Genomic DNA, 72089 nt, shown 5'->3' with positions numbered 1-72089 from the left:
ATGCATGGGATAGTTGTTGTTGTAATTCAAGTAATGAGTTGATTATTCGAAACATTAAATGATAAATAATGAGTAATCAATATGGTAGATAAATAGAAGTGTTTTATTTACTCTCACAATTTTGAGGCCATATAGGATTAAGTATTATTGTTATGTTTCAATTTGCATGTTTTGACTTCCAAATAACTAGGTTATTCAAACATCCACAGTCGGTCATACGTTGGGAGTAGGTATGAAGGAAGACTATCATGAATCTGTCTGTGGATTGTCTGAAGTGTTTAGACATGACACAAGTTTGCTACAGAGTTCATGAGTGCTTTAATAAGATTAGAGTATTGGATTAAACCCACGCTCACTTGGATCACTTCATGGTTTTATCACGAGTGATTAGTGAGACGATAATATTGTATATTCTTGAAACCGAGACGTGTGAGTTGTTATTTGTTGATCGGTTGCACATTGATAATAAGTAAACGCACCAGTAACTTGGTGTTATAAAACTTATTGTTGTGTGTGATTCGATTAGTAAATACAAGCGAGCATTTGAGTCGAAGTTTATCCATTCCTTTTATCCAAAGTAGGATAAAAGCGATATTTTTGGGCCTCTTGATGATTTAGTGATGATACCTAAGCGCTTGGCCAAGCCGAGATTAAGTTGATGTGTTCAATTGTAGTCTGTTATCAATCGTCATAAATCAGAAGTCAGGAAATAGTATAGAGAGAATGATTAAAATTCATGTCTTATGTCTATACGATATCTTGAGAATGGAGGAATATATAATCCCTTATCTAGAGGACACACTATCTGATAAGATCAGAGTTGACAACGGCTTTTGAAAACTACGATTGCTGATCAGGTTCTGAAGTCATACGGAAAATAGTTATTAGACTTATCCAAGTAGGAGACTGTTGGATTAGTGTTTAAGTTCATAACTATTTTGGTATGTACTTGACCCGATTATGAGCATGGTCCTTTTGGGTTGCCTTCACTATAGCAATATGTAGGATGATTTAAGGAGAGAAAGGTTTAAATATGATTTATTAATATATTATGAGAATAATATACTAAAGGAGAAATCATATTGTTTAATTAATATTAGTCACGAATTAATTAAGAATTAATTTTGTGGCTAAAAGAGATTAATTAAATATAGGGGACTGGACTGCAATTATTGGATAATTGAGTTATTGGGCTAAGGAATGCTAAAGGAATAAGGGGTGAACGAAATTATGATGGAAGCCCATCATATTTTCGTCCATGGCCTTATCCAGAAGGTTCCATGGGCTGCTTAAAGTTTAAGCTGTCCATTAGGGTTTTGACTGAAACCCTAGCAGCCCACACAAGTATATAAAGGACCCCTTAGGCTCCAAAAACGTGTACAACTGATTCTCTAGGGTTTCTAGTCGTTTTTGGGCAGCCTCTCTTCTTTTCCTCTTCATCCAAGTTGCATAAGGTGTTTGTGACTCCGTTAGAGGTGCAGCACTTGAGGCACTAAGCTTTTGAAGCCAATCCAAGCAAGGAATTGATTGTTATTGCTATATAACAATTAAAGGTAATTCTATAAACCCTAATTCAGTTTATAATATGTTAGATCTAAGTTTATTAGTCTTGGATTCAAAGCATGTACAATAGAGAAACCTAGATCCAAGCATTAGGGTTTGTATGAGCACATATGATTGTTCTTATGCCTAAAACCTAACAATATGCTAGATAGGGTAATACCTTGGAATATTAGTATTTGCATGTATATTAGAGAAAACATAGATCGAAGGTATTTAGGGTTACATGTACACCATAGGAGTGTTAGAATGCTCAAAACCCAACAGCTATATGGTACAAATTATTGGTGTGTTAAACAATAGTTTATATATTTTTCATTTATTTATTTATCGCCGTGGTTACTTTTTCACATCTAGTCGAATTGAAACTCATGAGCTATAGACAAGTTATACATCCTTTTCCTGTTTACCACACTAGTAATGAGCTAATTCTAGGTAGATTTCGAACATATACATACTAGTCAAACAATAGTTATACGAAAGATTCATTAGACTTGAAGAAGCTGGTTGAATCCTAGCTGAAGCATTGTGTATCTGACTTTTTGGTAATGCATGCCACTTATCAATGTACCCGATCGACTCCATGTCTAAGTTGGGAAGTTGGCGTGCTTTGAGAAATTTCAAGATCTTTTTGGATCTACCAAGAAGCTACGCCGCTGTTTGGATGCTATCTTCCCTTTTATCTATTGCATCATCGTGACACCTCATGGTTATGACACGTGGCAATTTGGTAAAGCAAGCACATAGCAGATCTGCGATTATGGTTGATATCCACTCAAAAAGTTCCTCATCTGTTGGCCAATTTTCTTGCTCATTGCAGTGAAGCAGTATGGTTTGGCTGATTATGTACATGGAGCTTGCAGGAGTGAACTTACAAGGTGAGTGATCTAGACTTACATTTTTCCTTGTCTTGAACTGTATCACAGTTTTTGCTACTTCTTCACCCAACCACTAAAGAATCTCTTTTGAAGTTTTTCCATTTCGAGTCTTCTTTTGAAGATCAATTTGTAGCCACTTGCAGTATACTTCAACGTCTGTCCATACGTGTCTAGCTGCTTCTCTTGCCTTTACCAATTCTTCGTTTGCATTGAGGATTTCTTCGATATTTCTTACAAATTGGAGACCTTCTTTCATACTTGAAAGTAACCCCTTGACATGGCAATTTGCAATATTAGGAAGCGCAAGAACAATGGCTGTTAATGTTAGTGCGACTAGGCTCCAAAAATTCTGGGTTTCTTCTGGATGTAAAGGTGGAACTCCATCATTGTCGAACTCTACTACTCCATTGAATCTAGTAGATTTATCGAGAAGCTTCATAAGATTTCTTGGCTCTTTCTTTTCAGACTCTTGAAGAAGTCGACTTATAGAGTTGAGCGCATTTTGTAATATTCTCTTTGAAAGCTTCGCATTCGGTTTGATTTGAAGGACGTAACCAGTATATTCTTCCATATCATGGAGAGGTTAAAGTGATTGGTGGCAGTCAAACATCTGGAAATTGGTGCTATAATACCAACTATAACACCAATTGATTGCAAGGTACTAATCACAGTTGTTGACCACTTGTAATCTGATTCCTCATTCTGAATATATGATCTACCATAAGGCAAAAAATAAACAGAATAGAAAATAATGAGTGAGCGTATAACCCCAAAAGCAGAAGACACAGGTGAACAAGCAATCACAAATTGGGGGTTACCAGTATCTACCATCATCCAATACTTTTTAACATGTCGTATGAGTCCCTTGCTGGAGAAGTTTATCTCTTGATGGTTAGAAGCCAAACTATGCAAATCCTTATACCGTTGTTGTAAAACTCTTCTAGATGCTGAAACTGTCAAGGATACCGAAATTGGCAATGGAATTGAAAGAATCAATAAAGGCACTGTTATCAGGCTTACCAACACCAACCAATAACTAATATCATGGATCCATATATTTACATTAATGGTGAGTATGAGGATACTCAAGGCTACAGTATTCAACAGAAGTTCCTTGTCATTCATAAGCCCTAAAGATGGGAGAAAGTTGGCTAACATGGTGACTAATAAAATAATTCTTACATACTTTTCTTTAATGTCTCCATAATGAGATAGGGTGGTGCTTAGATCCACTGGTAGCTTTATTGATATTGCTATCAGTGTAATGGAAACAAAATTAATGGTAACAAATCTGCATGGAAACCAGAGCTTCCATTGTTGAAATCCACGGAAGACATCGACTGCCATTGCTAGAGTGCAAACTAGAGATGTTGCACAAATATTCAGTCCCACCCATGGCATGGCTTATTCTGGAGATGTCCATGCCATCTTGCTAGACCAGAGAAAATGAAGAGTTAACTTGATCCAACAATACAAGAGCTAACTGATGCTTCATATATATATATATATATATATATATATATATATATATATATATATAGAGAGAGAGAGAGAGAGAGAGAGAGAGAGAAATCTCCGGAAAAGTCCTAAAATTTTAGTCTAATTTATGAAAAAGTCCCAAACTAAATTTTATTTACAGAAAAGCACAGAATACCAGCTAAAACTTCGAAAAAACCCCTTTCGGCCGGTTTCGCAGATTTTGCCGGTATTCTGTCCTTTTTCGTTACTGTGCTTAAATTTTTAGGACTTCTCCAAAAATTACATAATAACCAAACTCTTTACGTTCTTCCTATGCATTGTTGTGGGTATGATGGTGAGATGAACTTAGTTACCATTCCTCTAATGTTGGTCTTCCTCTTATGTTGTTTAACCTAGCTACCAACCAATATTCATATCTTACATGTTAACAACCATCGGCTAACACACATCTATAAAATGTGAAAAGTGAAACGTGAATGATAATTTATATGGAAACAAGTGAAGGGTTATTATCCATTTAAATTGTCATTCAAAGTTTACTTTTCACTCTCGATCGATGTGTGTAATTTTATGGTTGTGACCGGGTAATGTTGGAGGTTAGGTGGTAGTCAGGTTAAAGAACATAATGAAAAATCTATATGTTCGTGTAATGATATTTTCTGTTAACACGTGATCATATAGCATCATGCCTAATTGCAAGTAGACACTTATTGATTGTGTATTAATAAATATTATCAACTATTGTATTGGTCACGCCTAACATAGTACTTCTCACTATTACACCCACAACGATCCATAGGAAGAACATAGAGACTTTGAAGTGGTCAACAAACAATAGAGAAGTACATAGTCGACCATTCTATTTTAAGAAATTAGCAACAAATGTATTTCATTTGTTTATAATAAAAAAATTATGTTTATAAATGATTTGTTAATAATAATATCCATTAATTCCATAGTAATTTTCAAAAAAGTCCAAATATTTTGGTTATCGGGTAATTTTTAGAAGAGTCATAATATTTTGAGCAAACTAACGAAAAAGGACAAAATACCGGCTAAATCTACGAAACCGGCCAAAAAGGGTTTTTTCTAGGTTTTAGCCGGTATTTTGTGCTTTTCTGTAAACAAAAAATAGTTCGGGTCTTTTTCATAAATTAGACTAAAATTTTAGGATTTTTCTGGAGATTTTCCTATATATATATATATATATATATATATATATATATATATATATATATATATATATATATATATATATATATATATATCAAGGTTGTAAAAATCGCTTGACGGTAACTCGACGGTCGACTAGTGTTAATGGATTAATCGGTCTTGGCGGGGATTAATCGATGATTAATCGGGGACCATAGATAATTAATAAAATATTAAAATTAATTAAATATTAATATATCTTAAGAAAAACAAGTACTTCACAATTAGAAAATAAGAAAAATTGTAATTTGCAAATTTGGATATACGAAAATATGAACATTTTGGTACAATATTTGAAATTTTGGAGTAAAAAAAGAAAGTTGGCTTTTTGAATTTTTTAAAAAAATCTTGATTTTTTTTTGACTTTTTTGATTTTTTTTTGACTTTTTTCTATTTTTTTGACTTTGGTTGACCGATTAATCCCGCCAAGGCCGATTAATCCAGCCAAACCCGATTAATCCTAAATTTCCGATTAATGCCCTAGTTCTTGACGGTTGGAAAACGCCAAACGATTAATTGCCGATTAATCCCGATTTCTGCAACCATGATATATATATATATATATATATATATATATATATATATATATATATATATATATATATATATATATAGGGTTAGGATTAAATGTGAATGATATATATTGTGTGATTGTATGACAAGTTTTGAACCATTAGATTTAGATGTGTATATGACTAAGATTATATGGTGTACCATAGTTACCATGGAACACAACATACATAAACATTTCTTTTTAATAAAAAATCAAAAATAATTATTATAAAGACATAATTTATAGTTTGATTAATTCTCAATAAGGAATGTATTAAATGAATTTCTATAACCAATCGCAACCACATTGAATTTTTGTAAAAAGAGAAGTTTAATATTATCCATGCATTCTTTATGAATACAACATAATATATTCTGCATATTTGAATTCTTTAAGAATAACTTCATCATTTAGCATGATTAAATTTATTAATACCATCAATTGGAGTATATTCTTTTAGAATGAGTGCCACCTTTGTTCTTGTATTTCATTTTTGTTTATTATTGTTTGTGTATTCTTTAAGAATATGATATAGTACAACATATATTATCGAAAATAATAGTTTGAATAAAAAAATCATTCTTATTGCAATATTGACATATTCTCTCAACAATCATTTAAAAAGTAATACAAATGAGGATGCAATTCTTCTTAAAATGTGTCTTCTATATTATAGATAAAAAAAATTGACAAATAGATTTATGTGATAATGAAGTATATCTCATTTGAGAATGTACAGGGCAGCCAATAACAAAAATATTTTCTCCAAACAATCCTATAATCTAAATCATTCTCGAAGAATACATGAGAATGACAATCTATGAGAATGAGATTCTTAAAGAATGATTTCCATGAAATCCAACTCTTCCTATTGCCTTTATATATTTGTTGTCGTCCTCTTTTTTTCCAAGTGTTACTGATCATCCCCTTTACATCAAAAAAAAAAAATGCAGTCATCACTTTTGAGAAGACCTAAGAAATCGATAGAAGATGACTAGAGACAGTTAAATCAAAATATGAAACAAAAAAAATGGATTCAACAAAAAAAAATTAAGAATGCATTAAAAAATAATTAACATTCGACACCATCACATACTAGGTTTTAATATTTTACAAATTTCATACCTTTTATGATTATGTTCTTCACAAATCATATACCGGCAAAAAAAAGGGGGGAGAAAAATACCTAGATTAAATTACAACAACAAAGAGACGGAAAAAATAATTTCAACATCCAAACAAATTTAGTAAAGAAGATGTTCATCCATGTGATTTTTATGTGAGGAGAATCAATGAAAAAGAAAAAGAGGTTATCCAATAAGAATCCACACACGTGAAGCAAATAATGAGACTCAATTTGCATGACTTGCTCATATAGTAGTTGAATTTGTTTGGAAACAATACTAACCTTGCTTAATCATAATTTCAGAACAAGGAATGAACTTCATTCAAATTCTGTCCGTGTGCAATGGCTGTTGAAAGATATTGGTGGCGATGGAGGATGATGATGCTGAATAGGGTTGTGGTAGGTTTCTTTCCATAAATATAAGCTTTTAATTAGGATAATTTAATTAAGTAATTAATGGAATTATAATTACAGTATATAAATTGATTAATTTTCTTCTAAATAGTGATTGGTTCAAAATTGGTCATACAATCACACAATATTTATAATTCATATATGAACCTAACTCTCTCTCTCTCTCTCTCTTTATATATATATATATATATATATATATATATATATATATATATATATATATATATATGACTTCAATAAAGATTTTTATTTGATCAAGGAGAATATGGATCAAACAAAGATATTTCCAGGAATCTGTGGTTAAGAATTCTATTTCCATTTTTGGTAGTAAATTACATTTTTGGTACCTGATTTTAGCTGTTTTTTCCGGTTTTGGTCCCAAAAGTAATTGGGTTGCAATTTTGGTCCTTATTTTGATGGTTCATAACGATTTTGGAATTGGTCCCGGGTGGTTAAGGTTAACAGCCACCCATAATTTGTCTTCTTATTATTATTTTGTCTTTTATTATTGTTATAGACTAAATATCATGGTTTGTCCTTGTGGTTTAAAAAATTTCATTCAAACGGCCCTTATGAAAGTTTTCCATGCACGAATGGTCCTTAACTTTGGATTTTAGAACATGACCTGTCCGACTAACTTTATTAACAAATTCTGTTAGATATCTGTGAAATGACGAAAATACCATTTATTTTAATTCTTTATATGTGTGAAATGCTGAAAATACAATTTATTTTAATTATTATAGTATTTTATAGCCCCACCTACCCTCTTGGCCTCTTTCACCCGCTCTTGAAATCATCCGGTCAACTTTCATCGCACCTCCGTGGAACCAACTCCTTCGGCAACAAATCTGTACAGACAAATATACCCAGCTAAACTTCGTGATTCCCAACAATATTCTACATTACTACTGCTCAAATGACTGACATTTTAACGAGAGTCGGACAAAAGACGAGAATAATCATTTTCTTATAGAAACCCAAAAACTGTTTGAATTCAAGGATGATATTTTGCGTTTTAATTTGGTATACAAACCCAAAAACTCTTTGAGGTATACAAAGGCTTTTTGAACTCAAAATTTGTGACACATTGAATGTAAGATCTTGTTGATGAAATTTCTTGATTTTTTAAAAATTTCCATCTCTACATAGTGATCTCAAGTAAATCACTATACACTCCAAACAACAATTGGGTTTGACTTCTATTGACCATATTATTAAGGAGAGTAAGGTAGCATGACAACGATGGGGACAAATTTAGTCTCCTCATTACATCGTACATGTGAATACTCTTTTCTAATTCATCTATGTTAACATGCCATTCGATTAAAGCATCAACCATTTCATGATTATCCGATAAAATTCCTTCTTTATCCAAGGCCAAAAGCAAGAACTCAACATCCTTGAACTACCCGTCCCGACACGCACCAACAACCCCTAAACCTCCTACTTTGGTTGCTAACAGAACTGATGCAGGGGCATCCACGACATTTTCAGCTAGTACTAAAGCAGCCCATTTCATGTTTCCATCTCATCTTGGGTTTGAATCAAAATTTTGTTTTGGGTTCAAAACAGATAAATGGAGAAGTATAAATTTCTAGCAGCCTAATGGAGTTGAAAAGTCTTCCTAATCAGCCAATTAATGTTTTTAATGCTTCCTTAATTGTCTTTTAATTGATTGCAACTCTTGGTCTTTCATTAGTCCTTTCATTTTCCTAGAGTTATGCTCCTTTTAATTTCCAATCTTATAGAAAGAGATCTAAGTTGTAGTAGAAAAATGCATCTTTGAATAATGAACTTACAATAGCTTGTGAAGCTGATTTTGAGTGTTCATTGATAGGTTATTTTATTTACTTCTTCTTATAGTTTATTTTACAATTTTTAGATGTTTTTATTATTAATGCTTTGTATATTCGTTATTTTCTTTATTATGGATCGTACCGGGTGCTTTTTATTTTGCATAAGGTATTTTGCAGGTTTTCGGTGTTCATTGTTGTTGTGGGTTGATTGGAGTCGGACTCAGTGGGCTCTCGAGGCATTTTTGGGCTTGGTGGATCCATAAAAGAAGATTTGGGCTTAAAAATCTAAAGACTTGGATGGAATGGGCTTGTGAAGATGGATCTTGGACTTTTATTTTGGGTTTGGAGCATCCACATTTGAAGCTAAATGATGACTGGTTGGTTTAAATCACATGGATATGGAGGGGACCAAATGAATCTTTTGTAGTGGAAGGGTGGAGTGGAGAAATGAAGAGCCAATAGCATTACAACAACACTTGCGCGGGTGGAATTTCCGCCGCGCGGGTAGCCGTGCAACTGCCCAGTTTGGGCATTTTGGTCATTTGGCACACCATAAACTTGGGGGATCAGATCCATCGGCTAGACTCTTGATTTTTCACCATTGGAGACTTGGAGGAGGCTATTTTGAAGCTGAAGACTCATTTCTTTTCATCTTTCCAAGATATTGGTAGTTTCTTTTTACAATTAGACTTTGGTGATTGTTATTTTGTTGCCATGAGTGGCTAATTTCTCTATATTGGTTAACTTTGGTTAAAACCTTTGAATGTTTGTGGGTTTTTGAAGGATTCATGCTAGATTATCAATTATCTTATGTTTATGGTTCTAGATCATATTTCTTATGCTTGTTTAATGCTTTGATCATGAGCTTGGCACTTGAATGAGCTATTGTTAGTTTATTTCTTTGGTTTTGCATTGAATCATTGAATTAACTTAGAACAAGGGCTTTATGATGGTAAAAATCATCTCTAGTTTATGAATCATAGCTCCTTTATGGATGTGTAAGCATTGACATCCTCTAGGAATTGGGGATTCCTTCTTTCTTAAGGCTAATTAACTTCTTGGGTTCAATTGCTTCAGTTAAACCCTTGATCTTGATTAAGAAGGTGTGTTGTGGGCTTCCTCAACCTCCATACTACATATGAGGAATCTTGGCATATCATGCTTCATGATTGCTATAACCAATTTGGGATGAATGACAAGCTTCATGTTGAATCCTAATGATAAACACACAAATGTTCATTGTGTTGAATTGCCTTAGTTAACCAACTCTATCCAATATTTGAGCATCTCACTATCTTGCCTAATTGCAAGTTTTTAGTTATTCAACTCTTTTAGGTTTCAAGTAATTAAACACCCCCCTTTTAGTTTAATTGTAGTTAGTTAGTTTATTTACAATAGTTCTTTTAGATTGCATTGGTGATTGAATACAACAATTTCCTCGAGGATCGATACCCCTTTTTACCATTATATTACGTTTTATTTGCAAACAAAAGGGTGTAATTTGCTTGGTGGACTTGACATCCCATCAAGTTTTGGCGCCGTTGCCGGGGAAATTGGTTATTGTTATTTCATTGTTTATGCCTAGGTCTTCAAGAACCGGTGAGCTACTTTACAATCTAGAAATTGAAAAAGAAGCAAAAAGGTTGAAGAAGTTAGCAAAACATGCAAAGCAACAACAACTTGCTCAAGCTTCTTCATCATCTCCACTAATCAACATAGAAGATCAAGTTCATACTTCAAGTGATACCGACACCGAGGTGAATTCTCCACTTGTTGGTCAATCCTTTGAAGACATTCCTTTTGAAAACTACATAGCCATGAATCACAATCTACCTCAAAATCCCAACCCAAACCCAAATAATCCAGATGCTAATACCCCACCCCATCAACCAAGACAACAACCTCAAGAACCTCTCATTAATATGCCACCTTGGAATCAAGCCACTCCTCAAAACCAACCCAATTATCAACTACCACCACAACCACAAAATCAACACTTCCACCAAAACAACCAACCTCAAAACAATGCTTTTCAAGTTCAACAAGTACATTCCTAAATCAACCAAATTAACAACACCCTCCAATGGACCAAAACCCAATGTACCCACAACAACAACCTCTCTACAACCAATATCCTAACTACCAACCTTATCCACCACCAATCTACAATCCCTAACAATACCCATATCCAACTTACCAACAACATCCCAATTACTTGCAACAATATCCCAACAACCCCAATCCACTCAATCGCCCTCAAGAGTTGACACTTAGACAAATGATGGAAACGGATGTTACTCATACACCTCTTGCTATTGTTTATCCCGCAAACCACCGAGGAATTGAATTGAAGTCAAGTTTCATACATCAACTTACCAAGTTCTATGGATTGGATAGAGAAGATCCTCAAAAGCATTTGAAGTCATTTCATATGATATGTGTTAGCATGTTTGCTCGAAAATGTGACATTGGATGATTTCAAGCTAACTGCCTTCCCGCTCACCTTGGAAGATAAAGCTAGAGAGTGGTTATTCAACTTACCACCGGGATCTATTCACACATGGGAAGAATTACTCAAAGCCTTCAATAGCAAGTTCTATCCCACATCCCGGATATCAAGCCAAAGAAGTGACATTTTGGGGATTCGTCAAGGGGAGAATGAGACATTTCATGATTTTTGGGAGCGATTCAACAACTTATGTACAAGTCGTCCTCAACACAACATACCCGAACAACTACTTCTTCAACAATTTTATGAGGGTATGAATAAAAAAGATCGAAGGATGATTGATGCTTTAAGTGGTGGTGACATCTTCAACAAGACACCTCATGAAATCCGATCACTTTTTGGCACCATTTCTCAAAATCAAAGGAACTTTGGGACTCGAAATGAAATGAAGAGAAGTTCTCCACAAGTGGTTGGTGAAGTTAGTAACACTCTACACTTGGAATCAAAGATCTTGGATTTGACTAATGTGCTGAGTCAAATGGTGGTGGGAAGTGGTCAACAATTGATGGTATGCGGCATTTGTGCAACGACGGTGCATTATACGGATAAGTGTCACTCACTTAGTAATGAACCAGAAGATGTGAATGAAATGGGAGGATGTCAAGGTCAACCAAGACCAATGGGATTTCAAAACAATTTCAACCCAAATTGGAGGAATAACCCAAACAACCCATACCCACCGAAGCAAAATCCTCCAAACATTTTGATGAGCCTCAACATCCACAATACACCTCTCAAAAAACTCCATATCCACATACTTCTTTTAACCCTCTAAATTACCAAAAACCTTTACAACAAGGCCAATCAAGTGGTAACCATCAAATGAGCATTCAAGAACTCGTTACTTCTCTTGCTCAAAGCCAAAGCCAATTTCAACAAGAGAGCAAGAACACTTTCTCCAACATTCAAGCACAAATTGGAGACTTGGCCACTGCTCTCAACAAGATGGAACAAAGGCGAAAACTTCCATCTCAAACCGAGAGGAACCACAATGTGAGTGAAATAACCTTGAGAAGTGGGAAAACACTTGGAGAAAGAAACCCTAAAAGAATTTCAAGAGAAGAAGAAGATGAAGTCATTATTGTTGAGCCTACAAAGGTTGTAGTTCCTCCAAAGGAACCGGTTGTTCCAAACATTGGTCAACCCGAATCTTCCAACAAGACCATAAAGCCATTGGTCATACCACCACCTTTCCCTTCCCGGTTAGCCTTTTCCAAGAAGATAGAGGAAGAAAATGAATTATTTGAAACTTTTCGCAAGGTGCAAATCAACATTCCACTATTGAATGCTATTAAGCAAATTCCAAGTTATCCAAAATTCCTCAAGGATTTATGCACCAAGAAGAGAAAATGCAAGGCAAATGAAAATATTCAAGTTAATGCAAATGTGTCTGCGGTTATCCAAAAGAAGTTACCTCCCAAATGCAATGATCCAGGAATATTTGATATCCCTTGTACCATTGGTGATTTGCATGTCGAAAGGGCCATGTTAGATCTTGGAGACTCGATCAATGTGATGCCATATTCGGTTTTTCAATCTCTCAATGTTGGACCTTTGGAAGAAACTGGAGTAATCATTCAATTAGCAGACAAGTCAAGTGTGTCTCCAAGAGGAGTGTTTGAGGATGTGTTAATACAAGTTAATCAACTTGTTTTTACCGTGGATTTTTATGTCATTGATCTTAAGGAGAAGACTCCTTCCAAATCATCTATGATCCTCCTTAGAAGACCTTTCATGCATACCGCTCACACAATCGTTGATGTCCATAAGGAAAGATAACTATGGAGTTTGATGGAGAAACCATTCACTTCAACATCTTTGTAGCAACATTTCTCCATTGTATCGGGTTGATGTGATTGAGCCAATAAACGAGATAAGCCCTAATGTATGCACAAACAAGATACTCATGGAAGATGATTGTAAGCCTAAGAGGGAAGCTCAAAGAAGATTGAATCATCCAATGATGGAAGTTCTCAAGAAGAAGATAATTAAAAGGTTCAAAAGGTGCAAAGAAGAAAAAGGCATTTCATGACAAGTACATAACCTAAAAACACTTTATTCAGGGTCAAAAAGTTATTCTTTATCATTCATGGTTAAAGCTATTCCCGGGAAAATTTCAATCTCGATTGCACAGACCTTTTATTGTTATAAAAGTGTTTGATCACGGTGTGGTTGAAATTAAGAGTTTAGAAACAAACCAAGTATTCAAAGTGAATGGGCAACGCTTGAAACCATTTTATGAAGTCTTTGACACGGGAGAATTTGACAACATAACATTGGAAACTTCGAATTACGAAGCTTGATGGAAACAAGGCTAAGTCTTGGCAAAGACGTTAAATAACTGCATTGTAAATAAATAATCTCCACTTAAAGTTTTGGGTGTTTCTAAGCTTGAAGTTGGTCTAAATAGGAGCACATGTAAGTCTTGCAATGATCTTGGTGAAGTTTGAAAAATGCTAAAAATTTGAAATTTGCGCGGGTGCCCGCGCAGCCGTTGCGCATGCGACCCCAGCCGCGCAGATTTCGAGTTCCATATTAACCCCACATGGGATGCATTCTGATGTATGCGTGCGGCCGGATCTTCACCCGCACAAATATTTGCACGACCGACTGCCACCCGCGCGACCCTTGCGCGACCCAACCATAGTCGTGCAAATCTGAGCTTGAAAATTACCCCAACATGGGATGTATTCTGATTTGTGCGTGCCACTGCCCCACCACCCGCGCAAAGTTTGCGAGGGTACCCGCTCAAATATGTCACTTCATAAGAAAATTTCGAGTCGTTTCATATGCTTCCTTTGCACGACCAAGCTTTCATCCATGTGTATTTAGGCGGCCAAGAACTCCACCCACACATCATTGTGCGACCCATGTGTTGCTTCCATACCGTCTTCGCATACCTCCTCCATCTTGATCCTGGTATGATCCTTCCTTACTCTCATCCTAAGCATTGAGGATAATGCTTAATTTTAAGCTTGGGGTTGGGTATTCTTTCTCTTTTAAATTTTTTTATTGCATTTTGGTTGTATATAGTTGCATTTAGATTAAGTCATTTAGGTCATTCATAAAAATTGCATTAAAACAATATGTTGCATATTTTATTTCTTTCTTTTCTAATTTTCATACTTTTTAGATGTATTCTAGTTTAAGTTCATGCATTTTTGTTCTCTCTTGTCTTCTCATCCCTACATATACTAGAGCGTCGAGTCATAAGTATTGAATCATAGATTGGTCCCGGGTCTTGATATGTAATTCCTTGTATTGGATAAACGGGACACGTTTTGAGCCTCACAGACCACTTTGAGACCACTTGTGTGCGGGTCAGATGCAGGTAGCTTGATTGGGTCTAGGTGCGGAGGGATGTGGTTGGTCATGCCAATGTGTGCAAGCAAAGATTAGCCCGGTATGGTATTTTGAAGTCATTGAAGACTCGCATCTTGGTTTTGGGGGGGAGTACCCCTTAGTACTCCCGAGTCTCGTCCGAGCCTTGCTTAGTTAGATTCTCACCACCTTTTTAAGATAGGTCATCATTTTTCTAGGGGTCCAGAGTAGATAGTTAGATAGATTTTGTTTATCACACCTTGCATTGAGGTGCTTGATGAACTTTGAAGTGAGTCTCCCAATTCACATCTTTTGGGACCAAGTTTTTTCGGTAACACCCATTTTTGAGTCATATCCCACCCTTTTTTGTTGATCTTGGCACATTGTCAATGATTATTAGGTGTTCATGTTAGCCTCCATCCTATGTTATATGGTGAAATTCCTTAGACCTTAAAAAATGATTGAAGAAAAGTTGGAAAAGTGAAGACAATAAAAGACAAGTAAGAAAATTCAAGAAAAAAAACAAAAACAAAGACAAGAAAAATGAAGAAAAAGAGCAACAGAAAAAGAAGAACAAGACTCCAAGTTCAAGACTTCTCTAAAAAAATCAAGCAGCAAAGAAGACTAAAGACCAAATAAAAGAAGTTCAAGATTGAAGATTTAGGTTAAATAGAATTTTTATTTATTTTTTGTTTTATTTTTGATTTTTGGTGAGAAAAGGCCCTGACGATCAGACGGTAGACTGTAAAGGACAGTACAAGGGAGAAGCCTCTGAAACCGGATGTTTGCCCGGAGGCCGTGCTAAAAAGCCCTATTTAGTTATTATACACTTTAGCTTGACAAATGTAGGAATCATAGTGTGTGAAGAGGATCCTTTCCTTCATGCATTATGATCTGCATTGTCGATTTAAGGTGTCCCCACCGGGCGCATCTCTGTTTCCTTTGTCTTGCACACCGCGACTACATCCAACTGTGATCTATTTGCACATCAAGTGGTTGAGAATGTGGTTTTTGGCTCTAAAGCGGGGAACATTTGGAAGATGTGTAGGGTCCATGAAGGACTAATTCTGACCATGTTGACTGATGTTGACCAAGTTCTATAGTATCTTTCTTTTTTCCTTTTTAGTTTAGCTCATCCCAAGATCATTTTAGTCTTGTTCTAACTTGAGGACAAGTTAGGTTTAAGCTTGGGGTATTTTAATGGTTTATTTTATTTACTTCTATTTATAGTTTATTTTAGAATTTTTAGATGTTTTTATTATTAATGCATTGTATATTCTTTATTTTCTTTCTTATGGATCGTACCGGGTGCTTTTTATTTTGCATAAGGTATTTTTGCAGGTTTTCGGTGTTCGTTGCGGTTGCGGGTTGATTGGAGTCGGACTCAGTGGGCTCTTGAGGCATTTTTGGGCTTGGCGGATCCATAACAGAAGATTTGGGCTTAAAAATTATCTAAAGGCTTGGATGAAGTGGGCTTGTGAAGATGGATATTGGACTTTTATTTTGGGTTTAGAGCATCCACATTTGAAGCTAAATGATGGTTGGTTGGTTTAAATCACATGGATATGGAGGGGACCAAATGAATCTTTGGTAGTGGAAGGGTGGAGTGGAGAAATGAAGAGCCAATACCATTACAGCAACACTTGCGTGGGTGGAATTTCCGTCGCGCGGGTACCCGCGCAACTGCCCAGTTTGGGCATTTTTGTGATTTGGCACACCATAACCTTGGGGGATCAGATCCATCAGCTAGACTCTTGATTTTCACCATTGGAGACTTGGAGGAGGCGATTTTGAAGCTCAAGACTCATTTCTTTTCATCTTTCCAAGATATTGGTAGTTTCTTTTTACAATTAGACTTAGGTGATTGTTATTTTGTTGCCATGAGTGACTAATTTCTCTATATTGGTTAACTTTGGTTAAAACCTTTGAATGTTTGTGGGTTTTTGAAGGATTCATGCTAGATTATCAATTATCTTATGTTTATGGTTCTAGATCATATTTCTTATGCTTGTTTAATGTTTTGATCATGAGCTTGGCACTTCAATGAGCTATTGTTAGTTTATTTCTTTGGTTTTGCATTGAATCATTGAATTAACTTAGAACAAGGGCTTTATGATGGTAAAAATCATCTCTAGTTTGTGAGTCATAGCTCCTTTATGGATGTGTAAGCATTGACATCCTCTAGGAATTGGGGATTCCTTCTTTCTTAAGGCTAATTAACTTCTTGGGTTCAATTGCTTCAATTAAACCCTTGATCTTGATTAAGAAGGTGTGTTGTGGGCTTCCCCAACCTCCATACTACCTATGAGGAATCTTGGGATATCATGCTTCATGATTGCTATAACCAATTTGGGATGAATGATAAGCTTCATGTTGAATCCTAATGATAAACACACAAATGTTCATTGTGTTGAATTGCCTTAGTTAACCAACTCTATCCAATATTTGAGCATCTCACTATCTTGCTTAATTGCAAGTTTTTAGTTATTCAAGTCTTTTAGTTTTCAAGTAATCAAACACACCCCCTTTTAGTTTAATTGTAGTTAGTTAGTTTATTTACAGTAGTTCTTTTAGATTGCATTGGTGATTGAATACAACCATTTCCTCGAGAATCGATACCCCTTTTTACCATTATATTACGTTTTATTTCCAAATAAAAGGGTGTAATTTGCTTGGTGGACTTGACATCCCATCAAGTTTTGGCGCCGTTGCCGGGGAAATTGGTTATTGTTTTTTCATTTTTTATGCCTAGGTCTTCAAGAACCGGTGAGCTACTCTACAATCTAGAAATTGAAAAAGAAGCAAAAAGGTTGAAGAAGTTAGCAAAACAAGCAAAGCAACAACAACTTGCTCAAGCTTCTTCATCATCTCCACTAATAAACATAGAAGATCAAGTTCATACTGCAAGTGATACCGACACCGAGCCGAATTCTCCAATTGTTGGTCAATCCTTTGAAGACATTCCTTTTGAAAACTACAATCCGAATTCTCCAATTGTTAGGAGTTTTGATGTGATAATAGGCATGGATTGGTTAAGCCCCCATCATGCTGATATTATGTGTCGCGAGAAGGCCGTTCGCCTTCATCTACCCAAACACGAAACCCTAATAATCTATGGTGATAAACCTGGAGCCAATCTTCGTCTTATCTCGTGCATCAAGGCACAAAAGTGCCTTCACAAGAACAACTATGCTTTTCTCGCTCACGTTGTGGATAAAACCAATGAAGAAGTAAACATCAAAGACATCCCAGTGGCATGTGACTTCCCGGATGTACTTCCAAAAGAGCTTCCGGGGATACCCCTAGAAAGACAAGTCGAATTCTAAATCGACCTACTACCAGGAGCCACATCAATTGCTGAATCACCTTACAGGTTAGCTCCCGCTGAAATGCAGGAGTTATCCAGCCAGCTAAGCGAGCTATTGAGCAAAGGATTCATCTGACCAAGCTTCTCAACCTGGGGAGCTTCGGTCTTGTTTGTAAAGAAAAAGGATGGATCTTTCAAAATGTGAATCGATTATAGGGAATTAAATAGTATCACTGTCAAGAACCGATACCCACTTCCTCGGATTGACAATCTATTTGACCAGCTTCAAGGAGCTAGTTACTTTTTCTAAAATAGACATAAGATCCGGTTATCATCAACTTCGAGTCCGAGAAGACGACATTCCAAAAACTGCCTTTCAAACTTGATATGGTCATTATGAATTTGTTATGATGCCCTTCGGTCTAACAAATTCCCTCGTTGCATTTATGGACATCATGAATCGAGTCTGCCGCCCATTCCTTGATAATTTCGTGATCGTCTTCATCGACGACATTCTTGTATACTCTCGAAGCAAAGAAGAGCATGGTCAACACCTCTGTCAAGTCTTGGAAACCTTAAGAGCTGAAAGATTATATGCAAAGCTCTCCAAGTGCGAATTCTGGATCCGCAGTGTAAACTTTTTGGGTCATGTAGTTAGCGAGGAAGGGATTCATGTAGATCCTTCCAAGATCAAGGCTAATGAAGGTTGGGCGATCCCAAAAGCACCAACATAAATCCATCAATTCTTGGGTCTCGCAGGCTACTACCGAAGGTTTATACATAATTTTTCCAAGATAGCCAAACCCCTTACCACATTGACATAAAAGGGTGTGTCTTTCGACTGGATGGAAAAGCAGGAAGCCTTCTTCCAAACCTTGAAACGAGCCATCTGTAGTGCACCGGTGCTATCCTTACCTGAGGGAACTGAAGATTTCATAGTCTACTGTGATGCTTTGAATCAAGGGTTAGGCTGTGTCATTACGCAACATGGAAAGGTGATAGATTACGCATCCAGACAATTAAAGACGCATGAAGTAAATTACACCACCCATGATCTCGAGTTAGGAGCTATGGTTTTCGCCCTAAAGATTTGGAGGCACTACCTCTATGGTACAAATTGCACCATCTTCCTTGATCACAAAAGCCTCTAGCACATTCTAAACCAGAAGGAGCTAAACATGAGGCATCGAAGGTGGGTTGAGCTGCTAAGTGACTATGAATGTGAGATCAAGTACCACCCAGGCAAGGCTAACGTGGTAGTTGACGCCCTGAGCAGAAGGGAATACTCGGGTCGCCGAGTGAAAACCTTATCAATAACCATCCAATCCCACCTAACCTCGCAGATCAGGGAAGCCCAAGCGGATGCATTAAAGTCAGAGAACGTCACGAATGAAACAAAGCGTGGGATGGATAGGAGCCTTGAAGCCAAGGAGGACGAAACTTACTATTTCATGAATTGAATCTGGGTCCCTAAACTTGGGGGATTCAGATAAATGATCATGAACGAAGACCATAAAACGCGATATTCCATCCATCCGGGTTCGGATAAGATGTATCTGGACATTAAGCAACATTATTAGTGGCCAAATATGAAGGCAGAGATCGCCACTTACATGGGCAAGTGTCTCACTTGCGCCAAGGTGAAAGTGGAGTACCAAAATCCCTCGGGATTATTACAACAGCTAGTAATACCCGAGTAGAAATGGGAAAGGATTACTATAGACTTCGTGACCAAATTACCTAAGATGGCAGCCAGATTGGATGCTATTTGGGTGATTGTCGATAGGTTAACTAAATCCGCTCATTTCCTGTCAATAAAAGAATCGTACAAGATGGAAAGATTAATGCGAATCTATATCAAAGAGATTGTGAGACTCCACGAAGTGCCGATATATATAATCTCGGATCGGGATAGTAGATTTACCTCACAGTTTTGGCAGTTACTCCCGAAGGCTATGGGAATACAGCTAGACATGAGCACTGCTTACCACCCTCAAACCGATGGCCAAAGCGAATGAACTATCCAAATACTTGAAGACATGCTTTGAGCCTGTGTGATCGATTTCGACAAGTCATGGGATACCCACGTGCCCTTGATTGAATTCTCGTACAGCAAAAGCTATCACACAAGCATAAGGGCTGCTCCTTTTGAGACCTTATATGGACGCAAGTGCAGATCGCCCCTTGGATGGGCTGAGGTGGGTGACACCCAGCTGTCAAAAGGGCAATCACAGGACAGCATCCTTATAGGACCATAAATCATTCGAGAGACTACATAAAAGATAATCCAAATCAAAGCCCGACTCCAAGTGTCACGTGACCGACAAAAGAGTTACCCTGACAATTGACGAAAACCTTTGGAATTCCAAGTCGGAGATCGAGTGCTATTAAAGGTCTCTCCCTAGAAAGGGATGATCCATTTTGGGAAACAGGGAAAACTAAACCCACGGTACATTGGACCGTTCGAGATTCTTTCCCGAATTGGTCCGGTAGCTTATAAGCTGCAGCTACCTTCGGAACTCAGCAATGTAAACCCCTGTGTTCAATGTCTCGAATTTGAAGAAGTGCTTATCAGATGAAACCCTTGTCATTCCTTTAGAAGATATCGAGATAAACGAGAATCTCTTGTTCGTCGAAGAACCAGTCGAGATAATGGACAGGGAAGTGAAGCGTACGAAACAAAGCCGCATTCCGATTGTGAAGGTTCGATGGAACGCCAAGCGTGGACCGAAATTCACATGGGAACGCGAAGACCGGATGAAGCAGAAGTACCCTCACTTATTCTCTCATTCATAATCCTACCTTTCGAAAGAATTTCGGGACGAAATTCTCTCTAACGGGGGGATGATGTCACAACTAGCATTTTCAGCTAGGAAATTCTATTCCCATGTAAACATCAGCTATTGTAAAACTTGTACTCTAAGTGAATATCATAATATATGCTAAAATGAAATCATCCGTTTGAATCCAAACTCCTAAGTGGAGTTCAAAATCCAATATAATACATCTCATAGATTCAACTATGGGTTGAAAACCCTAAAAATCCTGGTTCAAGTTTATTATGGACTAAGATCCTCTTATTGGGCCTAATGGACCAATAAACTTTCAATTTGACTATTTTGGGCCAAGGAACCCTATTTGGGCCCTAATTGGACCCACATCCATGAAACTAAGGTGTTTTCGGTCATGTAGGCTTAGAATGATCCATCTTATCTCTAATGGGCCATGATGGGCCATAAATAGTTTCATAATCCCAAATGGCCCGTAAACTATATTCATAGGCTTCATTGGGCCATGAACCCTCATAAGGGCCCAATAGGCCGAAAAATATTTATTTTCGGCCACATAAACTTGAACTAAGTAAAGAAAGGGCCCAAATCTTCTCTTTTCCTTTCCTATTTCCCCTCTCTCGACCCAACAACAAAAAAAGGAAAAACAAAGGAAAAACAAATGGGAGGGAAATGGGGTGACACCTTATTTTTGCCTAATGGATATCCATGCAAGGTTTGCATGTATTTAGACAAACATCAACTTACTCTCTTCATAAATAAACTCACCACTCTCCCACCTTATCTCTATCTCTCAGCCTCTCTCTCACTCTCTAACCTCTCTCACATTTCAAGACTAACTCATTTCCTCTCAACCTTCAACATTCATCCATCTCTTTCCCTCTAAATTTTGTGTGAGTGTATATGTGTTCGTCAAGAATTCTTCATCAAAGATCATCATTTTGGTAAGTTATTCTATCATCAAAGTTTTTAACTCCATTTTATCATAATCTTCACTTCTTAACACTTCATTTCATGGTCCTTGCTCTTAGAACTACATAGATCTCGAAATCCACTCAAGAAAGCTTGCTAAAGGCCAAAATCTTATCTATCCTTCACCCAAAACCGAAAACATCATAGCAAAGTGAGTTCATACCCCTTATTTTTTATTTTTATCTTGTTTTGGAGAGAATACAAGTTGTTTTGTGTAGATCTATGTGTGTATGCATGATTTTGTGTGTTTTCTTTGGTTACATATGTGTTTATGTGCTATAAACTTCATGAACTAAAAGATCTACTAAAAGATGATGATATTGGTATAAAATAACACTTATTTTAACATATCTCACAAGAAAAAGGTTTAAAAATACATCAAGGATACTTGAATCTAAGAAAACTTCATGAAAGGCACTAAAAATGACAAAAGTGACAAAATATGGGTTGTTTATGTAGGTCTCGGCTAGTAAGGGGTTCAAAAGAAATTTTTTGCTAAATAATGGCTATTCTCGACATTTGACACCTTATAGGGACCAAAAATGTAAATATTTTCATAATTGGGCCTTATTTGGACTTCTCACGGTTTTGGACCCAAAAGTTGTAATTTTTGGTCTTTTGTGAGTTAAATTGTCATTTTCAAGAAAGTTGTGTAAAAAATGTAAATTTTTTATAAAAAGGGGTCAAAATTGCGAAATTATGAACATTTGGGCCAAAAAGATGAAATTTCCTAAAATGGGCCAAAAATGTATATTTTCACAAAAATCAAGCCAAAAATGAGTTAAAAGTGTTATTTTTACAAAAAACTAGCCTTAAAATACAAGTTTTGTCCAAAAGAGGGCCTAAAATGTTATTTTTACTAAAATTGGGCCTTAATTGCAAAATTTTGGATTAATGGGCCAAGAATGTCATTTTTACAAAAAATGGGATTTTTATGCTATTTTAGTAAATAACTGAGTTAATACTAGCAAAACAATAGCAAACAGGCTAATTTTGTCATTTTCATGATGTTGGGCCTTAGTGGCCATTTATATGTTTGATAGGTCCTGAATACTATTTATATGTTTATTGGGCCTCATTGACCCATTAACATGCGCGACAGACCTTGGATACTATTTGCGTGCTATTTGGACGTGTAAATATCTTACATGTGAAATGGGCCTTAGTTGTCCTTTTACATATATTTGGGCCCATGTTATATAATCTCGTTCCTTTCGGGCCTAAAAGTGACTTACGGATTTAGTAAGCCTTAGTGGTTCGCTTATATGGTTCACTGGGCCTGGAATGAGTTTTATATGTTTCTCTTAGCGTAAAATTCGATTAAGGATCCAGTGAGACGTGTCGGTTGACACCTATTGAGTGTACGATCGTAGCCTAGTCTCTTGGAGGGAGAGCGGGGGTTTGTGTATAGATCTATACGGGGATGACACCCCACACCCGAGCTGTTCACTACAGTTAGACTACATCAGTCTAGGGTGAACAAAAACCTTTCTATTTTCTGTCGGCGTTCATAAATGCCAAGACATGCGAACTTGCCATTATCTAGCATGGTTATAACGACTCACTTACAAGAATTAACGTTATGCAATTTACAGGAGACCATTCTCTTTTCTCTTTGGATTACTCGGGAACATACTCACACTGGTGCTCAACCTCAGGGGTTGATATACCAACATTCTCTTTTACAGACAGCATAGGGTTGTTTGGGGGCATTCTCTTTACATTCTCTTCACTTACTTTTGGGATTCTACTAAACAAAAACACACATGCATTAATACAAGATTGGACACAAATGAACTAAACTATTTTAAGAAAATACAGGATTTTCTAGTGATTACAAAGTTATACAAACCATTTTCTCAAAACATGCTTATGAACTCACCAACATTTTTATGTTGAACTTTTCAAATTAACTTGTATTCTTAGGAAACCGTTGAAGCAGGTTGGACTGAACAGTTTAATGAAGGTTTTGTTATATTTTGTTCCATCACACTTTAATTATTTTGGCATGTAAATTTAAACACAATACTTGATGTAAACAATGTATGTTGTTATATTACATGTGTGATGGCGATGATGTTATGTTTCAATTATATAATATTTGATGATACTACAAGGATGAAGTCACGCACAAGCCCCCAGACCTTTCCACCGTCTGGTTCGGGGGTGTGACATAGGATCCCCGTAGTAAGGTGTTGGTGTATTGTCACACCCCAAAACCATGAACGGCGGAAACGTTCTGGCGCAGAGGACGTCATGTACAGTATCACAAACAATGAATAATAGTAAACAAGCAACAACATCATCCATTGCATTAATAGTATAATTTCATACATGTGTGTTCTGTCAAAGTTATAGACACCAAAAATATACATATCAAAATAAAAGATGAGTCTTGAACAAACTCCATCTTCTCAAAAGCCTGGCACCTGTACCTGTCTAGTGGTGACCTGACAATACAAGTTATTTTGAAAGCGAGTATCAGCTTAATGCTGGTGAGATCATAAGTATATTAATGTCTGACTTTGTATGTAAGTACTTGTAGGATGTTTTGTACAATGTTTTGTAAAATGTTTGAACTCTTCTAGAAAACCCTATGTTCCCTACTAACTGTAGCCTTCTACCAAGGCATCTAGTGTCTATGTGTATGTCTCTTGTTAGAGTGTGTGTGTTTTCCCAATTCTGACTATCATTAACCAAAAATATAGTTACTACATTACCGTGCATCGTGTGAATATTCACGAAGTGAATGCAAATGGGAAAATATTATCGTACCGTAGTATTTGTAATAAGTGACTACCGTGGTACAAACTACCTTAAAACAAAAGGTATTCAATGAAACATGCGATCGACCTGTATCCTGCTACCGACTCTAGTAAAACGACGATGTAAGACGCCGTAAGAAATGACATTTGGCACCCGTAGACTTGCAAGTCCCACTGTAGCGAGCAGCAAGGTGTAGGATAGTCAATCCAATATAGATCTATACGCAAACTCATACGCTCCCTAATTAAGGAGATTCGGATACAAAAACGGTCATGGAAGGAAGTGCCATGACCTGCTTAATGGTTCACATAACTGCATAAATGTACATGTAATGAATGTGCTAACTGAAAGGTGTACTCTTTCTCTGTCTAGCCTGTATGTACTGAAATGTTCTGCGTGTGCTAGCTGTAATGTATGTTCTCTCTATCTAGCATGTATAGTAATGTACTATGTGTACTAGCTGTAATGTACTGTATGTATTACTCGTACTGACTCATGAATGAACTGACTCATTGTATGTTTCATTGTTCTAGTAATAGAAATAGTATCCTCCTGTGCTACCCTTATGGTAACTTACTAGTGATGTAACTGGTACGTATGAACATGGAAGTATACCCCTTGCTACCCAAGGGTATTGAATGAACTAGAAGAACCTTTATGACTATATATGTACACATGATATATAACTAATATTTAAATGACCTTCGGACGGATACCCGATATCCCACCAGACCACATCTCAAGCATGAAAAGGAAATAGGGCGGGCAGGCCTTCCTAAGCTTTTTAAACATTGCTTATATAACTATACATACCTAGCCATGCAATTGATAATAAGTAAAACAAAGCTTAAGTAAATGTATTTGATAAGTATAAGAATTTGTAAAATAGTTTGAAGCAAAACAGTTTGATAAACAATTTGAACAATAAGAAAATCACTGGTTTTGTAGTTATTAATCACATGTGATTGATGTAATAACTATAAGTATTTGACTTGTATTCCCCCCATGAAAGCAATTAAAAACATTTAAACCATTGATTAAGGGGTATGTACTCACCTGTAGTGAGTGGTACGAATGTACTGAAGATGTAGGATTGCTAGGTGTCAAGTGAAGTCTTGAACACACGCTATGATCCTAGTTAACATATAATCACACATATATGTACCCAATTAGCTTTAAACTACTAATTGAAAATGTTTAGACCACCTAGAACATGTTAAACACTTATAATAAGTGTTATTAGCCCTAAGGATTTCATCTAAGTTGTTGTAGGTCAAGGCTAGGGGTTTTAGGGTTCCAAAGGACCCTATACATGAATTTACTCTCCAAGAAACCTCACACAAGGAGTTTACGGTCGTAAACCCTTGAGTTTACGGCCGTAAGCTCCTAAGCTTGATGTCATTTGGTGTTTTGAAGTTCTAAATGATCCCTAGAAGCATTCCTACTTGGTGGATTAATCCTTGGAAGGGTTTAGGGCTTAAATACACTCCTTTGAGGAGTTTACGGCCCCAAGGCCATTTCCTTTTGGGTTTACTGCCGTAAACCCATATGGAAATGGTATTTTTATGTCTTCAAGTCCCATGCTCAACTAGGATAGGTTTTTAGACAATTATCTAAGGCTAATGAAGGCCTTAGGCACACTTTGGTACCCTTCTTTGATGTTCACGACCCAAGGACCAAAACCATTAGAGATTACGGCCGTAATCTCTCTTTGGGATGGGTTTTTGATGATTTAAAGTCCCAAAATTAACTAGGATTAAATCAAGGCTATTGTCCAAGGCTTTAGGAGTGATTAAGGCACCTTTTGGCCCTTGAGTTTGGAGTTCACGGTCCAAGAACTTCTTGGGCCGTGAACACCTTACTCTTGGTGTTCATGGATGATTTCTAGTCCTATATACACACTAACATACAAGCCTAGCATAGTTTCATATCAAGAGGAAAGGACTAGGCACTCATTTGTCCCTTATAAAAGGGTTTACGGTCCAAGATGTTCTTGGGCGGTAAACTCTTAAATCTTGCTGTTTGGATATGATTTCTATGTTATTATGCACATATTAAGCTCTATAATACAACTAGAGAGAGGTACTCACGATTTGGGATGAAAACCCGAAGATCTGTGAGAGAGAATCTGGTTTTCTCTAGTTGGAAATGGAACTAATGAATAAATATGGCTCAGAATCCTATATATACTCCTGGGACTTTTGGCAGAAAATATTTTATTCAAGAAATGAACTCTAATATCATAGAGTTTTGAAATAACAGAGTTGCACATAACCCTAGTGCATCCTCTCTCTTGATATCTCTTTAGGTGTAAATCCTGAAATACTCAAACTTATACTGAAAAGTCTGAAAATTTACTGCAACTGTTCTGACTTCTATTGAAGTGCTAATGTTTGTACATAATAGAATTTTGGGTTGTCACAATTATTCCTAGGCACCAATTGTAGCAACTTTAAACATTGTGAGTATTCACGACTCCCCCTATTTTCAGTTTTTAAATTTTTTTGGGGTGGAAAAGCATGTCCTAAACTATTTATGTTCGTTGTATTTATTTTGACTCGTATGAAACTTGGTTGCTATATTTCGTATGTATGTGTATGTTACATTAATTCACGAGGACTGTATCACAGTTAAGTCCCTGAAATCTCTCAACACAACTCATTAACTCTTTTGAGCCTATGGTTATTATGGATAGCACTATCAGGAGGTAGACAACTCCTTACTCGCACGATTCTCTTGAGTGCATTTTACCATTTTATTCTCTATGTTTGCGATACACATAGTTGTCAATAGGGCACGATTCGGTCATTAGGCTTGGGTTGTGAACTCCTGAATAGAAACTTGATGCACATACGAATCTCACATTGTATTTTAGCAACGAAGCTTGTATACTCATGTTAGCAATGAAGCTTATATACTCACGAAGCTTGTATACTCATTTTAGCACCAAGCACACACACTTTGAGGCTAAAAACTCACACAAGGGATCTAGGGTTTGCAAGGGGTGATTTGGAGAAATGGAGGCTGATAGGAGGGAGGCTATGAGAGGATAAGGAGTTTAAATAGGGGCTCAGCCCTTAAACTTTAGGTTTTTCTCCAACAGTCGCCACCATGTCATGGCAAAAACCACCACGTCTTGGTAAGTCTTTAAACTCCCGCGGCCCAAAAGCTTATCACCACGTCGTGGTGAGGCTTCATCGCGTCATGGCCTTCCAAAAGAAATCATCTTACACACGAAAATAATTTCATACCTGGAATCAAGTGTTATACTCCAAGCCTCGTCATTTCATAGATTTCACAACTATCACATCAACTGCTTTACAAACGGTCTTCTTATCTCACAAAAATTCAAATGGCTTCAAATAAGCCGCTAAACATTCCAGATGGATTGACGCCATGAAAACTGAAATACAAGCTCTTCGAAATAGTAAAACACAGGACTTGGTTCCTAGACCATCTACATCCAACATTGTTGGAGCCAAATGGGTCTTTCGAACGAACTATCGGTCTGATAGTTCTATAGATCAATACAAGCACGCTTAGTCGCCCATGGCTTCACTTAGATACTGGGTCTCGACTACTCTCATACCTTTATCCCAATTGTGAAAGCTTCCACTATGCGTATCATCCTTTCTCTTGCAGTTCATTTAAAGATGAACTGGAATTTACATCAACTTGATGTAAATAACGCATTGTGGATGCCTGATTTCCTTCTCATGTGTGCCATCTCAGGAAATTTCTATATGGACTTAAACATGCCCATCGTGCATGGTATACTAGATTTTCCACTTTCATCACCTCATGTGGCTTCCAGAGCAGCATATGTGATTCTTCACTATTCATATATCAACATGGCCGACACCATGCCTACTTATTACTCTATGTTGATGACATTATCTTGACTGCCTCCGATTCTGTTTTTTTGAGCAGTATCATCACCTCTTTGTCTTGGTAGTTTGCAATGACTGATTTAGGGGCCCTTCACCATTTTCTAGGTATCACGGCCACACGTGATCAGCATGGTTTGTTCTTGTCGCAAGCATCTTATACTCGTGACATTCTTTGGCGAGCTTCTATAGCTTCTTGCAAGCCTTGCACTACCCTGGTAGACACGTCCACTAAACTCAGTGTCACAGATGGTGAACTTTTTGCTGATGGCACTTTATACAAGACTCTTGCTGGAGCTCTACAATACTTAACGTTACTCGCCCGGGTATTATATATGCTGTTCAACAAGTCTGTTTATTCATGCATGCCTCGAGAGAGCCCCACTTTCAATTCATGAAGAAGATTTTTCGGTATCTACAGGTCACCATTGATTATGGTCTTCAGTTGGTTGCTTCCCATTCACACACTTTGACTGCTTACTCTGATATGCTGCCTGGTGTAGATGCCCCGAATCTCGCAGATCTACCCCCGACTATTATGTATTCCTTCTAGTCTCTTGGTCGTCTGAACGATAACCTACGATCTCCCAATATAACGCGGAAGTAGAGTATCCAGGAGTTGCAAATGCTGTCTCAAAGACCCATGGCTCTTCTCCCGGTTTATCTGTCTCAAAATCCGGTTCAACATCAGCACACAAAGCATGTGGAAATCAACATACACTTCGTGCGTGAGAAGGTCCGCCTTGGTCAAGTCCGCGTTCTTCACATTCCTTCGTCTATGCAATATGTAGACATATTTACCAAAGGCTTGCCACATTACTTGTACCAACAATTCAGATCCAGTTTGAGCGCCCCCCCCCCCCCCCCCCCCCCCCCTAAACTGCAGGGGAATATTAGCCGATTAGAATATTGTTATATATTTAGGAGACTATTTTATTATTGTATATATCCTTTCCTAATTATTTGTGTGTATATATATATATATATATATATATATATATATATATATATATATATATATATATATATATATATATATATATATATATATATATATATATATATATATATATATATATATGGGATCTTTATTTAATGAAAGCATGGATACAATTTTACATATTCACGGTTAGTTTTACACCCTTTTGCTATTCAGCTTCCCAATTTACATAAAACTTAATTTTACACTAAATTTTTTCAGACGCAATGACTGTCTTTTTTATCCGCCAAAAACTCTAGTAGCATAAACTTAGTGGGTGAGGTGCTGAATGCAGAGTTACAACTTTGTTTTCCATTCTTAAACCAAAATATGCACAAAGTCATCATTCACATTAAGTTTAAACTGCAATTTTTGTTTTAAGAAAGAAATATGAAAAAAAGGATGAGAGGCTGAGAAACCAGAAATTCCAATAATACTTATGAGATTAATAACAAGTACGACACTATTAATGAGCTTATTCTAGATGTGCTAAACCATAAGAAGGCTCTGTAAATTTCAAATATACACATATTAGTTAAATAATAGTTACTAACAAAGATTCATTAGAACTTGAAGAAGCTGGTTGACTCCTGGCTGAAAAAGAACAACCATTGGGTATCTTACTCTTTGGTAATGCATGCCACTTATCAATGTACCCAATCGAGTCCATGTCTAAGTTGGGAAGTTGGCGCTTTTTAAGCGTTTTCAGGATCTTTTTGGATCTACCAAGAAGCTGAGCTGCAGTTCTGATGGTATCTTCTCTTTTCTCTATTGCATCATCATGACACTTCATGGTTATGACACGTGGCAAGTTGGTAAAGCAAGCACATAGCAAATCTGCGATTATTGTTGATATCCACTCAAAAAGTTCTTCATCTGTTGGCCAATTTTCTTGCTCATTGCAGCGAAGCAGTATGGTTTGACTGATTCTATACATGGAACTCGCAGAAATGAACTTACGAAGTGAGTGATCCAGACTTACATTTTTCCTTGTCTTGAACTGTATCACAATTTTTGCTGCTTCATCACCCAACCATTGAAGAATCTCCTTTGATGTTTTTCCTTTACGAGCCTTCTTTTGAAGATCAATTTGTAGCCACTTGCAGTATACTTCAACGTCTGTCCACACACGTCTTGCTGCTTTTCTTGTTTTTACTAACTCATCATTTGCATTGAGGTTTTCTTCGATATGTCTTACAAACTGGAGGCCTTCCCTCATGCTGGCAAGCAACCCCTTGATGTGGCGGTTTGCAATGTTAGGAAGAGAAAGTGCAATGGCTGTTAATGTTACTGCTACTAGGCTCCAGCAGTTTTGGGTTTCTTCTGGATGTAAAGGTGGAACTCGATCACTGTCGAACTCTATTACTCCTTTGAATCCTGTAGATTTCTCAAGAAGAATCATAAGATTCCTTGGCTCTTTCTTTTTGGACTCTTGAAGAAGTCGAGTTATAGAGCTGAGCGCATTTCGTAACATTCTCATTGAAAGCTTCGCATCCTGTTCGATTTGCAGGACATAACCAGTATATTCTTCCATATCGGATATCCCTTTGGTGCTAGATGCATTTGGTTCTTCCTTGAACCACTTCAAGGCATACTTGGCAAAGTGGTAACAATAATAGAATAAGATCAGAAAAAATATGGGAATGAGACATAATGTTTTACATATAACCACCACCATTATCTGAAGCACTATACAAAAGTTCAGAACTATGTTTCTGATGTTGCAGAAAACTTTCTTGCAATGGCGGCCTGGAATATATGAAGGGACATGGCTGTGTTTCCACTGCCGAAGCCTTTGTTTCCAATGCTTCTCAACATGGAACACGTTTAGATGGTGCATGCTCCGTTTCATGGAGAGGTTGAAGTGACTGGTGGCAGTCAAACATCTGAAAATTGGTGCTATACTACCTATTATTGTCCCGATTAACTGTATGTAAACAATTAATTTGATTGACCACTTATAATCCGATATATCATTCTCAATATCTGATCTAAAAACAAGCAAAAAATTAAATGCACTGAAAGCAAAGAGTGAGCATAGAACCCCAAAAGCAGAAGAAACTGGTGAACAAGCAATTGCAAATTGGGGGTTACCAGTCTCTGCCATCATCCAATACTTTTTAACCTTATTTTCAGTTTCCTTGTAGGAGAAGTTTATCTGTTCATGATTAGAAGCCAAACTGTGCAACTTCTTGTACCGTTGTTGTAAAACTCTTCTAGATGCTGAAACTGTCAAGGCTACTGAAATTGGCCATGGAATCAAAAGAATTAATAAAGGGATTAATGATGCCAAATTTACCCAAGCACTAATAAATTGGATCCACATATTTACTTTAATGGTGTATATGAGGATACACAAGGCCACGGTATTCAGCAGAAGTTCCTTGTCATTCATAAGCCCTAAAGATGGGAGAAAGTTGGCTAACATGGTGAACAAGAAAATGATGCTGACACTCTTTGCTAGAATCTCATGAAAGTCATCAGACATGTCGGCGCTCAGATCCACTGGTAGCTTTGTTGATATTGCTATCAGTGTAAGAGAAGCAGAATTGATGGTGAAAAATCTGCATGGAAACCAGAGCTTCCGTTGTCGAAAGCCTTGGAAGACATCAGCTGCCATTGCTAGAGTGCAAACCAGAGATGCTACTGAAATATACAATCCCACCCATGGCATGGCGTCTGTAGGAGATGTCCATGTCATCTTGCTAGACCAGAGAAAATGAAGTGTTAACTTGATCTAGTAAATACAAGAGCTAGCTGATGCTTCATATATATACATAGGGCTTCAAGAAAGATTTTTATTTGATCAAGGAGAGTATGGATCAAACAAAGATATTTCCAGGAATCTGTGGTTAAGAATTCTATTTCCATTTTATCATGTTTGTGGAATTTTTGTCCCGTTTCCTTCTCGATGGCTTGGCAGTGATTGATGTATCCAGCATATATATATCTAAGGCTTGACTCAAAGTAAACGCATAATGTTGCTAAAGATTGGCCCAAAAGTAACTTCTGAGGAGCTAGAAAGATATTTCCAGGAATGTGTAGTTAAGACTTCTATTTCCATTTTATGGCTTGACAGTTATTGATGTATCCAGATTCCAACATATGTATTCAAGGCTTGACTCAAAGTAAACGCATAATGTTGCTATAGCTTGGCCCAAAAATAAACGCATTAATTTCCAATGGATGAAATTTTTGTTAAGAAAATGATCCAATTAATTGATGGATAGTGATAAGAATAATAACAAAACCTTGGTCCATTGCACATCATTTGAAACAGCGAGTTTTAGAATATATCTATTCCTTTATCTCATAAAGCTATAACGATATAGACTTTATTATAAAGTAATCCCTGTTTATTTTTGTTTAGTAAATTACATTTTTGGTACCTGATTTTAGCTGTTTTTTCCGATTTTGGTCCCAAAAGTAATTGGGTTGCAATTTTGGTCCTTATTTTGATTTGATAACGATTTTGGAATTGGTCCCGGGTGGTTAAGGTTAACAGCCACCCATAATTTGTCTTATTATTATTATTTTGTCTTTTATTATTATTATAGACTAAATTTCATGGTTTGTCCTTGTGGTTTAAAAAATTTCATTCAAACGACCCTTATGAAAGTTTTCCATGCACGAATGGTCCTTAACTTTGGATTTTAGAACATGACCTGTCCGACTAACTCTATTAACAAATTCTATTAGATATTTATGAAATGACGAAAATATCATTTATTTTAATTCTTTATATGTGTGAAATGATGAAAATACAATTTATTTTAATTTGTTATAGTATTTTATAGGCCCACCTATCCTCTTAGCCTCCTTCACCTGCTCTTGAAATCAACCGGTCAACTTTCATCAAACCTCCGTGGAACCAACTCCTCCGGCAACAAATCCCTATGGACAATATACGCAACTAAATTTCGTGATTCCCAGCAATATTCTACATTACTACGGATAAAATAACTGAGATTTTAACGAGAGCCGGACAAAAGACGAGAAGAATCATTTTCTTACAGAAACCCAAAAATTGTTTGAATTCAAGGATGATATTTTGCATTTTAATTTGGCATGATAAGCGGAAGTATCTCTATAATTGTTGCTTTTGATGATTTTTGGTTCTACTGTAAAAACTAAAAAGAATACTACCTGGATGTTTTTTTGTGCATATCTTCTTCTTGTTGTATCAGAGCTTTGAATAATAAAAATGACAAAAGTGTAGGCCTTCGATTTGTAAAACTAAACTATAATAATGTAACCGAAATAATCAGATTTACAAAAACACAAACTTTTCTTCAAAGGAGCTCATCTAATTTTGAAAGAAAGATAAATTGAGAAAAAGTGTGGATTTCTTGAAACAAATCACCTGTAGAGCCAACATAAGCCATCAGCTTTGAATTGTTCTTTGGATCCATATTTAGAGTTGAAGGGTATATCAGGGATGAAGCCCAAGTACTCTAATTCTTTGAGGTGTACAAAGGCTTTTTGAACTCAAAATTTTTGACACATTGAATGTAAGATCTTGTTGCCAACCATGGCATCAGGAATCAGGAACACAATCCATCTCGGTAAAAAGACTAAACAAATCATCATAATCCTCTTTCTTACGGTACCCACTTTCAATTGAATTAAGAACTACAGAGGTTGGTTTGATTCCATACACAAAGGCTTCTTCATGAAATTTCTTGATTCTTGAAAATTTCCATCTCTACATAGTGATCTCAAGTAAATCACTATACACTCCAAACAGCAATTGGGTTTGACTTTTGTTGACCAGATTATTAAGAAAAGTAAGGTAGCATGACAACGACGGGGACAAATTTAGTCTCCTCATTACATCGTAAATGTGAATACTCTTTTCTAATTCATCTATGCTAACATGCCATTCGATTAAAGCACCAACCATTTCATGATTATCCAATAAAATTCCTTCTTTATCCAAGGCAGAAAGCAAGGACCTGACCCGACCCGCACCAACAACCCCTAAACCTCCTACTTTGGTTGCTAACAGAATTGATGCAGGGGTATCCACGTCATATTCAGCTAGTACTAAAGCAGCCTATTTCATGTCTCCAACTCACCTTGGGCTTCAATCAGAATTTTGTTTTGGGTTCAAAACAGATAAATGGAGAAGTATAATTTTCTAGCAGCCTAATGGAGTTGAAAAGTCTTCCTAATCAGCTAATTAATGTTTTTTATGCTTCCTTAATTGTCTTTTAATTGATTGCAACTTCTCGTCTTTCTTTAGTCCTTTCATTTTCCTAGAGTTATGTTCCTTTTAATTTCCAACCCTATATAAGGAGATCTAAGTTGTAACAGAAAAATCCATCTTTGAATAATGAATTTACAATAGCTTGTGAAGCTGATTTTGACTGTTCATACACGAAAGGAGTCAATTCTTGATTGTTGTTAGTGTGGTGTTATTTCTTTATCACTATTTACCTCAATCATCACCAATTTGGTTGATCTTGGTGGTGTTTAATTATTTTATCCTTGATCTAATCAGGTTGTTTACCTTACCCTTGGTCGCATGCATCCCTTTTCTTTTATCCTATTTCCACCCAATTACGCATCAACCGGTATCACAGAGCAAACCCAGGTTCTCTCGGTTGTGTTCTTATCACTTTATTGGTTTCTCTCCTCCCAAACAACATGACATTTCCTCATGGTATGAGTGCAAAAGAAGCTAAGAATATCAGACACGATAGACAGATTGAATAACTCTAAAGAACTACTGCAATCACAACTCAACAGCTTGCAATACTACTGGATGAAAAACTGCGAAGGGTCAATCAGATGCATCAAGAAGATTATTCTAGTGGTGATTCAACTGGCTCTGATTCTAGTTCGGATGAATATGATAGAAGAAGGGTCAGAGATGATCTTAGATATGTCAAAGCAGATGCTTCGGAGTTCCATGGAGGATCAAATTCACATGATTTTATTGAATGGTTGAATGATATCGAGAACCTTTTCGATGTCAAGGGATACTCTGATAAAAAAGTTACAAAGTTGCTTGTTTTGAAACTTAAGAAGTATGTCTCATTATGGTGGGAGAACATGAAAGCTAAAAGAGAACGAAGTGGCAAGTCTAAGATCCGGTCTTGGAGACATCTTAAGAAATTACTCAAGGAAAGATTCCTTCCAGATTCATACAAGCAAGATCTCTACATCAAGACGACCAACATCAAACAAGGTAATCTTAGTATTGATGACTACACTCTTGAATTTAAACAACTTGTGTTAAGGAGTGGAATTCAGGAGAAACCAGAACAAACTATGTCTCATTATGTTGGTGGACTGAACCATGACATTCATGAAAAAACTAGAACCGTAACCTTACTAGTCTTTTGAAGAAGTTTGCAAGTTAGCTTCGAAGATTGAGACGCGTGTTGTAACATCCCGATGTTGAGGTATTTTCAATTTAACCCTATGTAAGAATAAATATTGCATTTTGGCCACCAAGTTTATGAATGAGTACAAAATGTCCCATAGTGGCATTTTGATAATTTTGGACATTGGGATAATATGATGGGCGTACGTTGTGTACGTTGATCGTACTAGGGCGGACCCTAGTACGTTGGGTTTACGTGGAGAAACTCCAAACCCTAATTTTTAGGGTTTGGTCCATATATAAACACCATTATAGCCTCATTTATCATTCTCACATCAGCCCCCATATGAGATTTTGACCCTCTAGCAAACTCTAAATGAGAAGTGTTTTGTGCTCATTTGTGTGCCTTTTTGGTGTTCTTGAAGAAGGAGAAGTTGGCGCAAGAACCTTGAAACTTGGAAGCAACTTAGATCTGGGATTCCTCACTTGCTAGCAACCTCTTAGAGGTAAAAGTTCACAACTTGATCATTCTATCTTGTAGATCTAGCCATTTGTTCCTTTAGGGCATTTTTGGTCCCAAATATGGTGATTCTTGAGCATAGCATGTTCTTGATCAATAAGTCGTCCTTTTAGAACTTATTGGGGGGTCTTAAGTCATAAAAATGTGGTCTTGATGGCTAGTTTTACTCCATATATGCATGCTATAGAAGGTCTTAGTGCATTAAGATTATGTTGAGATTTTGTGTTTCAAGCACTTAATAGACATGCAAGGTTATAAAGTTGAAAACTTTATGACTCTTGATGGTATTATAGCCTTGAATCTTCTATGGGGCATGTTAAGTCGATGGAATAAGCATTTAATAGGCTAAGAAGGGGGTTGCTGCATACGTTGGGTGTACCGAAGGGTACGCTGCGTGTATGTAGATTTGGCCCTGAAGCCTCGGACAACTTGTACGCCCCACGTACCTCCGGAGTATGCCCTACGTATGAAGCCCAAGTCAACTTGACTGAGTTGACTCGGTTGACTTGTTGACTTTGAGCAGCTTTGACCAAGGGTATTTATGGGGAAATGTTATTAAGTTTGAATGGAAATGTTTTGACATTTAGGATTTGGGTTGAGCCGGTATCTGGGAGCGGAGTATTGATCAGATATTCATCAGACTGTGAGGTGAGTTTACCTAACTATAATTAGGGGTCGAAGACACCAAGGTTGACCCATTGGATTGATATCCTGGTTACAATATGTTGTTATGCTGTTGTGATTCGTTAGATCCGTATGATTATCTGTATTTGCCGTCTTTGTGTTTATGCTGTTTGTTGCATATGTTGGCGTGTTGATTTGGGCTGAGGCGATCCTACTTTGTGTTGTAGGCTAAGACATCCGGGGATGACCGCATAGGCTGTAGGCCAAACAAGGCGGTCCAGTCAGATCAATGACCCATAGAGCGGTTCGGATAGGCTGAAGGCCCTGCGAGGCGGTCCAGTCAAACTGGCTGCTCGTTTTTGCATGTTGTTGTTTGTTATGTTTATGTGGTGGTACTTTTTGGGAACTCACTAAACGTTGACTTACATTTTTAATTTTATTTAAGGTATTTCAGAGGACAGTGACAATACGAAGGCGTGACCGTACACATTCTTAAATCAAAGTACACGGAAATTCGGCATTCACAATAAATATAAACCACAATTTCTTTTTCAAGAAAGAATGAGAAAAACAAAAACGTAAGAACATGAGAATCCTGAAAGCCATAAGATTTGATGGAAATCACACTAATGAGATTGGTAACAAGTACCAAACTAATGATGACTTAATTCTAGATATATATGCTAAACGATAAGAAGCCTGGGAAGATTTATTGAGCACACAATTAGTAGACCCACACACTTTTCAAATAATAGTTATTACCAAAGATTCATTAGAACTTGAAGGAGCCGAATGAATCCTGGCTGAACGATTCGGTATCTGACTCTTTGGTATTGCATGCCACTTATCAATGTACCCCATCGACTCGATGTGTAAGTTGGGAAGTTGACGTTTTTTAAGCATTTTCAGGATCTTTTTGGATCTACCAAGAAGCTGAGCTGCAGTTCTGATGTTATCTTCCCTTTTCTCTATTGCATCGTCATGACACTTCATGGTTATGACATGTGGCAAGTTGGTAAAGCAAGCACATAGCAGATCTGCGATTATGGTTGATATCCACTCAAAAAGTTCTTCATCTGTTGGCCAATTTTCTTGCTCATGGCAGTGAAGCAGTATGGTTTGGCTGATCCTGTACATAGAACTTGCAGCAATGAACTCACAACGTGAGTGATCCAGACTTATATTCTTCCTTGCCTTGAACTGTATGACAATATTCACTGCTTCATCACCCAACCATTCAAGAATTTTCTGTGATGTTTCTCCTTTACGTGCCTTCTTTTGAAGATCAATTTGTAGCCACTTGCAGTATACTTCAACGTCTGTCCACACATGTCTAGCTGCTTCTCTTGCCTTTACCAACTCTTCGTTTGCATTGAGTCTTTCTTCGATATGTCTTACAAATTGAAGACCTTCTTTCATACTTGAAAGCAACCGCTTGACATTGCAGTTTGCAATATTCGGAAGCGCAAGAGCAATGGCTGTTAATGTTAGAGCGACTAGGCTCCAGCAATTCTGGATTTCTTCTGGATGTAAAGGTGGAACTCCATCATTGTCAAACTCTATTACTCCATAGAATCCTGTAGATTTCTCGAGAAGCTTCATAAGATTCCTTGGCTCTTTCTTTTTAAACTCATGAAGAAGTTGAGTTATAGAGCTGAGCACATTTCGTAATATTCTCTTTGAAAGCTTCGCATCTGGTTCAATTTGCAGGACGTAACCACTATATTCTTCCAAATCTGATATCACATTGCTGTTAGATGCATTTGGTTCTTCCTTAAACCTTTTCAAGGAAGACTTGCCAAAATGGTAACAATAAGAGAATAAGATCAGAAATGATCTTGGAACAAGACATATTGTTTTACACATAACTACAATCGTTATCTGAAGTGTTATACAAAAGTTCAAAATCATAATTCGGATATTATGGAAAACCTTCTTGCAATGGCGGCCTGGGATATGTGTAGGGACAGGGCTGTTTTTCCAAAGTTGAAGCCTTTGAATCCAATGTTTCTCGACTCGGAACACATGTAGGTGGTGCCTGCTCCATTTCATAGAGAGGTTGAAATGAGTGGTGGCAGTCAAACATCTGAAAATTGGTGCTATACTTCCTATTATCACCCCAATTGATTGCAACACAATAATCACATTGATTGACCACTTATAATCAGATTCAACATTTTGATAATCTGATCTATCAACAAACAGGAATATCAAAATAACAACTGAAAAGAAAGCAAAGAGTGAGCATATAACCCCAATAGCAGAGGAGACCAGTGAACAAGCAATTGCAAATTGGGGGTTACCAGTCTCTGCCATCATCCAATACTTTTTAACATAACGTATGAGTTTCTTGCTGGAGAAGTTTATCTGTTGATGGTTAGAAGCCAAACTGTGCTCCTTGTATCGTTGTTGTAAAACTCTTCTAGATGCTGGAACTGTCAAGGCTACTGAAATTGGCCATGGAATTGAATGAATCAATAAAATGATTCTTGGTATGAGTCCGGCTGCCCAGAAAGTAGTAATAAATTGGAGCCACATATTTACATTTATGGTGATTATGAGGATACATAAGGCCAGGGTATTCAGCAGAAGTTCCTTGTCATTCATAAGCCCTAACGATGGGAGAAAGTTGGCTAACATGGTGACCAAGAAAATAATGCTTACATACTTTGCTTCAATGTCTTGATAATCAGCTAGGGTGGTGCTTAGATCCACTGGTAGCTTCATTGATATTGTTATCAGTGTAATCGAAACAGAATTGATGGTAAAAAATCTGCATGGAAACCAGAGCTTCCTTTGTCGAAAGCCTCGGAAGAGATCGGCTGCCATTGCTAGAATGCAAAACAAAGATGCTAGGCAAATATACATTCCCACCCATGTCATGGCGTGTTCTGCAGGGGATTCCCATGCCATCTTGCTAGACCATAAAAATGAGTACTTAACTTGACCTAGCGATACAAGAGCTAACTGATGCTTGATATATATATATATATATATATATATATATATATATATATATATATATATATATATATATATATATATATATATCCGGTAAGAAATTTTTTTTCGACTTATTTTTTTGGCGAAAAAAAGAAATGAATCACTAAATGAATCAATAATAACATGATTCACCAAAAAAAAATCCCGAAAAAACATTTCGATAATTCATTTTTATGATGATTTTGTTGATATTCACTAAAATTGTCATAAAAGTAAATTTTTTACTTGATTTACCTAAAAATAAATCATGAAGGCGTTTTTTTTTAGAATTTTTTCTTGTGAATCATCTTACTTTTGAATCATCTAACGATTTATTTCATTTTTTGCTAAGAAAATATGCACATAAAAAAATTTATTACCTTCCTACCAGAAATTTCCTTCTTATTTGATCTTGACTATATATACACACACACACAGAGAGAGAGAGAGAGAGAGAGAGAGAGAGAGAGAGAGAGAGAGAGAGAGAGAGAGAGAGAGAGAGAGAGAGAGAGAGAGAGAGAGAGAGAGAGAGAGAGAGAGAGAGAGAGAGAGAGAGAGAGAGAGAGAGAGAGAGAGAGAGAGAGAGAGAGAGAGAGAGAGAGAGAGAGAGAGAGAGAGAGAGAGAGAGAGAGAGAGAGAGAGAGAGAGAGAGAGAGAGAGAGAGATTTTTTGTTTAATTTTAGTCAAGGAGAATATGGATGAACAAACGAGTAAGAAGCTAGAAAGAAATTTCCAGGAATATGTGGTCAAAGACTTCGCAATGGCTTCCTAGTTATTAATGTATCTAAGGCTGGAGTCAAAGTAAACGCCTAATGTTGCTAAAGCTTTGACCCAAAGTAAACGCATTAATTAGGAATGGATGAAATCTCTTGTTAAGAAAATGATCCAATTAAATGACGGATAGTAATTGCGCATCCTTTGAAACAGCGAGATTTACAATATATTTTTTTTTATCTAATAAAGCTATAATGATAGACTTTAGAGTAAAATACAGTTTTGGTACTGTGGTTCGCACAAATGATCACTCTGGTGGTTCGCACAAATTATCACTCTTGGTCCTTACTATTTGGATTTGATGATGGATGGTCCCTATTCTAATGTTTGGTGTCACCCTTGGTCTTTTGGGTCCGTTACCTCCGGTTAATACTTTGCTACTAAAACTGTAAAAAGACTTTAGTACCCTCAGACTATAGTTATAAATTACAGGACTAGAGTAAATTAGCCTCTTATGGGGTTGAAGAAAGGAAATCATACAAATGCCTTACCAATTTTTTAGAGTTGGCTATTTTACTCTATAAATTATTTTCTGGCTTACCAGGGAACAAACTCCTGGGCTACATAGTCTTTTTCAGTGTTGTAAAAATCTCGACTAGGTCCCGATTAATCCCTAGGCGTTACTCGACCGATTAGAGGACGTCTAGCGATTAATCGCATACATAATAAGTAAAACGTATTAAATTGATGAAATTTTAGCATTTTGAAGAAGTTTTATCACAATGGAAAATATTTGAAGCATGATTAGTGTTGTATTAATCATATTAACTTAATTTGTTATGATATCAGTGGTATTTACGAACTTTGATATGATATTAGTCATATTTACTTTTTTAAAATTCAACAAATTAGCAATTAATGGTCCCTAATTAATCTCCGCCTAGCCGATTAATCCCTTAACCCTAGTCCACCGACTAGCTAACGTCGAACGTTTTTTACAACCTCGTTCTTTTTAGTTCGCTTGACTTGTTATACCCGGTTTGAGTGCTACATACACAAAACTTGGGCCCATATCTTTCATTTTCATCATTTTCCTTTGTGTTAAAATGGAATAGTTTGAAGTTGTTTGGTGAGGATAAAGGAGATGAGATGGTTGTGGAAGGCGACAAAACCATCAATCTACCTCGCGATGCTTTCGATTTGCAAAAATTATGGAGAGTCGATGATGGCGGTGGAGCTAGAGAGGATGAATGTCGAAGGATTGATGCGTGAGAACGTCACGAGTAATCTTTAGAAGTATAGAAGTACAGGTTATATATGAAGAGGATTCATATCCAAGATCCTTCGTCTTCAGATCACCTTTTTGCTTCAACTCCAGCTCCTAGAGTATACACGAATCTGATGGCGGCGGTTGTGATGGCCATCATCACACTCCAGGGGCTATTATGATGCGTTACGCCAGACAGATGGTTCCCATTCCTTCTCCATCACCACAGATGGATCCTAATTCTACAGGTGGTGGTGGAGGTTCTTACCGTCGTGGGTTTGAGCCCCACTCGTATCCATATAATATGACATTGCAGCAGAGAGACTCGTCAACCTATCAACATCATATGACCTCTAAGGAAAACAAAGCTAAAATGGATCTTCAATTCAAGAAACTCAGGTTTTGAAATTGGATATGGATTAAGGGATGTACTTTAGCTTAAACACGAGATTGTTTTGTTCAAATTTCGAAGACCCAAAGCTTCAAAGATGGATCATACATAAAGACAAACATCATAAAGCAAAATTGCTTAAATCAGATAAGAATATGAAATAATCAGAGAAACAGTAGCCTTAAGCGCACGAAGAATGACAATCCAAGATAATATTTTATCACGAATAAGTCTTTGCTTTGAAGGAAGAAAAAGAGATTTTAGGGATTGACCACAATCTTAGGTGCTGTTTGTTTTTGGAAAAAACCTCTTTAGACCTCTTATTGTTGCACGATGCAGCGCAACGCGCAACACTTTTCATCTTGCAGCTGTTTATTTTTCAGAAGTCTTCGGATTAAAAAACATCTTTTGGGGAGAATTTGTTGATTGTTTTGTTTTGATGGGAGAATTTGTTTCTCTTTTGGGGAGATGTTTTTCATGGTAGGTGTAGTTGGGCGTAATACGGTTGGTTTTTAATTCGTGTTAGGTATTTATTTATGATTTTTTATAGTGTTATTATACTTGTTATTGGCAGCGGTTTTGGTTGCTATATGGTTGGAATTATTGGTATGTTAAACAGTAGTTTGGATTTTATTTCTTTATTCTTGCGGTTACTTTGTCACATTTTCACATCGAGTCGAATTGAAACTCATGAGCTGTAGACAAGTTATACATCCTTTTCCTGTTTAATTAGCTTCACAAATGACATAACTACTAGAAACATGGGTTTTAGAGACGGACGAATCCGTCGCTATTCCATCGCTAAGTGTTGTTTGCGATGGATCAGTGACAAATTCACTCCATAGGTAGTTTATACGCGGCTAATGACTCAGTGAGGGTTTTAGCGACGGATCAGTTATTCCTTGCGACAAATTTAGCGTCAGAATATCCGTCGCTAAATGTCACTCAATACATTTACCCAGGACATTAGCGACAATATTTGTTAAAGACAATCGGTCGCTGTTCTGTCGCAAATTTTCCTGATCAGTTTTTTTCCCCTAGCTAAATCCCTTGCAAAGTTCATATACTAAATTTTTTTTTTCCGTTGCAGATCTGTCGAAAACTTTAGACATGATTTTTTCCCATAGCTAATCCCTCGCAAAATTCATAAATTAATTTTGTTCTTTTTCCATCGCTGATCCGTCGCAAACTTTAGACATAATTTTTTCCGTGGCTAATCCCTCAGAAAATTCATGCATTATTTATTTTTATTTTTTTGTCACTAATCCGTCGCGAACTTGTGCTATCATTTTTTTTATTATGATTTTAAAAGAAAAAAATACTACAATCATCAAATTATTATACTAAAAAACATCAAATAATGATACAACCAAACATTATAATACAAAAACTATCAAAGTTACCGAATGACTGTCAGAATATGTATAAATGACCATTTTACCCTCCTCCTTCAATTAACCTATATCAAGACATGCTTTGTGCATCAAGTAAAACAGAAACATGCATATATATACTTGAGGAAGGATTCCACCAATTAAAGCAGCACAGAGCAGTGACAGATCCGATTCTTATAACGTATCTGAAATCATAATGATGGTTTTAGATGTAAATAAAGATTAAATTACAATTACACCCATTAGAAAGAAATGTTGTATGCTTACACTGCTCCATTCATTCCATAATTAGCAAAAGTAGAGGCGATAGGGGTATCAGGGTCTAATTGGGAACATGGCACCAAACCAATCACAACAGCAGATACAAGCATATACAAAACACAACATGTAAACAATGATTCTTCACCTGTAATGTAAACACAGCAGGTACCCCAATCCCAATAGGTAAATCTCTCTGAGGGTTCTTCACCTGTAATATAAACTATATGAAAATTACAATTATACCCTTCAGAAAGAACAATCACAATCACTAGTGTTACCTCTTCTGCTGTGCTGGTTACTGCATCAAAACCAACATATGAGAAAAAAACGGTTGCAGATCCAGCAAGTACTCCGTTAGCTCCATACGGGAAATACCTGAAAATCAGAAACATGTTTCATGTTGCCAAGGGTAAAATGGTAATTTAACACATGCGAAAAAATGAACATATTAACCACCTGGAACTTTATATCCCACCCATTGAGTCTTGAAACCTATGTATCAATCAACTACTATAAAAAAATTTAAGAATATGTGCTATACGAATAATTCATTAATTGAAAGGACAAAAATACCTCTTTGATTCCAGTGCAAAATAGTCCATTTATAATGAAGACTAACACAGCAGCACACGGATCAACTACAATTCCAAGAATGGTGGGTCAGGTTAAGAAAGCAGGAAGCTTATCTGGACCTCCAAAAAACACAACCTGTTTAAAATTGGAATTATATTTCGAAAAAGAAAAAGAAAATTAAAATTATAAATTAGGTTGAAAGAAGAAGGAGTGCACCATATTTGGGGATATGCCACGGGGTACTGCTGCTCCACCAAGTGTGTATTCAAGAATCAGGGACCAGCCAATTAACCAAGCAACACTGGAAGTTGAAGGGGATAGAATATTGATTTGCAAAAGAAAATATGATTATATGAATAAGAGAATTGTTATGAGAAATTACAAGATTACCCTTCTCCAACACATAAGTAGGAATAGTAATATGCACTCCTTGTAGATGGGCAACAACATGCGAGTTCTACATAACATAATGCTGAAACTCCCTGCTGTTTGCTCTTTAGCAACTGTTCCAACAAGAATGTAAACTCCAGCTCCAATTGTTGCTCCAACTCCTGATAAAACTGCTTTAACTTTTAGGTTAATTGATACCAATGCATCCCAACATCATACATACATACTAACATACATACATACATACATACATACATACATACATACATACATACATACATACATACATATATAACAAATTCATTGCATAACGACACTAGGAGAAACAGCGTGTATTAATCAACAAAACATATATATGTATCAATTTTACTTAATGTAAATCCGAGAAGTAATCAATAACAGATAGACGATGAAAGGTGATGATATGTAAGTTGATTGAAAGTTTACCAATGGCGATGAGATCAAAAACAGAGAGACGTTTGGCCAACTGAAAACCCTCAGCTCTAGCAACACTTGCATCAACGTTTATCATGTGTCCTACAGAATCATTAGAACATGTTTATCATAAGATGCATTGATCAAAAGATGCATTGGCCAAAAAAGAAATGAATAATGACACATTGATCTGTCAAGAAATGAATAATGATTAAAAAAAATTAATAAAAAGAAATGAATAATGATTAAAAAAATCAATAAAAAGAAACAGAAGAAAGAAAACACCCTGACCTTAAAACCTCATCTGATTCATTATCCAATCCAATGAATTTTGAAAACGAAAATCTTTAATTGAAAATCAACTTGTTGACATCATCTTTGAAAGTAGCAGTTTTGGGTTTACTAAAACTAAGAAAAGGTCCTCTTGCACATAATCTTTTTCTCTAGTCAAAAGCTGCCCGACTTCAAAAAAGTATCCAAATCTTTCTCCCATCGTGCCCGTGCTACCCAGAAACATTTACCGCCACTTTATCCAACATTATATTGTCCACAATCTCATCAATAACAAAAGAAATGGGAACAATATTTGGAGATGATTTACTTTACAACAACCGACTTGTTCAATGGGCAGAAAGGGAAATTGAGTTATTTGTGAAATTGGTTAAAGAAAACACCCCTTCTTCAGAAACTGTTTCAGCTTTATATGATGCAAGTGTACGTGTTCAGGCTAGTTTGAATCACTTCTCTTAGTGATTTAAAAGTGCTAAAGTTGTCAAAAGTGCTTTTAGTGCTTTTGGAGCCTTATATTGAAGAGGTTCTTGAATTGAATTTTAGAAGAGCAAGAAAATTAGTTTTTTATTTTTCAGGAAATGATGAGATGTTGCTATTGTCACCTCGCCGTGCCTCTCCTTTGTCTACTTTTGCTATATTTTCTGATGGGATGCTTGTTGATAGTGGGACCCGTTTCATCTTCATGGTCAAAGTGAGTCGACTTTATTTGAATGCAAGAAATAGCAATGTACTTTCACTGATTTGTTTATTATAGAAATTTACTTTCATCATATTACTTGTTTATGATTTTTACAGGATATAGTGGAGCAACTAACACGCCTAGTCATGTTACACTTTGGAGGAAATATTTTAACAAGAATTCTAAAACTTTTTGATCAATACATGGATGAACTCATAAAAGCTTTACCTGAACCTTCTGAAGATGACAGTTTAGTGGAGTTAAAAGAAGCTGTACCTTTTAAAGCTGAAACAGATTCCCAACAATTTGCCCTTTTAGGAACTGCATTCACTATTGCAGAAGAGCTGTTACCAATGGTTATGTCAACAATATGGAGTGTTTTAAATGAAAGTAAGGAAGCAGTAAATGACAATACTGCCCCTCTATTGAATAGTGGGATAGATTGTAAGGACTAGAGGAAGCAGCTTCACCATCCACTGGATAAGCTTAGAGATCATTTCGGTAGACAATATGTGTTGAATTTTATATATTCAAGAGATGGGAAAACACGCCCTGATGTAAATATTTATTTATGTGGTGAAGGTGATGATGTTAGTTGGAATTCTGATCCTTTGCCTTCTTTGCCCTTCCAGGTAATTTAAGGGAAGAATTTTTGTCTAAACAAGCTACATGCTTTTGAGTTTTACAAATTTGCACTTATTTATTTTGGGAATTGTGGTGTTTATGCAGGCATTATTTCGGAAGCTGCAGTAGTTAACAACAGTTGCTGGAGATGTGTTACTTGGGAAAGAAAAGATACAGAAAGTGTTGCTTGCAAGGCTAACTGAAACTGTTGTAATGTGGGTGATGTCTAATGAAGAAGATTTTTGGGGTGTTTTAGAAAATGAAGTGGCAAAACTTCAGCCACAAGGATTACAACAGGTAACTAATTAAGGACTAAATGCAAGAAATAGCAACATATTCAGTAAAAATTCTACATTTTTTTCATTGTAGTTGATTCTAGATATGCATTTCACTGTTGAAATCGTGTGTTTTGCTGGTTACCCTTCAAGAAATGTAAACCAAATGGCATCATCTATAATTGCTCGTGCTATCAGAACATTCTCAGGGAGAGGGCTAAACCAACAAAGGTAATAAGGGTATTTAAGTAATTTTACTTTGAAAAATATACCGAGTTATAGCATTCAAAGTTGTTTTTGTATTTGGATGACATTGCTATAATTGGGTAGTTTTTTTTTCAAATATAAGAAAATATATATGCTATAATAAACAAACCAACATAAGTACATTGCTATTTGTGTAAATTGTTGTGTGGATAACAACTAAGCTTACCTTTACAGGAAGTTCATCCACAGAAAAATCCAATTCTTCTCCCCACATTGGATTTCTTCAACCAGGAACCATTTAGTTGCAGATCAACATCAATAAAAATGACCATTTCTATAAAACAGAAGCAACCAGTGAGATTCTTAATTGAAATTGACCAAATCTTGCTATAAATTTTACCTAAAGTGCTTTTTTGTACCACAAGTGACGATTGCATAAGGATCTTACATGTCATTCAAGTGGGCACCAATAAGATTCTTATCTGCGAACAGTTTCACCTTCAAAACATAACAGATAATGCTACAAATTAGCAAGAACAAAAGAAATGAAAAGCCATTTAGAATTTTTGATACACCTTGATTACATAAGTAGAGCTGCCATTAGAGTCACCCTTCTATTGATCTATCTACAAAAATAAGTATAGAAGTGCTTGTCATACACAAAAGGACAAGCACCTGTGAAACAAATAGTATGTAAAGTAACCAAAATTATCACATTTTTTTATTTATGTTTCTTGCATCTGATTTAGTTAAAGTAAGATATGTTATATTAAGTTCTATTATTTATATTTATGATGCAGTGCAACCCGGGGATAATTTGAATAAAAACACAAATAGAATAATTTCTCAAGGGAATAAAAAATGTGATAATTTCATATTGTTGGGCTTGTTACAGAGCTTATGGATGCATGTATAGAGATGACAGGAGAGGTTCAGGGTGAAGCTTTGATGCACAAAACTTATGCTACCAGGCTTATATATGACTAAAGCAACCAATCAAGCCCTATATCAAGTTCTAATTCTAAGTATCTGTTTTAATATAGATGCAATGGATATAAGAGGAATGATGATTGAAAAAGGGGGAAAAATTGAGAAATTAAACCCTAACGTAATATAGTGTGGATTTGAACCAAACCTAACCTAATATATGACTAAAGCAAATAAAATCAAGAAATTTATCTAAATTGGAAGTTAGCGAAGAATAATTTTAGATTTTAAAAATGTGGAGGCTGTCGGATTGGGAAGCTGCAAGGTCCATGGTGTCGTCATCTGTTTGAACGGAGATGGTGAGATTAGGTTAAGCTGCAACTCGAGAGTTATGCGTGTTCAGTTGGAGTGATAAAGCAGGTTTGGGAGGGACGGAAACTTACACAAACTCTGTGAAACTGGAATTGGATTCACCAATTTCTACGAGAGATCGTCAATTAAAAAAATAGCATGTGTATGCTCTGTCGGTATTCTCTCGCTAAACACATACCAGATGGCAAAAGGTCGACGATTTTTTTTCCCTCGTTGAACCCTCGCCAAATGACTTAGTTTTCCACCGATCACCGATGAATAAGGGTGCGTCGATAAATACTTGTAAGATCCGTAGCTTATCCCTTGCTAAACCCTATCTAATATGCTATATATTGAATAAATAAAATACTTGTTTAAACCATCGCAGATCTCTCGCAATTCCCTGTCTATAAGCCAAAAATTTTCTACAGAATAAATCCCTCTCTGAATCTGTAGCTGAAACTCAAGTTTCTAGTAGTGTATAAAACTTATTTTTCATATGTTTTTGAGACAGCAATGAGTGTCTTTGTTTTCCACAAAAACTATAGTAGCATCATAAACTTAGCGGGAGAGGTGCTGAATGCACACATACAGCTTTTAACTATGTTTAAAGAAATTCATCATTCACATTAAGTATAAACCACAATTCTTGTTTCAAATACACATACTAGTCAAATAATAGTTACTACCAAAGATTCACTAGAACTTGAAAAAGCTAGTTGACTCCTGGCAGAAGAAAAACAACAATTGGGTATCTGACTCCTTGATAATGCATGCCACTTATCAATGTACCCTATCGACTCCATGTCTAAGTTGGGAAGTTGACGCTTTTTAAGCATTTTCAGGATCTTTTTGGATCTACCAAGAAGTTGAGCTGCAATTTGGATGCTCTCCTCCCTTTTCTCTATTGCATTGTCATGACACTTCATAGTTATGACACGAGGTAAGTTGGTAAAGCAAGCACATAACAGATATGCGATTATGATTGATATAAACTCAAAGAGTTCATCATCTGTTGGCCAGTTTTCTTGCTCATTGCAATGAAGCAGTATGGTTTGGCTGATTCTATACATGGAACTCGCAACAATGAACTTACGAAGTGAGTGATCCAGACATACATTTTTCCTTGTCTTCAACTGTATCACAATTATTGCTGCTTCATCACCCAACCATTTAAGAATCTCCTTTGATATTTTTCCTTTATGAGCTTTATTTTGAAGATCAATTTGTAGCCACTTGCAGTATACTTCAACGTTTGTCCACACATGTCTAGCTGCTTTTCTTGCCTTTACCAGCTCATCATTTGCATTGAGGCTTTCTTCCACATGTCTCACAAATTGAAGACCTTCCTTCATACTTGAAAGCAACCCATTGACATGGCAGTTTGCAATATCAGGAAGTGCAAGAGCAATGGCAGTTAATGTTACAGCTACTAGGCTCCAACAGTTCTGCACTTCTTCTGGATGTAGTGGTGGAACTTGATCATTGTCGAACTCTACTATGCCAATGAATCCTTTAGATTTCTCTAGAAGCTTCATAAGATTCCTTGGCTCTTTCTTTTCAGACTCTTGAAGAAGTCGAGTTATAGAGTTGAGCGCATTTCGTAATATTCTCTTTGAAAGCTTCGCATCCGGTTCAATTTGCAGAACATATATTCTTCCGTATCTAATACCACATTGCTGTTAGATGCATTTGGTTCTTCGTTAAACCTTTTCAAGTATGACTTGCCGAAATGGTAACAATAAGAGAATAAGATTAGAAAAAATCTGGGAATAAGACATTCCGTTTTACATATAACTACGATCGTTATCTGAAGTGCTATACAAAAGTTTAAAATCAAGTTTCGGATTTTATGGAAAACCTTCTTGCAATGGGAACCTGGGATATGCTTAGGGACAGGGCTGCTTTTCCACAGCTGAAGTGTTTGGATCCAATGCTTCTCGACTCGGAACACGTTTATATGATGCTTACTCCATGTCATGGAGAGGTTGAAATGACCTGTGGTAGTTAAACATCTGAAAATTGGTGCTATACTACCTAATATCACCCCTAATGATTGCAAGGTAATAATCACATTGACTGACCACTTATAATCTGAATCATAATTCTGAAAATTTGATATATCAACAAACTGGTTGACCAAAATTATAACTGAATTGAAAGCAAGGACTAAGCATACATCCCCAAAAGCACAAGACACCGCTGAACAAGCAATTACAAATTGGGGGTTACCGGTGTCTGCCATCATCCAATACTGCTTCACATAACGTTTGAGCCCTTTGCTGGAGAACTTTATCTCTTGACCATTAGAAGCTAAACTGTGCAGCTCCTTGTATCGTTGTTGTAATGCTCTTCTAGATGCTGACCCTGTCAGGGCTACCGAAAATGGCCATGGAATTAAAAGAATCAATAAAAAGATTGTTGTCCAGCTTACCAAACTCGACTGAGCAACAATAACTTGAATCCACATATTTACATTAATGGTAAGTATGAGGATACACAAGGCCACCGTATTCAGCAGAAGTTCCTTGTCATTCATAAGCCCTAAAGATGGGAGAAAGTTGGCTAACATGGTGATCAAGAACATAATGCTGACACACTTTGCTATATTCTCATGATTGTCAGACACGTTGGTGCTCAGATCGACTAGTAGCTTTGTTGTTATTGCTATCAGCGTGATAGAAGCAGCATTGATAGTGAAAAATCTGCATGGAAACCAGAGTTTCCATTGTCCAAAGCCTCGAAAAACATCTGCTACCATTGCTAGAGTGCAAACCAGAGATGCTAGGCAAATATACAATCCCACCCATGACATGGCGTCTTCAGGAGATGTCCATGTCATCTTGCTAGACCAGAGAAAATGAAGATTTAACTTGATGTAGTAGAACAAGAGCTACCCGATGCTTGATATATATATATATATATATATATATATATATATATATATATATATATATATATATATATATATATATATATATATATGTGTGTGTGTGTGTGTGTGTGTGTGTATGTGTGTGTGTGTGATCCACACTTCTATTTTCCATTTTAGCGTGTTGATATAATATTCCACCTTCTTTCCTTCTCAAGGGCTGTGCAATCATTGATGAAAGCTTGTGGTTGGAAGAGCATAGTAAACGCATAATGTGTGCATAATGTTGTTAAAGCTATTTTTAATTTGAGAACAAAACCACTCATTTTTTTTTTGGAAAGGGAACTTCCCTAACGAGGGTTTCCGGGCCAGCTTTCGCGCACCGACTAATCCCCCGCTGCAAACATGAAGCTTTGCCTCATGCCCTGGAGTCACTGCAGGCGAACCTCCATGGCCACAAGGGCTTAGTAGTGCCAGGATTTGAACATGGGTCAATAGGTTATCCACCATATCTTCCACATGCCTTACCAAGTCACCACAACCCAAGTGGTTAAAACCACTCATTTTAAAATATGTTAATTATTCATTTAATATTTAATAATATTATTTTGAAAAAAAAATACGTGACACCTGCCACATGCTACCTACACCCCACCTAATTAATCAATTTCTCTTTCCATAATATTACATGCCATGTGAAGCTACTCCACCAATACCAATCAGATCAACTTTGCCATCGACCGCCGCCGTCCGCCGGACCGCCTTAATTGAAGGTCAACTGGACCACCGTCGGAACACTACTTTTCCGAACTCTATGAAACTACTTCACTTCCTCTTCTCCTCTAACCACCTCTCATATCTTGTTTCACCAGATCTGTGAAAGGTCCGTGATCTACCACAATCACCCTTCATTGTCACCCACAACAACCACCCCCACCACCACCTATCACCCATACCACACTTCACCACCACCACCACTCACAACCACCACCAACCATATATAGACACGATTCATTTTTTCATATAATCACATGTGATTAAATACACTAGAAATAATTATTGAATCGATAACACAAAAATTAATCTAGTATAGATAAATCATATGTGATTAAATAAATATAATCACATGTGATTATAGATATCTAGTCACATACAATTTATGTGGATAATGTTCATTTTCGCGTTCTCGTTTCAGTAGTTATTCTTGTTTACTTAATTACATGTGATTATATATATGTAATCACATATGATTTATATTTAATACTCGTTCTTGTATATTAAATCATATGTGATTAGATACATATAGTCACATGTGATTAAATACATGAGAAAAATTATTGAATTGAAAACTCGAAAATGAATTTTGTTCATATAAATCATTTGCTATTAGATACAGATAATCACATGTGATTATATATACGAGAACAACTATTGAATCAAGAACGCGAAAATAAATCTTTTCCACATAAATCATATGTGATTAAATACATATAATCACATGTGATTATTCTTGTTTATTTATTCATATCTGAGTATATATATGTAATCACATATGCTTTATATTTGATACTTTTTCTTGTATAGTTAATCATATTTGATTAGATATATATAATCACATGTGATTAAATACATGAGAAAAATTATTGAATTTTGTCCATATAAATCATATGTTATTATATATATATATATATATATATATATATATATATATATATATATATATATATATATAATCACGTGTGATTATATGTATTTAGTCACATATGGTTTATGTGAATAATATTCATTTTTGCGTTTTCAATAACGAGTCAATTAGTCAAGTTTTGATCCTTGATGAAAATTTTGATCAATGTTTCCACTTTTTTAAAAACCTTGGTTTTTGTAGAAACTTCAAGTCAGCTGATGGGTTTCCACATGGTAAAACAACTTAATCTTTTTATATTTTTTTAATGTTGCAAAAATTCAAATAATCTAAAAAATGATGAAAAATGTAAATTTTACAAAAATAAAAATATTCTAAAAATGAAAGTTGCAGACTTGTCACTGTTCATTTTCATTAGTAGAACAGAGCATTTTGTTTACAATAAGTTGGCGTTCATCTGGGGTTCCATAAGTTAAGCATATCTTAACAACATTTGAAGCAAACTTTTGTAGACTCATTTTCATTGTTTTTCCTACAATCTTGTATACAATAGTTGATCGCTCATGGGGTACATGCTAATTATAATAGACCAACAATATTATAGTTTTTAACTAAATCTCAAATCAGAAAATAAAAACATATATTCATAAGGTGAGTGAGTACCTTAATAACATCATTTCCATATTGGTCTCATGCAAGATTACAAACCATTTTCATGATTTCATCCATTACAACTTATGTATTCTGATCATCACAGTGCTCCAAAACCCTCTGTTAATTTCACACATAAGAAGAAAAAGAAATTGATAATGAATTTTATTTTTAATATTTTTACCAGAATGACTCGAAATCCATAAGGATGTGACGAAAGAGAAACAACTTGTCCAAATAAAGAATGATTCGACATCCATAATGACTCGACACAAAGGTAAGGTTAGGATTCCGTCTACCAGAAGTGTCAGCTATAGGACTTAGGACCGGAAGGATTTCTTTCGGTTCAGATTGCAGATATAGGTCATGTTGATAGTATTTCGGAACGGTTTGTATGTCGAGAAGACGGATAAGGTATTGGATTCTTGGACTTGAGGTGAGTAGTTATGGCAATCCTTTATTGGTTAAGGTTAAAGGGAGAAATCATTCATTCGTCGTCAGTAAGCGAGTCTGCTAAGGATGGGTTCGATTATTGGAAGGCCATCATATGTTGTGGTTGAATTTCAACAAGGATCTTAAAGAATTGGCCGGATCATTTGACCACCTGGAGAGTAACAAGGAGTGATTTCGAGGATGAAATCTAATTTAAGTGAAGGAGATTTGTAACACCTTGTTTCACATCGTTTCATGAATTAGGGTCGTGACCCGAAGATCAAGTATCATAAGGCTTTGGGCTTTGGGTAAAGAGAGGTTTAGACCCATTTGGAAATGGATAATGTGGATTATGTGATCCAAGAATTTGATTTGTGCTTCGGAGCCCAAGGGTATAATGGGAAAAGTGGTGTTTCAGACTTCTTTTATGAGTTAAAGATTTTAGTTCGATGTGATTTAAGTTAAAATTAATTAGATAGAGTTGTAGAGCTCCTCAATACCATTATGTGGATATAAAGATCATCGAAATCGGATTTGAAATGAAGAAGTTATGACCGGTTGAAGTTAGGATGATTTTGGGTTAAGTCGCATACGCGAGGCATACTAGGGTATCCCTGAGTACGCTGGGCTTACACGATCATTTCGCAAAACCTATTTTCATGGTTTGAGCCCTATTTAACCTCCTTAACTTCCCCAAACCCATTCCATTCTCAGCCTCCACCTCTCCAACACTCTCCATTGAAACCCTAACACTAGTTTAAGCCTTATGAGCAAAAAAGAAGGCGTTTTTAAGTGCTTTGGAGTGGTCTTGGTGCCTTTTGGAGAAGAAAGAGCTCATTGGAGAAGTGTTGGTTGCATTGGATCTTGTAGATATAGACTTTGTTCACCTTGATCTTTCTTCTAGAGGTATAAAGATTGAATCTTGATGATGTATTTGATAGATCTAGCTAGTCTTGGGTGATATGAGCTTTTGGTCACTTTAGTGCATAAAGTTTAGATCTTAAAATTTTGTGACCTTGTTATGGATAAAGTTGGAAACTTTATCCATCTAAACATCATATTGATTCAGATCTAAAGGTTTGAGACTTGGACTTAATGGATTAAGTTGAAAAAGATGCTCTTTTGGTCCCTTTGAGACTTAAAGAAAAAAGAACTTGGTTATTTGGACCATTCTAATGGATAAAGTTGGAAACTTTATCCATTATAAAGCTATTAGGAACCATAAAAATGTAATCTTGGTCCTTAGTTTTCCTCCATTCTTGCTCTAAGATGTCTTAGTGAGTTAAGAAATTAGGGTTTTTGGTATTGAGCACTTCCTATCGATGCAAGTCATAAAGTTGGAAACTTTATGACTTAAAATGTTATTTTGGGACTAGATTTGCCTTTGGTCGAAAAGACTTAATGGAATAAGCTCTTAAAAAGAAGAAGTGAAGTTAGCCAGCGTATGTTGGACATACATTGGCGTACATCACACGTACACGATGAGATGCCCGATTGTGGATCTTGAATATGCTAAGCGTACAAGCTGAGTATGCTGGATGTACTCAACTGAGTCAACCCAGATGACTTTTCTGTTGGATTAGGTGTCTAAGCCCATAACTATAATTGGTATGTACTTGAACCGATAGTAGCATGGTCCTTTTGGGTTGCCTTCACCATAACAATTTGATAGGATGAATTATGGATAAAAAGGTTAATTGTGATTTATTAATATATTATAAGAATAATATATTAATTGAGAAATCATATTATTTAATTAGTATTGGTCAAAAATTAATTTGTTGATCAAAAGAGACTAATAAAATTAAGGGGACTGTTATTGTAATTATAAGATAGTTACAATTTGGGCTTGTGGATCCCAATGGAAGGGATGCAAAAATTCTAGGTGGAAGCCTACATAGATTTCGTCCATATGGAGCTTCTTGAAGGATCTACTGGGCTGCTTAAGGATTAAGAAGTTAGATTAGGGTTTTACCTGAAACCCTAACAACTCAACTATATAAGGAACTCCCTGGATCCCTGAAATCGGCTAGTGAAACCCTAAGAGGATGCCCTAGCTGATTTAAGTCTCTCTCTCTCTCTCTCATATTCTTCCAATTGATATTTGGTGTTTGTGACTTGCTAGAGGTGCAACAATTGGGGCACTAAGCTCTTGAAGATCAAGATTGTAACTTCCGGATTTCCATGTATGACAATCTGAGTATTTATTTTTGATATATGAGGAGTGACTCGACGAGTTGACGCCCCAACTCGTTGAGTAAGGCCGCGACTGATGCTTCAGATTAATGAATGGACTCGACGAGTCGGTGAGCTGACTCGACGAGTCCGTGTTGTTGGCAGAAACCCTAAATTTTGGGCCCGAGCCCTATTTAAAGGCACTTATGGCCTTAAATTGTGGCTACCTTTCCAGAAGAGAGAACCCCAGCGAGCTTGAGTGTGTAAAGTGAGAGAAAGAGCTATCTTGAGCTATTTGGTGTGATTTTGCAAAAGAGGAGAAGAGTTCCAGCAAGAAGGACCAGAGGAGGTTGTTGTTCTAAGTTATTCAAGCAAGGATCTTCATTCTGAGGTACCAAATCGAACCCCTCTTCTTCCCTATTGTGTAGATTCTATTTTTGGGGTTAGGGCTTGAACCACTTCATTTTTGGGGTCTTGAGTGCATCAAATCCCTCTTTCAAGTTTTGTTATAGATCTGGACCTTTCTAGGTCTAGAGCTAGAAAGTATGAAGCTTTAGTCGAGTAATCATAGGGTTTTGAAGCTAGGAAGCATTAATGGGGTTTCTATGGTATATAATGCAAGATACACCATGCATGGACACCACGTTCAGACCTTTACATGATTTGGGTGTTAGAAGGGCAGATCTATAAGTTAGAGAAACAGATCTGACCTCAAAAGGTCAAATGAGTAATGCCATGGAGGAAACTCGCCGAGTCCATGAGAGGACTCAACGAGTCGGATCTGATTCGTGATCAGTGGTAACCCGTTGAGTTGAGAGGTTAACTCAACGAGTTGAGTGAGCACTTAGGAGGAGTCAGAGGACACACATGGACTCGCTGAGTCACCCGAGTGCACTCAGCGAGTTTGGTCAAAGTTGGACCGTTGACTGAGTTGACTTCAGTTGACCTTAGGGTTGGTCAAACTGATTTAAGAGAGGTCAGGGAGGGGTAGAATAGTCTTCTACCCATTCTTAAAGAGGTGGATGTAAGGAGTGTATTGATTAGAGATGTTATCATTTTGATAGGCAGAGGCTAGATCGGGGATTCGAGCACGAGAGTTTTCTAGACCTCTTACGAGGTGAGTCTTCTCACTATACATTACCTAGAGTGGTATCTATGTGAAGACAGTAGGGTCTTACGTGTTATGTGCTTGCTTGAGATTTTGTGCTTTGTGATTTATGTAGGCTATGTGATATTAGACCGGACCGGAGGTCCAACGACTTACGAGGCTAGAGGGTCCTCAACCAGACCGGACCGGAGGGTCCAACGATTTAGACCGGACCAGAGGGTCCAACGCGCTACGGGACTGGAGGGTCCCGCTGAGACACATTGACCGAAGGGTCTTACCGAGTTATAGCCTTGAGTGGCTTATGTGTTGTATGTGGTATTTTGGGGAACTCACTAAGTATTTATACTTACCGTGTTATGTGAGATGTGTTTCAGGTACTAGCGAGGATCACGGGAAGGCGCCGACATGATTTGTACACACTGACAGAGGATTTTCTATTTGAGATTCTGGGATATGTTTTACCGTGATAACATTTGATACACTTGAGTTGAGATGATTTATATGAGATATGTTATGTTTGAAAAATAAAAAATTGTTTTAAATTATCACGTTGTCACAAGTTGGTATCAGAGCATTGGTTTGAGGGATTCGAATGCACCTTCGGGCGTATCTGAACTCAAACTGAGGATTTGAGAAATTTTTTCATAAAAGGAACATTTTTTCTAAAAGAGTCAAAGATTTTGAGAAAAGAAGAAAGGAACAGTGTGTACGATCAACCAACGCCCGAACGACGATTTCCTAAAATACCCTTACATTGTGTGTTATGAGATATTATGTGATATGTTATGCATGCTAGAGTAGGCTAGGTATTCATATCTAGGACTAGAGTGGCCTGATTTGTGATGCCTTAGCCTAGGAGATTACTGCTACCATGAGTTATTTCGAGAATGAGTAGGTAGCAGTGAGGAGCTTATGATAGGTCTACTGGAGGGTAGCGTGTGTTTAGCGATGATGGTATGCCTAGGGCAGCACAACAGAGCTGCGTCCAAGCCCTAGAGCCGGGCACACCAGCCAGGCCCAACCCAGTAGGCTCAACACCCGCTCGCACCCTCGGGAGCGGAACGCCCAGGTGGAAGGCTCGTGCCCGCCAAGTGACGCTCCTTGCTCCAAGACAAAAGGTACGGTCAGGAGACAAACAGTGGGATCAGAGCATTACCGTCAGAGCCAATGAGAGCGCCCTAGCGGTTGAGGGCGCACGACCCTCCAATCAGCGCCTCTGATCCTGTCTCCTCAAAAAGCGATCCTGTCTGGTACGGACCAGGCAGGAGCGCTAGGTATAAAAGGATGCATTCTCAGACTAGCGAGGTTAGTTCTTTGGCCCCTCTAGAGAACGCATACACAAACCCTAAATCATCCTCTAACTTGACCGTTGGAGCGTTCTTCCGGGAGCTCCTCCCGGAAAACGGCTGACGACCCTCGTTCTCCGTGATCTTGCAGCGGTGACTAGGTAACCAAGAAGAATTCAGCTGAAGCAGCAGCAAGGTCTTACGAGGGACAAGGTTCCATCATTTGGTGCCATCCATTTGTGAGACGAAGAACACAAGCAAAAAGCACGAAAACAAGCAACAATGGTGTCCAACGGTAGCGAGGGACAACCAACTAGTCCCATACGTCCCATGACGACGTTGGAAAAAACACCACTGCCTGCAACGACCAGCAGGGCCGTTTTGGACGAATGAAGTTCTACAACAGACACCGGAAACATTTCACAACCGTCATTTCCTCAGCAAGAAACATCTCCGGTGGAGCTACTCCCGTCTACACAGCTTTAGATGTCGCCGTTCTTCGCGCCATCGCTGCAACAGACACGAGCAATCCACTTGACAACACCCCCGTCGAGTCACATTTTCAACATGCCGCCACCGTTTGCAACACCTTCGCCATTTCAGATGACGGGTGGACAGAGTTCCACAACCCTATTACCACCGTTGGCGCAAACCATGATGAGTAACTCACCACCCATTTACACGACGGCCGGTACATGGATCGGACCGACTATACTTGTCAACAACAACTTGCAGCAGCCAGTAACGATCAGCCCCGCTACATCCATACACCCTTTCTCCACTAGTTATCCCCTCCAGTTACCATTCCAGCCATACCCCTTTTATGGACCAAGTCCGGGCTACCTTACACCACCACCGCATGGTATGAACTCCCAATACCAGCAGGGGATGTCGACTATCCCAGGCCACGATGGTTTTTCCCGAAGCGTAACGTCTCCATTCGTCAAAGAGCTATTGGATTATGAGATACCAAATACCGCAAAACTCCCAACACTTAAAACGTATAATGGAACCACCGACCCGGACAGTCACATCGACACATATGAATGGACGATGACGTCGCTAAAGCTTAACGAGAAGTTCTGGTGCACATACTTCCCAACGACACTCGTGGGCAACGCCAGCACGTGGTTCAAAACGCTACAGCCAGCCAATATTTTAAACTTCGCTCAGCTCAAGTATCTTTTCCTCACAAACTTCATGCAGTTACGCAAATTCAAGGGGGACTCTCATTCCATTATCGGCTGTAAACAAAGAGAGGGGGAAACTATGCGAGAATACTTTACAAGATTCACAAATGCCACGCTGGATGTACCAGGGCATGACGAAGGCCTTATAGCCGGAGCCTTCACGTGGGGACTCCTGCCAGGCCCTTTGTCGCAAAAACTCATGGGAAAGAAGCCCTTAACACGAGCCGAGTTGAAAGAAAGGGTAGAGCGATATCTACGGCAGGAGGATGGTGAAGCAGCTAAGCAAGCCTACTTGAATGCCATGACGACCAGGCATCACCACCCGAGTCATACGGACTTCCGAGGGGGAGAAAGACACTATGGCCAGGCAAGAAGACCACTGGTGCATTTTCGACCATTTGTTAAAGACGACAGACGGGGTCGTCGCCCAGAAGTGTACGCGGTGTCTGAGAAACAGCAACCGGCGAAGTCACCCAAGATTCGGTACTGTGAATACCACAAAATTAAGACGCATGATACGGTTAACTGTTTGGTACTAAAGAAGGAGATGGAGGAGAAACAACTCAAAGGAGATTTGGTGGAGGTGGCGCGAAGCCTACGCGCCAAGTTTGATGTTGAGAAGGCCAAGGTTCCACCCCGCGAAAGGGTTCAGCTCAGGGAGATATTCATGATACGCAGCAAAAGAAGTAGGGAGGAACAACGGTGAGAGCAAACGACCATTAAACCTTCAGCACGCGCACTCACGTTCTCCATTCAGGATCCCCGGCCGGATGGTTGGAGAGGTGACAACCCGCTGATAATACAAGCATCTATCAGAGACGTGACTATCCATAGGGTCTATGTCGACACCGGGAGTTCAACAGACATCATCTATGAGCATTGTTTCGGACTCCTCCCAGATCACTGGAAAGATAACTTGCGACCTACGACTGGTAGACTGGTGGGATTCACCGGCCATAGCCTGTGGCCGCTGGGCACAATCCATCTTCCCCTGACAATCACTAGCCATAAGAAGCAGCGAAAGAAAACTGCCTTGATAGACTTTGTGGTCATCCGACATTCAGCAGAGCACAATATCATCATAGGAAGGACAGCCCTCTTGAAGCTAGGGGCAGTACCATCAACCATGCATGGGATCATGAAATTCGACACACCAAAAGGCGAGGCCATGATACTGGCCACTCCACCCAAAGAATTGCAATGCCATACAGTCATGAAGCCAACAGAAATAACCAAAGGGTCCAAAAGACCCAGGGGCAGTCCCATAAAGGGGAAGGAAGTACTCAATGAAAGACACCTTGATCATCCGATCAGCGTTGGATGTGACCTCCCACATCACACGAGAGGAGCGCTGGTCGACTTGCTCAAACGCTACAAACATGTGTTCGCATGGACTCCTACAGACATGGTGGGAGTAGAAAGGAAGGTCATTGAACACAAACTGATGATCAGGCCAGGAGTAAAAGAAGTTAAGCAGAAGAAGAGGGTCCAGGGGGGAGACCATAATAGGGCGATTAATGCAGAAGTGACTAAGCTGACGGAGGTCGGGATATTAAGGGAGGCAATATTCCCAACGTGGATTGCGAACCCAGTTATGGTTCGCAAACAGGATGGATCGTGGCGTATGTGCATAGACTTCTCCGATCTAAACAAGGCGTGCCCTAAGGACTGCTACCCCCTCTCGGAGATCGATCAGAAAGTAGAATCGCTACAGGGATTTAAATTGAAATGCTTTTTGGACGCATATAAGGGGTATCACCAGATTTTGATGAGCAAGGAAGACGAAGAGAAAACTGCCTTCTATACAGATCATGGCACTTTCTGCTACACTAAGATGCCTTTCGGATTAAAGAACGCTGGGGCAACATATCAACATCTGGTTGACTCGATATTCGCTAAGCACATTGGAAGAAACATCGAAGTGTATGTTGACGGTATGGTAATTAAAAGTCCGAATGAGGAAAAGATACTGCAAGACATTGAGGAAACTTTCTAGACATTAGAAGCGGTCAAGATGAAGCTAAACCCAGCCAAGTGCACGTTTGGAGTGGAAGAGGGACAATTCCTAGGATACTATGTCACCAGACAAGGCGTCCAGCCTAGCCCGACCAAGGTTGACGAGTTCACCGGGACGCCAACCCCAAACTCCCTCCGAGATGCACAGGGTCTAAACGGGAAGCTTATAGCTCTAAGCAGGTTCATTTCGAAATCCGCTGACAAGGCCATGCCATTGTTCCACACCTTAAAGGGGTGCATTGAGAAGAACAACTTCCAGTGGACGAATGAGGCAGGAAAGGCGCTCCAGAAAATCAAGGAAGTGCTACACGAGCTGCCGACTCTGGCCACCCCTATCCCTGGAAAAACGTTACAAGTGTATCTTTCAACGTCAGGCGAAGCGATATCCTCGGTATTGGCTATGGAAAGGGAAGGGGAACAGAGGCCGGTGTACTTTGTTAGTAGAGCACTGCAAGGACCAGAACTCAACTATTCCACGCTGGAAAAGTTGTTATTAGCACTCATCTACACCGCAAGACGACTAAGGCGATATTTCCAGGCACACCAAATCGAGGTATTCACGAGCTTCCCCATTAAGCAGATCTTGATCAAACCAGAGACGTCAGGCCGGCTGCCCAAGTGGGCAATTGAGTTGGGGGAACACAACATAGACTACCGCCCAAGAACGAGCATCAAAGGGAAGGCGCTGGCCGACTTCTTACTGGAGATTCCAGACGGAGGGAACCCGACGAAAGAGAAGGTGTGGGTAGTTGAAGAGGCCTCGGCTGACCATGGTTCATGGACCCTATATACGGATGGAGCATCCAGTAGGAAAGGCTCGGGGGCGGGGCTGATCTTTACTAGCCCAGAAGGAGAGGAGGTAAACTATGCCCTCCGCTTCGACTTCCATACATCAAACAACGAAGCGGAGTAAGAAGCACTCCTTGCAGGATTACGGTTAGCCAAGCAGATGGGTGCAAAAGCCGTAACAGCCTTAACCGACTCGAGGTTAGCACCAAACCAAGTCAATGGAAGTTTCGAGGTAAGAGATGACAGAATGGGAAAATATGTAAAGATGGTGAAACAGCTAGTAGGATCATTCGGTCGGTTTACAATCAAGCAGATACCCATAAGTGAAAACAATAGGGCAGACGCTTTGAGTAAGCTGGCGTCCACATGCTTTGACCACTTATCAAAGAAAGTTTTAGTAGAGGTACTTCGAGAAAGGAGTATAGATGAGCAACAAGTGAACACCCTAACCCCTGCTGGACCCACATGGATGACACCGTACCGGGAATACCTCCAAAGAGGAGTGATGCCGGACGATCATGATGAAGCCAGGAAAATACGTATAAAGGCGCCCTCATACGCAATGGTAAATGGAGAATTGTACAAGAAGGGGTTCACGTCTCCACGGTTAAAATGTGTGGATCAGGCCAAGGGGGTAGAGATATTGCAGGAGGCACACTCAAGACAGGTGGGTGCACACGAAGGGGTGAGAGCCTTGACGGGCAAGGTGTTAAGAATGGGAATATACTGGCCAATGATACAGCAGGATGCCATAGAAGTAACCAGGAAATGTGGGGAATGTCAGTCTTATGCCCCAGTCCAGGAAAACCCCTTGGCCCCGCTAAGCAACATATCCAGCCCATGGCCTTTCTACCAGTGGGGCATAGATATAGCGGGTCCATTCCCAGAAGCACCAGGGAAACTAATGTACCTGGTGGTAGCTGTGGACTACTTCACAAAGTGGATTGAAGCTGAGCCTCTGTCGTGCATATCTGGGAGGCACATGATAAAATTCGTATGGAAAAACATCATGACAAGATTCAGAACACCTAAGGTTCTCAACAACAACAATGGCTTGCAGTTTGCTGAGAACCCGTTCAGAGATTGGTGCACCGCCAAAGGGATAAGCCAACGCTTCACATCGGTGGCATATCCTCAAGCGAACGGCCAAACGGTGGTGTCCAACCAAACCATTGTCAATGGGACTAAGAAGAGGTCGGGCAAATCAAAGGGGAATTGGGCAGAAGAGATACCAATGGTGCTGTGGTCATACAAAACTACACCACAAAAAAGCACAAAGGAAACCCCTTTCAGCTTGACGTATGGAACCGAAGCCATGCTTCCCATGGAGGTAGCAGTGAACACACTGAGGGCGGCCAACAAAGATTAGGAAAGAAACGTAAAAGACATGAGGATAAACCTAGATATCCTAGAGGAGAAGCGTGAAGAATCGAGTGTACGCCAAGCCACGTATAAACAGGCAACATAAAGATATTACAACCAAAGGGTAAAGGAGAAGGCCTTCAAAGTCGGTGAATATGTTTTGAGGAAAAACGAAGCAAGCTGAGCCCAACCTCAAGGAAGGTTGGGCCCAACATGGGAAGGCCCATACATAGTCAAAGAGGCAAATAGGAGCGGTGCATACGTGTTGGCGACAATGGAAGGAAGGCCCATTCCAAGAACATGGAATGCTAGAAACTTAAAGAAATATTTCTTCTAAGGCAAGGGAAGAAAAGGAGGCAGCCCAGTTGGTTAACGTCTCATTGAGCATATCGTACCCCGAATACTTAGAGTATATTTGTTCATTCTAAGAGACATGAGTTCAATACTTAGTGTATATATAATTCCATGCCAAGAGACATGAGTTCACTACTTAGTGTATTTAAAATTCCATGCTAAGAGACATGAGTTCAATACTTAGTGTATATATAATTCCATGCTAAGAGACATGAGTCCAATAGTTAGTGTATTTAAAAATACCATGCTAAGCGTCATGAGTTCAACACTTAGTGTATTCAAAAAACCCGCGGTTAATGAAATGACATGCGAAACCCAATACTTAGTGTATTAGTCTAATGACTGAATGATCACATGCGAAACCCAATCATGGACGCTAAGTGCGTCCAATATAAACACTTAGTGTGCCAATAGTAGCAAGGGTAAAACAAAGTGCCCGGCGCATCAAGGCGCTGTGTATCCTGAATAATGCGCAGTAAACGAGCAAGCCAAAAAACAAAACAAAACAAGCAGGCAACTGATAATGCCTAAAACAGGCCAAACGTACATCCAAGAAAGCGAAATATTGTTTTATAAGTTCAAACATTACACGGAAAAACATCAAACACTAAACCAACAGAAAAAAGAAACCTTACGACTCTAGACTATCCCCGCGAACATCCTTCTCACCCATTACAACCTCCACCCCAACACTCTTTCCAGCATTTTCTCCAATCGCCCTACCATCTCCTTCTCCATCACCCACAATCACTTCACTAACATTACCATCACCAACACTTGCCCCAAAATCATGCTCACCACCACCACCAGACCCGTGATCCTTACCATCATCTTCCATATCAACACCCGTCACCAACACCATCTCATGACCCACAGTACTCTCAGGCGTACCCTCTGAACCACCAAAGGAGCATAACTCCCGCAAACCTTCAATACCCACCTCCCCCAATCCTAACAGACTCGCATGATCCATACTAGCGAAGGACAAAAGAGCATCATTTATACTAACCACGGGACGAACAGACGACGCACCAACAACCACCCCCCGCTGCCACCGCCACCTGAAGTCTTCTGAACAGACTCGACCCCAGCCATGTACGCAGCATGGTGGATAAGACTGATGGCGTTGGTAAAATCAGGACGCTCTATCAGTTTATCAACAATACAAACAACACCAACATGAAACAACAAATCCAAGTCTCGCCGAACAGCATCCACATCTGACTGCAGTGACGATACAAGCTTGTCGCGATCGACAGCATCACGCTCAAGACTTTCCACCTGGATCATTAAGCCTTCATTCATTTGTGTAAGAGAATCGACCTTGATTTCCAATGCAGCCCTAGCATCATCAAGAATGTTCTTCTCGGATGCTAGCAACTCACATTTCTTCTCAGAAGAGCGAAGATCATCACCAAGCTCATTCATAAGACGCTCCAAACTAGCCACACGCGATCCACAGGTGGCATGTGTGGCCCCCATCTCGCCAAGGGTGTGGATACGCCCGGAACCTACAACAAGATAAAACATGGCCTGTGCAGCAGCGTAAGCCATATTGTGAGCAAGGTCAGGATTACTCATCGCCTCCATATCCTCAACCGCAACTGGAGGGAAGGCGTGGCACGAAAATTCCAGAGCATTGGCACGAACAGACAGAAGAGAATCATCGCGAAGATCCCAAGATGGCAAAAAGACTATAGACCCAGAAGCACCATCACCAGGGCCACTGTCATTGGAAACTGTAACCGGTCCATGAGGGCCAAAGCCTTTCGCCGGGGAAACCTTGGAGGGAGCAAAGCAAATAGTTGGACAAGGAATGGAAGAAAAATCTGAAATAACGGGCTGTTCAGTCACCCTGCCGACTCCCTCAGACTGTTGCACGTCATCATCGGGAATCACAACCACGCCAGCGGATGTGGAACTCTCTGGTGCGGAACTCATCGAACTCAGCAGGCGAGAAAAGTTGCGCCTAGTATGTACTCTCTTGGTGGCAGGGGGAGCGCCAGTAACCGGCTCGCCCATGGCTTGCATAGCTTTCCGTTTTGCCTGCATCCGCCGAACATCAACGATGACACCTTCTTTGCTATCTTCACTGTCCTCCAGGGAGGAAGAGGGAGCGCTGCCCAGAGGCATGACAGAGGAGATGGGGCGGGCACGCAACAGATCCTCCTTGGACACCGATGAGCTTACTGGAGGAATAGGAGGAGCAGTGGTTAGAGCAAGCCGGTCTGCCCGGGGAGGAGGGGGAAGGCTATCGACCAGGTCTACCTCACGAAACTCCAGTTTGCCCCGATAGCGCTTACGCAGCACCTCATCCATACACAAAGAAGACTCAGTGCCTGGGGAAAGCAGAATGGAGATATTAAAAACATGGAAGCAACGAGGAGAAAGAAGAAAAGAAAAAGGGGAAGATACTACACTGACCATCAACAACGGAGAAGAACACCGCCATCTTGCCACGCCGCCTCCAAGAAGGACTCATCCCCACACCAGAAAGAAGCGCCTCAGAGTAATCTTCGACGGATACCTGCACACTCTTCAGATAATCGGCAACACCCTGGTTGTGGGGAAAATCTTAGGAATGGTATCAGCGAATACATTGGCACGATAGTGGCCACTTCCAATCAACTCCTGGTTCACCCATAACCACTTGTCTTGCCAGTTCTTAGGGGTACGCCCATCGGGAACTAAGGCATGTCCCCCTCGCCGGACTGAGAAGGTACATTTATCTCTGGTGATGCAGAATCGAAAGAAGAACTTGAAGACAAAGTAGTCGGGAAGGTACCCATTTGCCCTACAGATCATCTTGAAGGCAACCACATTGTTGACAGCATTAGGGGTCAACATCTGAAGACTACAACCATCCTTCTGAAGGACTTCCTCCTGAAATTCCGTCAGGGGAAATTGTATGCCAGCGTCCAGGGTTTTCAGGAAAACCCCAATTTTTCCAGGAGGAGGGGAAGAGATGCTAGAACCGGGGGAAGGAAATTCCACACCTTCCAAGGAGGATAAGCCATACGTGGCCTCCAATTGTTGATACTCGGCATCAAAAGGGACGATTTTGCGAAGGTTAGCCATGAGAGGGAAAGAAGAATGAGCACGAAGAGAAAAGGAAGAACAGGTGAAGCGAAAGAAACTGTGCGGATACCCTCTTAAAGAAGGGAAAGAGGCGAGACATTTAAATACCTGACGTAATGATGTAACTGCTAGCAGTCTTGCGCAGTCACGTCACCAATAAAACTGGAGTGGTGGGGTGAGGAAAAGAACACGCGTCAATCAATTAAGTCCAAAACGCCGTAACTAGTGCTGCAACGCTACGGCTACTGGATTGGGGGACTTGATGGTGTGCCTAGGGCAGCACAGCAGAGCCGCGTCCAAGCCCTAAAGCCGGGCACACCAGCCAGACCCAGCCCAGCAGGCTCAGCGCCCGCTAGCACCCCCGGGAGCGGAACTCCCAGGCGGAAGGCTCGCGCCCGCCAAGTGACGCTCCTTGTTCCAAGACAAAAGATACGGTCAGGAGACAAACAGTGGGATCAGAGCATTACCGTCAGAGCCAATGAGAGCGCCCTAGCGGTTGAGGGCGCACGACCCTCCAATCAGCGCCTCTGATCTTGTCTCCCCAAAAAGCGATCTTGTCTGGTACGGACCAGGCAGGAGCGCTAGGTATAAAAGGATGCATTCTCAGACTAGTGAGGTAAGTTCTATGGCCCCTGTAAAGAACGCATACACCAACCCTAAATCATCCTCTAACTTAACCGTCGGAGCGTTCTTCCGGGAGCTCATCCCAGAAAACGGCTGACTGTCACACCCCCGAATCAGACGGCGGAAACGTCCGGGGGCTGTCGTGACTCAATTGAATACCATAACATTGAATATATATGAAACATAACAACATTCGTCACCGTGCATTAATATAGTACAACCAGTAGCATTTACATGTCATATATTGTTTAAACATTACATTCCCAAAAAAAAAATTGTTCGATTCGTACATAATCAAACTGCAAGCCATCACCGAATATGTTTTCCTTTGGTTCACTGGTTCCCTGAGAATACAAGTATTTTGAAAAACGTCAACATATGAAATGTTGGTGAGTTCATAAGTAGTGTTTGAAATCCAATGTTTGTATTGTTTGAAAACTACCAGAAAATCCGACATTTTCTGAAAAGAAAAGCTTTTGAAAATGTTGTGAAGATCCATAGGTATGCTTGTTTATTTCTATGCTTGTAAAAATTGTTCATTTAAAATTGTATGCATTTCAAATCTGTATGTATTGAAAACCCTAGGAAAACCCGATGTTTTCCTAATTCCTTGAATTCCATGAAGTCACATTGAAAACATTGCATAGCGTGTAGTGTCAGTCCCAGGCGACGTTGGATTATTTTTGAGCATGATTATTTGCTACAAACACGCGTTACACAAACGACTAGTCTATAGCTATACCAACGATCCCGTAGGCGTCGTCCGTACTAATCACGTTACCCAATCGCCCTGACTATGTGTAGTCCCACATCCGAAGAGAAAGAGGTCACGAAGACCCCGATGACTCCATTAACCGGTTGGGGATAAAAATGTACGAGGGGTCCCCGACCCGCCTCGCATAAAATGTAGACTTTACTAGCTATACCAAAGGACCCTTGGGGACTAGTAGTATACAAGCCATTGAAAGTCCATTTACGTTGTGTCGGATCGGTAAAACCTGACATCCCGTAAAAAAAATGTCTTCGGGCCTTAAGATCAGGTCATTGGGCTAGCTAGGCTCAACGAACAAGATTTTACACTTTTGGGGCCCAAAGATGGTGCGTAGACGTCTGTGCACACTCACATGTATAATGTATTACAAAACGTTACTTGTATGAATCGTAGTGTCGTAGTGTTAGTAGTTGTAGATTTCTATTGGTTCGAGACCGAGCCAATTCGTTTAACAACGACTTTTGGTATCGTAATGTATTGTATTTCGTCGATAGCCGCGGTGCCATTATTTGATCAAATTGTGTATATTGAATTAGCCTTGAAATTTTTCTGTTTTCAGCCCCTCATTGTTTGTAAAATTTACATTTTCAACCCTTTTATTAAATACTTCCCGGTTTGGTCCTTAAATTAATTTTCTTGACATTTTAACACCAAAAATTATTGAAAGTAATATTTTTCAGCATATTTTTCATAGAAAACAGTTTAAGTCCCTGAAAATGCAGTTTTCTCGGTTTTAACCCTTCTTTTTCGCAACTTTGACAATTTTGGCCCAAATTGGAAATTTTTTTGCAACTTTGGTCCTTTTAAATTTAAAAAGCATTTTAAACCTTTGAAAAGGACTTGGATCACTTATGGTCCACTGTTTTAAAGAAAATCACAGTTTTGGCCCTTCAAAACAGAAAAATTCGCATAATGGGCCTCATTGGGCCAAAAATATCATTTTTAGCCCATTAAGCTTGGAATTTATGTTTTTAATCCCCTAAATGAGTATATTTCCAGAAATTGATTTATGGAAACTGTTTTGGCACACTTCATCCATCAGATTTCATGATATGCCAATTTGGACCCTTAATTTTGTATTTTTCACATTTTAGGCCCAAAATTTGTGTTTTTAACCCAAAGAAAATTGTTACTAAACCACTTAGCCACTTTTCTTGAAACACTTTGTATGTAGAAATATATTTGAAGCTAAAATCACTTAACACAAGATATATCTCGGTTTTGAGGGGTTTTATGGCTAGATCCAACATTATAACACACAAATGCATACATATAAGCATGGAAATCATACAAGGCATACAAAACACATATAGATCTACACTTTCACTTGTATTCCCCCCCCCCAAAACTCATAAAAACAGAAAATAAGGGGTATGAAGCTCACCTTGGGTGTGGGGGCTCGGTTTTGCAAAGAAAATGGAAGGAGAATGAAGTGATTTTTGGCCTTAGCTCCCTTTGATGAAGATCTCGAGTTTGAGATGGTTCTAGGATGCAAGATCACGATTTTTGCATAGATTAGGAAAGGATTTTGATAAAACAAAGAATTTAATTCATAGATCCAAGCATTTCTTACCTTAGATGAAGAATTTTGTGGTAATTTCCTCTTGAATGCTTCCTAAAACTCGAGATTTTTAAGTGGAGAGGAAGGAGAGTTCTTGAGATGATCTAGAGAGAATTTGAGAGATTTTTGTGGGTGTGTGTGGGTGTATGGCCGAGAGTGAGAGAGATAGGAAGAAAGAAGTGATCTTGATATGATGCTTGCTTGGAAACATGAGTTATGTGCATGGAAACCCAACAAATAAAAGTGAGGTGGCAACCCAAGGTCAACTCTCCCTTTTTCCTTGGGCTTGGGCCGAGAATGGGGAGAGAAGAAGGGATTTTTGGGCTTTTTGCCCCTAAGCCCAATATTAGAGGTAGTTTGGGTGTTTATTGGCCTTATAAAATAAAATTGTGATTTTTATGCTTTAATAAGCTAGATTAGGTTAATCATGGATCAAAGCTTTCAATTCATTTCATTCTAGGCCCAACATGGCCCAAAATGTTGAAATAAATTAATGTGGGTCCAATTAGAGCCCAATTAGGGTTCTAAGCCCATGATAGTCTATTTGGAAGCTTATTGGTCCATTTGGATCCAATAAGGAAGTTCTAGTCCAAGGTGTACCTAAACAAGAACTTTTAGGGTTTCCAATTGGTTGATGACTATTTGTAGTACTTGTATGATGTATTTGATTGAAGTTTTTGATTCACATTAACTTGAATTTATAGATTACACGACACAAAATTTCCAGTTGTGACATCATCCCCCCGTTAGAGGGAATTTCGTCCCGAAATTCTGTTTGAAAGCTAGATTTGAGAATGCTAGAATAGGTGAGGGTACTTCTGCTTCATTTGATCCTCGCGTTCCCACGTGAATTCTGGCCCACGCTTTGCGTTCCACCGTACCTTCACGATCGGGATGCGACTTTGCTTAGTACGCTTCACTTCCCTGTCCATGATTTCGATTGGTTCTTCGACGAACAGGAGATTCTCATTAGTTTCGATTTCGTCAAGAGGAATGACAAGGGTTTCATCCGATAGACACTTCTTCAGATTAGAGACATGAAACACGGGGTGTACACCGTTTAGCTCCGCGAGTAGTTGTAGTCTGTATGCTACCGGACCTTTTCGGGCGACGATCTCGAAAGGTCCAATGTACCGTGGGTTTAGCTTTCCCCGTTTTCCGAAACGTATAACCCTTTTCCAGGGTGAGACTTTTAACAGTACTCGATCGCCGACCTGGAATTCTAAGGGCTTTCGCCGTTTATCGGCGTAGCTCTTTTGTCGGTCACGCGATGCTTGTAATCGAGCTCTGATCTGAACGATCTTTTCTGTGGTTTCGCAAATGATTTCCGGTCCTGTTAGTGCTCTGTCTGACGTATGCGTTCTTGCTAGCTGGGTATCACCTACTTCCG

General features: G+C 38.4%; 5 protein-coding genes and 2 pseudogenes across 5 annotated transcripts; 3 read left to right on the top strand and 4 right to left on the bottom strand.

The window, feature by feature from the left end:
- Positions 1 to 12352: 12352 nt before the first annotated feature.
- Positions 12353 to 13309, top strand: LOC145055546 (uncharacterized). Its single transcript, XM_079003908.1, has one exon. It carries the CDS (start codon positions 12353 to 12355, stop codon positions 13307 to 13309), a length of 957 nt encoding a protein of 318 aa, XP_078860034.1.
- Positions 13310 to 30086: 16777 nt separating this feature from the next.
- On the bottom strand, positions 30087 to 32252 carry LOC145055527 (uncharacterized). Its single transcript, XM_079003887.1, has one exon. It carries the CDS (start codon positions 32250 to 32252, stop codon positions 30087 to 30089), a length of 2166 nt encoding a protein of 721 aa, XP_078860013.1.
- Positions 32253 to 37672: 5420 nt separating this feature from the next.
- LOC145089168 (uncharacterized) lies at positions 37673 to 39685 on the bottom strand. Its single transcript, XM_079027647.1, has 2 exons — positions 39571 to 39685; positions 37673 to 39473 (listed from the first exon to the last, which is right to left on the bottom strand). The coding sequence occupies exons 1-2, from the start codon at positions 39593 to 39595 to the stop codon at positions 37771 to 37773; spliced, it is 1728 nt and encodes a 575-aa protein (XP_078883773.1). The 5' UTR covers positions 39596 to 39685; the 3' UTR covers positions 37673 to 37770.
- Positions 39686 to 43830: 4145 nt separating this feature from the next.
- On the bottom strand, positions 43831 to 45530 carry LOC145055518 (cationic amino acid transporter 2, vacuolar-like; annotated as a pseudogene).
- Positions 45531 to 45771: 241 nt separating this feature from the next.
- Positions 45772 to 47831, top strand: LOC145055510 (exocyst complex component EXO84C-like; annotated as a pseudogene).
- A 1627-nt stretch (positions 47832 to 49458) lies between these two features.
- LOC145055501 (uncharacterized) lies at positions 49459 to 51629 on the bottom strand. The gene is made up of 2 exons (XM_079003854.1): positions 50862 to 51629; positions 49459 to 50466 (listed from the first exon to the last, which is right to left on the bottom strand). Exons 1-2 carry the CDS (start codon positions 51627 to 51629, stop codon positions 49459 to 49461), a joined length of 1776 nt encoding a protein of 591 aa, XP_078859980.1.
- Positions 51630 to 59841: 8212 nt separating this feature from the next.
- On the top strand, positions 59842 to 60849 carry LOC145055495 (uncharacterized). The gene has a single exon (XM_079003846.1). It carries the CDS (start codon positions 59842 to 59844, stop codon positions 60847 to 60849), a length of 1008 nt encoding a protein of 335 aa, XP_078859972.1.
- Positions 60850 to 72089: the final 11240 nt, after the last annotated feature.

Source organism: Lactuca serriola, chromosome 1 (assembly GCF_051521515.1).
Source record: "Lactuca serriola cultivar US96UC23 chromosome 1, Lser_US96UC23_V15, whole genome shotgun sequence".
Taxonomy (NCBI): Eukaryota; Viridiplantae; Streptophyta; class Magnoliopsida; order Asterales; family Asteraceae; genus Lactuca; species Lactuca serriola.
The sequence above is the reverse complement of the archived record's forward strand: the minus strand, read 5'-3'. Positions and strand labels throughout refer to the sequence as shown.

What these genes read in the sequence shown, in the direction of transcription:
- LOC145055527 (XM_079003887.1), bottom strand. Translation starts at nt 32,252, where the DNA reads ATGACATGGACATCTCCTACAGACGCCATGCCATGGGTGGGATTGTAT.
- LOC145055501 (XM_079003854.1), bottom strand. Translation starts at nt 51,629, where the DNA reads ATGACATGGACATCTCCTGAAGACGCCATGTCATGGGTGGGATTGTAT. An exon ending in ATTATAAGTGGTCAGTCAAT is followed by an intron (nt 50,467 to 50,861) that starts GTGATTATTACC and finishes TGCATCTAACAG; the next exon opens with CAATGTGGTATTAGATACGG.
- LOC145089168 (XM_079027647.1), bottom strand. Translation starts at nt 39,595, where the DNA reads ATGTATCCTCATAATCACCATAAAT. An exon ending in TCCTCATAATCACCATAAAT is followed by an intron (nt 39,474 to 39,570) that starts GTAAATATGTGG and finishes GGCCAATTTCAG; the next exon opens with TAGCCTTGACAGTTCCAGCA.
- LOC145055546 (XM_079003908.1), top strand. Translation starts at nt 12,353, where the DNA reads ATGAGCATTCAAGAACTCGTTACTTCTCTTGCTCAAAGCCAAAGCCAA.
- LOC145055495 (XM_079003846.1), top strand. Translation starts at nt 59,842, where the DNA reads ATGTCGACTATCCCAGGCCACGATGGTTTTTCCCGAAGCGTAACGTCT.